The sequence below is a fragment of the Phragmites australis genome, chromosome 1, assembly GCF_958298935.1.
Source record: "Phragmites australis chromosome 1, lpPhrAust1.1, whole genome shotgun sequence".
NCBI classification, from domain to species: Eukaryota; Viridiplantae; Streptophyta; class Magnoliopsida; order Poales; family Poaceae; genus Phragmites; species Phragmites australis.
In genome coordinates this window covers 2923449-2995537 of record NC_084921.1, presented here as the reverse complement: position 1 = coordinate 2995537, position 72089 = coordinate 2923449, and the positions used below count along the sequence as shown (strand labels likewise).

Below are 72089 nucleotides of genomic sequence, written 5' to 3'. Positions count from 1 at the left end.
CACATACATGAGAACCATCTGTGATATCCATATCATAGATGGCTTGTTCGACAAAACCATTTGCATTATGGTCATATTACAAACAATTTTTTTCTTAAACCATATGCTTTGCATATCATATCACAGTCGGTTTAAGTATAAAGCTGATTGTGTTGTGTTTTATAGTTATTATTATAATACATATGTATTCATCATAGGCAATAGATAGACACATATTTTTTATCGCATACATTCATCGCATGCAACATATATACACACTCTCTATTTATCACAGTCAGGTCCAAAATGATACGAGCTAAAGAAATATTCATTCATTCAATGTGCAATTCTCAGTTTGGATCAACTTGTAACAAAGCATTAAAGTTATAAAACAAAAGATTACAATAATATTACTTTTACAATCAATCTTTGTGGTTCCTCCTTCTGCTATTAGAACACTAATCACCTGGAGTCAAAGGGTTACAATGCTATTACATTTTCAGTAGCAGTTTCAGAATTAAACAGGTATGTATCACTCATATTCATACCCTTATCTCGTAGTGCAATATGTATCGATAGTATTCTGATTTCATATTTCCGTTTTTGCTGTTGCGGATTGATCTCTTCTTACTGCTAACTGCCCATGGCAATTGCTATGTCCATTCCCGAATGGAGGTCTCCCCAATGGGGAGACACCCATTGAACCTGTATAATGAAAACACGATCAATGAGAATGAACAGCAAACTCATTTTTCTATCTACTGCATTCTTGAGTTCAACAATTGCATTCATGCATATACATATTAACACATGCATCAGAGCCTATATGTACAAAACACAAGACTCGTGTGCACATACACATATGTGCACATATCATACTCGTACGCGAGTACTATTGCGCATGCGCTAACTTATGCATTTTTTTATAAATAGCAGATTTTATTCAAACACAAGACAAAGTAGAGAGGTGTCATCTCGACATACATCATGCAATGCCTCTAGTAAAGGACATTGTTGATCATGGAAGATGTGAGTACATCTAAAAACAGAAGCGTGTTTATCGGTTAATCTTCAAGTCCTTCTAGCAAGAGAATGTGAAGTCCTGTTTAGCTCCTTCTAATTGCGCAGCCCAAAGTGACATGCATTTCTTTTTGTTGTCGGTGTGCAGCAGCGTGCCACGAACGGTACGCACGTATATGATTAATCTTAGGTACGTAGTACTTTTGGTTTTCGCTAGCTTGTGCAGGGTTCTCATCTGATTGACAAATTTCACTACACGCATTTGCCACACTGCCCAGGTACATATAGTTTCAATTAATATATTTGCTTTCAACAAACTACTATATCACTATATCGGTTCTCATATATTGTCAATTAGGTTAATTATTTATGCTATATTTGACACAATAATTCACGCGACATGTTGTGTTAATTATTACATATAAGTTTAAGATATATATATATATGTATATATGTATATATATGTATATATGTGTATGTGTGTGTATATATATATATATATATATACTTGAAGTAACTAATTGTGAGCGCCCACATATATACAATCGCCACACATAGTTTCAAATCGAAATTTATAACAAATATTGCTGGGAAACACCTGTTGAATAGTGCTTAATCCAGTGGCTAGCATTTTGTATATGCGTGGCAGTCGTCATCATGATAAGGCATTGGGTGAGTTCAGACTTCAGACTTACCAGTCGAACAGTGGTGCTATTTTTTTAAAGCTTTCTTAGGTAGTAGGTGCATATAGCATTTCATGTCTACTCTTATGAGCGAGGCTCTCACCGTATCTTTTCAGAGCATGCTTTCATGCTCCACCAGTGTGTCGTCCGTGAGGACTTCGATAAAAGAAGCCATGAGAGGGGAGAAGTTGAGAGCATGCTAAGCAAGCACGATCGAAAATTTTAACACCCTTACAATACTCGAGCTTAGAGTTGAATACTGAGCAGCTCGGTGTGCCGCACTACGCACGTGGAGGGCAGTGGTCACGCGGTTCTGCGCGAGCAAGCCCGTCGCCCTTCGCGGCCTTGACAACGAGTATAGGGAGGCCGCAACAGCATGGCGCCGCATGTACGAGCATGCTGTCTCCCGTCGGACCCTCCACCGTTGTCGGAGGGTTAACTCCTGTCGCAGGGATCCTGAGGGACCCCTTTTTAGAGATTCGGCGGGGGGATGATCCTGAATATGTTCGCCGGAGAAATAAATGGGTATGAATGCGATAGCCGGTGGGGTGGAATGATCTAGCGCGGAACGGAGTAAATGCGCTGGTGTTTAGACAGGTTCGGGCCGCACGGAGGCGTAACACCCTACTCCTGTATGGATACTATAAATGCCTTGAGAAAGTCCCTCAAGGATGTTGCTGGTTACAAGAATGTTTCTCTATCTTGGAGCCTGAGGCTCCTTGTTCTTCCGTCTGTGTGTATCTGCTGGCTTCGGGTGCTCTTGATCTTCTCTTCTCTGCTTGTGAGCAATTGTTTCATCCTCTCCCCCCTTTGTCTGTTCTGCCGACAGCCTTAAATACCCGCCGGCAGTAGTGTGCCCCGAACGGGAGGGGGCACGAGTTCCGAGACACCATAAATGGAAAGGGCGTGATCATCACCTCTGGGCGAAGTGATCGGGGGTGGAAAATGCGTCCCACGCCCGGTCATCCGTCACCATAAATGCACTGGCAACGGGCGCCGTGGAGAGGGCCCACCGGGCAGCCGCGGAGCGGCCCGGCGTGCCCGCCCTGTCTTGTTCTCCTACCGCAGTAGTGCGGCAGACGGAACGCCTCGGCCCTTACGACGTTATCCCGAGACGGGTGGGATGGCATGGGATGTGACCCGTGCATTTAATGACCACACGCCCTTCTGCCAGAATGTGGCAGGAACTGACACCGAGCGTGGCGGAAGCAGTTGGAGGTGACAGGCCACGCGCGCTCTTTAAATGCGACCTTAGGCCTTTGACTGGCTGACACCTCATCAGTGGGCCCCTCGGGGGCCACTGTCAGGGGGCTCTCTGAGTCGTTGGGGAACCGAGTGCTCGGGGGTCACTGTTCACCTCCTCGAGCACTTTCTCCCGAGAATGGCCTTTCTTGTCCTCGGGGAACCTCGTGCGGGGGGGTCACTGTTCACCTCCCCGAGCACTCTCTCCCGGGCACGCTGGTACGGATCCTCGGGGGACCGAGTGCTCGGGGGCTGCTACACGCAGCCCCCAGCACTCTCTCCCGGAACTTCCTTCAGTGGGTCCTCGGGATACTTGGGCGCCCAGGGGGCCACCGCTCGCGGCCTCGGGCACATTTCTCCCGGTACTTAGCTTTCCTGATCGTCGGGGGACTCGGGTGCTCGGGGGCCACCGTATACCTCCCCGAGCACTTTCTTCCCGATACTTAGGCTTCGCAGATCATCGGGGAACTTGGGTGCTCAGGCACCACTGACTGTGGCCCCGAGCGCCCTCTCCCGGGACTTAATCTTTTTTACCTCGCGGAGGAGACTCCGCGGGATAGCGCCACGTGGCGGATTGCTGGCCTGGCCTCGGGATTTGGGGACCCCCGGTTCCTGATTCACCGACAGCTGTGCACAGTAGGCCCAGGGAGGCCCTTCACTGGGTGTCCCCTGATGTCCTTCGTATGCTAAGTGGAGGGCAGCTTTGTCGCATGGCTCGTTGATCGGCAGCGCACAAGCCTGCAAATTGAGGAGGCTGACCATCGCCTCGTATATACGTGCGCGTATACCTTCAGACACTACACCATGCGAAGGTGAGTGTGTATAAACTTTGGGGGCAATAAACGAACAACGCCTCGTATATACGTGCTAGTTGCTTCTTTCCAAATGAGTGTAAATCGCTAGTGTGTTAGGGGGCATGCACTATCCACTCGACATGGGCTCTTGGTCCTGACACACACACACACACCGTCCGTGGCAGGGCACGACACCATGTTTGTTGACTAAAAACCCCTGTGCTCACATCATGACCCAGGGATATTTGTCCTTGGGGTGTCAGAAATAGTAACATATTTATTTGCTTACCGTGTATGTACAGAGTGCCTATAGTTATGGTCTATGTTAGAGAGTGCATGTGGACGGTGCCGGAGGGTAGCACTGGACATTTGTGGCGCCCACCTGTCTCGTCCACTGACAATTTTATCTTTTTGTCAGTGGCACGTGCGTGAAAGTATGGCAACCCAGCGTGCCGACGTTCTTTGGGCCCACCTTGCTACGCCTTAATAGATGAGTGTCGTGTTGTAGTAGCTTTTTGACTAATAAGGCATGCCGTGTGTTTGCATGGGTAGTCTTTCTACTCTTCACAAGCCATAGGAACACATGTCTAGGCTCCACATGCATGAGTATTTAATGTTACCAGGTGTCGTGTATCTTGTTTTGTCTCTGTTGGCCCACCGTGCATGCAAGCGATGAAAACCCAAGAGCGGGTGTCTACATCAGATGAGAAGGGACTCCTTTTGGCGAGGTAGCATACCTCCGCACAGCAGGCCTGGCCTCCAGCTCTCCACTGCACAACAAGCCTCGCTCCGACGCCTCTGCGCAACAGCCAAAGGCCTGAGCTTTAGCCATCCTCCATGTTGGAGGTCACGCTCCTCGCTCCGAAGGTCATGCTCCGGCCACCTCGCTCTTGCTCCTTGTTGAAAATCAATACCTTCATGCAGCACACACTCCAGCTCGAAGTTGATGGGAGGAGGCCGCAATGCAGAGCCTTCGGCTTACCTCCGTGCGCTCCAACCTCCAAGCCGGAGCCTACTATCCGAAGGCCATCGTCCGGCCACCGGAGCCTCCGACCTCCATAGCTCTGGACTTCGGAGCCTCTGGCCTCACCTACTCCGGCCATCGGAACCTCCGATCTCCATAGATCCAGTCCCCGGAGCCTCCGGCCTCACCTACTCTGGCCACCTGAGCTCTGGCATTCATATATCCAACCTCGCCTACTCTGGCCACCAGAGCTTCTGGCCGCACGCGCACCCCTCTAGCCATGCCTTTTGACTCTGCGGCGGTGGTCCAGGGTCGAGGCTGCTCCACCGCTCATGCCGTGAGGAGCTGGTATCCATGGCATTCTTCACAGACTACGGGGTTGACCTGTCCAGTGGGCTCGACCCAGGCGCCGTCGTTGCACTCCCCGTCATCGAGTACCACAGCGCCCGCTCAACATCGACGGTGCTCAAGTGTACTGTGTACCTCCCTGAGTTCGCATCAAGTGGCGGCTCAAGGAGCTGCTTAGCTGCGCCCACGTGGTCCACATAGACTACTTTGACATTGAGCTCCATCACAACGTTAGCTGCGGAACATCATCCACTGCCTCTGCGTTGGGTGCTTCAGAATAGCTCCTGTCACCTCCACGTCAAGCGCTCAATCCAAAACCAATGCTCTAGAACAACACCCTCTGGAACAGCTCCCACCGCCTCCACACCAGAAGCCATCTACCAGCTGCATCTTCAGACGGATCCTCCAGCTCGCCGCCCCTCCAGGCTGCCTCTTCGCACTACTAGTTGCCCACACCGGACGATCCTCTGGAACTGCTCTGAACCAAACCCGTCTTCGAAGAAGTACTCAACAATGCACAACAAATAGGCACGCAGACAGCACGCAGATGGAAGTGAGCAGCAGCACGGGAGCAGTAGCAAGCACGCAAGCAGATGACACAGTAGCAATCAAACACACTGGATCATCGCACCATGGGTCACCCTGCGCCGGAGGTTGCCCTCCGGACACCTCCGCCTAGCTGCACATCCCTTCCAAGATACGGTCGCAGAACACTCTAGCCGAGTACCCGCTCTAGCATAGCGTCTTGGGATTCCCTGGCGTCGTCGCTACCCTCCACCTTCTTGTCCCGCTCGTCATCTACGAGGGCCTTCTGCTAGACATACTTCGCATGGGGGCTTCGCATGAAGGCATATGGGAGCTTGTGCTCAAGGTGATATATTGTCTTGCCATTCCCGCGTGCATGTCCCATGCACATATATTCTCTACCAGCAACACATGTGTGTTCTGTAGCTGAAGCTAGAACAAACCAGAGGCCACGCTCATCGCTCAAACACATGTGTCCAAACCATCTCTTCTGTGCAGTTGATCCCTTCAGCAAGCCAAGGTCATTGCGTTGGAGGCCACGCTTCAGGCACCTCGTGCCCGGGCCCACCTCCGCACAGGAGGCTAAGTTCCGTGCTAGACGCCGACCCACCTGGAGGCTGCTTTCTCGTGGCGGAGTGCCGCGCTCCAGTCCACATCACCAGGTTCTGCGAACCACGTCGAAGGTAGCCCTATGGCCCTTTGGCCTCTCCGGAGGCTCAGATGAAGCCCCCTACATCGGAGGCCCGCCAGGCTCCAGCTCCACCACGGAGACCCTGGCGGAGCAACCCCTTCAATAGACTAATCGCACCGGGAGGTGAGGGCCTGCTAGGTTCAAACCTTGATCAGCCCGTCGCGGCTGTCCATAGCACATAGGGCTTCGACAGGTGCATTGCCACATGTGGGCGCAACACAAAGATGTCTTAAAAACCTCTGCACATGGAGATGTCTTAACAAAACCCTCCGGCATCTTGAAGGCGACAGCCTCCATGCCGGAGAGGTAAGAAACCCTACAACATCTTTTAAGGCCTAGCCTACATGCCGGAGAGGTGTGAACCCGATGAGCCTCCTGGCCAGTGGGGTATGGACCCACTAGCATCTTGAAGGTCTAGCCTTCGTGCTGGTGAGGAAACAAACCCTTCGGCATCTTTAAAGCCTAGCCTACGTGCCAGAGAGGTGTGAACCCACCGGGTCTCCGGGCTGCATGGTATGAACCCACCGGCATCTTGAAGGCCTAGCCTCTGTGCCGACGAGGACACAAACCCTTTGGCATCATTAAGGCATTGCCTATGTGCCGAAGAGGTGTGAACCCGCCAGGCCTCTAGGCCAGCGAGGTATGGGCCCATCGACATCTTGAAGGCCTAGCCTCCGTGTCAGCGAGGACATAAACCCTTTGGTATCTTTAAGGCCTAGCCTACATATTGGATAGGTGTGAACCCGCTGAGCCTCCGGGCTAGCGAGGTATGGACCCACCGACATCTTGAAGGCTTAGCCTCCATGCTGGAGAGGTCTAACACCTTATACTCTAAAAAATACGCAGGTCACGGCAAATCGCTAGCCAACGTAAAAGCCAGTTTTGCTCCCAACCAACGCAACTAAGCACCTCTAAAGAATCGCACCCTCCAACCGCAAGCGGGTGCAGGATGCAAGGTGGCTAGGGAAAGGGGAGACAGGTGAAGCGGTGATGCGACCTAAATTGTATGGCAAAAGGTAAAGTCAGCACAATACAATTTCATTCATTCATTCATTCATTCATTCATTCATTCATACATACATACATACATACATACATACATACATACATGCATGCATACATACATGCATGCATACATACATGCATGCATACATACATACATGCATACATACATACATGCATACATACATACATGCATGCATGCATACATGCATACATGCATACCTCATACATACATACATAAATACATGTACACATGCACACATACATACCTGCATACACACACACACACACACACACACACACACACACACACACACACACACACACACACACACACACACACATACTCACAAGTGGTATAACCGCTTTAGAAGCTTCCCTGCCTTGGCTAAAGCCATAACAATAGCGCTAATAGAACGCCCCCTCCGCATGCCCGCGGCTGAAAAGCGCGAGGGGGGTTGGGGAGTCAGGGAGCCAAAAGGCTTGGTTGATCCTGCACAAGTTGCAGAATTTTGCTATCCATGTCGGAACACATTGTTTTCAAAACAATTACAAGAACAATGCAGGAGCTAAGTTTCTATCAAACTTAAGCAAGACTTGAAATATGTTGGCTCCGGACGGCTCTCCCTCCGGCATCCACCGCTAAGGGGGTAGCGTACTGCCCCCTTGGCCTCGTGGACAACTCCACCTCCGGCATCCATCGCTAAGGGGGTGGCAGAATGCCCGCCTTAGCGTCGCCATCGACTCTACCTCTGGCTTCCGTCGTGGGGCCCTGGATGGCTCTACCCCCATTAGGCCCCGCCGCGGCTACCGCTAAGGGGGTGGCGGACTGCCCCCCTCAGCATCGCCATTGACATCACTTCTGGTTACTGCCACAAGGGGCTCCGGACGGCCCTGCCTCTGTCGAGCCCCACCACGGCTACCGCTGAGGGGGTGACGGACCGCCTCCCTCAGCATCGCCGCTGACTCTATCCCCGGCTATCGCCGTGAGGGGCTCCGGACAGCCCCGCCTCCTTGAGCCTTGTTGTGGCTACTGTTGGGGGGCTGGCGGACCGCCTCCCACGGGGAGCTCCGAGCGGCCCTGCCTCAATTGAGCCTCACCACTGCTAACCGATGAGGGGGTCACGTATCGCCTCTCTCAGCATCACCACCGACTCCATCCCCAGCTATAGCCGCGGGGGGTTCGGGATGGCCCTACTCCATTCAGCCTCATAGCGGCTAACCGCTGAGGGGGTTGCGTACTGCCTTCCTCATCATCACCATCGATTTCACCATCGATTTCATCTTCGGTCCTGCCTCCATTGAGCCTCGCTGCGGCTAACCGCCACGGCAATTCCGTCGGGTTACCCCTCCATCACCCTCGGTAGGCAACACCATTGGACTCCGCATTTGAAGTCACCAAGGGAATCCCGGTGGCCTATCTGCGTCAAACCTCGCCTCAACGATGCTTCAAGTGGTAGGGCCCAATGGACACGTATGACTGTCACCACTTGGCACGTGACCTCGGTGTACCTCGTGGCACTCGCTCATGAGCAAGGATGTCCACGCTGCAACAACGGAAGGCCACCCAGGATATCCAGATTCCAAGGGGGCTAGAGCTAATTCATGGTGCATCTGCACGCCCCTCAAAACCTCAGAACCAATGGATAAGGGGGTACTATTGGGGGAACGCCCAACCTAGAGATATTTAGACAATGCAACTTAGTATTAGTATAGTTATCATAGTATCATAACAACCACGTGGTATGTAAAGGGGTGTGTAGGGAAAATGGCCCTATTAGGCTACATTTGTGATTTTGATGATTAATGATAATATAGTCAATGGGACTAACATGTTTGTCAAGATTATATGTTAGTAGATCTCATGGATGCAATACATGAAGAAGCCACAGAAGCAGGGACAAAGTTTGGTTGAATTGGAGAAGTCCCAGGAGTTATGTTCTCACTGGATGGTCCGGTGTTGAATGTGTTGCATACATCGGATAATAAATAGTGCATACAGACAGAGGCATTTTTGCCTCACCGGATGGTCCGGAGTCAAATGGGCAGAAGCATCGGAGCAATTCCAGCAGAGACAGTTCAAGAGTTGAAGTTGAAGATCAACTGACCGGATGATCTTGTGTTCAACAAGCAACACACACTGGATCATTTGGTTCTGGGCAAAAGATTTTGAAGGTATAGGATAGTCCGGTGATGAAGCAAGAGTACACGGACAAATACACCGGACAATGAACAGTACAAAGAGGCAGGCGAAGCTCAAGCCATCGGATGGTCCAGTGATGAGTCATGTGTACACTGGAGCATATTTTCCAAAGAGGGTTGCATTTGGCTCGGATGGCTGAGGATTGCTCATCAGATAGTCCGGTGATGAATTGATAAGCACCGAAAAAGGCACCGGAGTAACTTACACGGAGAAGATATTGGCTCGGATGGCTAAGGTATACTCACCGGAATGTCCGGTGATGATGTTGCAGTATACACTGGAGTGTTCAGTGTTTATAGTGCCTTGAGTGGGATTCCAACAGCTAGTTTGTGAGAGTATACTCACCAGATGATCCGAGGTTAGTACTACTGTTCTTACCGGTTCATCCGGTGTTAACAGCTTTTCAGAGCCATTGGATTAGCAGCTAGTGCATGGGTTTGAGGCTATAAATACCCCTCCGCTCAATCATTTGAAGGTGTGACGTGTAGCTGGAGTCTAGAGAAGTTCATATATACCTGAGAACACATCCAAACCACCAAAGTGCTTAAATTGGTCATATAAGGCAATTAAGCACAAGATTAGAGAGTGATTAGTACTTATAAGTCTAGAGAGTGTGTTGCTATGTGATTGCTGCCTAAGAGTGGATTAAGGAGTGATCCAAGCTTTTACCTCTTGGTACGCTAGACCTTGGAGTCTTGGTGACTCGGCGGCAAACTTTTTGACCCTCCGACTTGGTGTGGAGCGGCAACGAGAAGCGTGTACGGGAATGCAGAGACCCTTGCCTCGGTGGCTCAAGCTCCGAAGTAATCACGACGGCAAGGAACCGGAAGAGAGTCTAGGTGAGACCTTGCCTTGGTGGCTTGGTGGCTCATCCAAATGGAGGTCTTGTCTTTGTGACTTAGTGGCTCAAGAGCCGTGACCAGTGCTGATCGGGAGCATATCCTTTGTGGAGCTCCAACGTAGACTAGGGGTGGTATTCATGCCATCAATACCACCGAAAAAATCATTGTGCCGAGTTTGCTCTATCTATCTTATTTACGTTTCTGCATTTATTTACTTGTAATTTACCTTATTAAATAGGTTACAATCACTTTGATCGGTAGAGTAGACACACTAGATAAATTTAGAGTATATTTAGATAAAAATTGATATAGGTTTATCTTGTGTTGTTTTTAGAGCTAAAATAGTTCTAAATGTCCTAATTCACTCTCTCTTAGGACGTCACCGTTCTCTACAGGGTGAAATACCAAAAAATACTCTTCTATATACATGATTATAACATAATATCTTAGAGGCAGACTGATAATTTTTCCTATCTTTTCTCTCTATAAATAAACTCTCAAAGAGTAGGAGAGTAGCACACTGAGGTTTTCCCCGTAACACTGGCTTCATTTCTCTCTCATTCTCTCCTCTTGACTCACTGTTCAGCTTCAAGCTAGAGCCTCCTCTTATGAGCGGGGCTCTCATCATATTTATTTGGGGCATGCTTTCATACTCCAACAATGCATCTGCAATAATTATCGCATGGGGAATGATTAAGATTACGACTTTTTGGCTATCTTTAACCAACCCAACGCAAATAGTAAGTGTTAACTGCGGCCCATCGAAGAGCTGCGGAGCTTAATTAAAATACCTGTTCTACTGTCCGGGCCTCCGGGTCCAAAAATTGCATGCCACGCTATAATTTTGAAGTGTCAATTGGTTTGGCACACCAATAAATTTCTTCACTTGTTTTTACGAGAGGTGGATACGTGCCAGGCTCGATTATGCTTAATCACATGCCAGCTGCTCAATTAGACTAAAAATAATCGACATGGGAAAGTTGAAGTCTGCATGCTGGCCAACCAAAATTTTGCTTCTTTCGCTCTCTCTCGCTCTCGCTCTCTCGCGATGAAAATTTTGCTAGTCTAACAAAACCATATCCACCGTATCTTCTATATACAGAAGATATAAATGGAATATAACAGCTTAAGAAGTGCCACGTCATTTTGTCCCTTACATCCGATGTGCATCCAATCCACATCGACATACAAAAACGCACTGGTTTCATGGAGCGTGGAATCTACTAGAAACCTAATTATAGGTTATTGCCTCTGTCTTAGATGGTCAAGCACGTACGGACAATAGTTATCTTGAAGCTTTTTCGAAAGTTCAACGCAAATTTTATTCAAGAGAGTGTGCCTTGTATCAACAAAATAAAAGACATCTGATATCACATATCAAATGGACTCCAACTCTGCTTGCACAATTGTACCTCCTCCCCCTCTATTTATCAGCAGTAACTCTTAAGAGAAAAAAGGTAAGTAGAAAAGTGATTAACAAACCTTGGACTTTTTGCTAAAAGAGAGTTTCTGGCACAATAGTTTTCTTTTTTTGCAAAATATAATTATCCTGATTCGGAACAAAATCCTATACTAGTTAGGAAGTTGCACCAGCTCAATGCAAGACCCATCTAAATTGCAAATGAAGTCCAACATCTTTTTCCATATAGAGTATAGTAAAATCAATTCAGCTCTGCACAATGGTAACACACTGGATCATCTTTGTGGCTCTCTTTTGCCATTGATCTCCCAGTTGGTTAATTAGTAGTAGGGGCATCAGACACCAGCTGAAGTCATTAGCTTTCTATGATATAATCACTGTTTGGAAGTTGGGGCGTCAAGGAAGGCATGCAGGAGCCATCATGTAATGTCCAATGAAGAAAAGGTGAGATCACAGAACAAACGGGCACTATTTGTGCAGTTCCTACACTGTAGGCTAGCTGTGTGACCTTTTGCAGGAAGGTGGATGGACCGACTGATCGATGTGATGGAAAGTTGAGGGTGGGATTCTCCATCCCCTGCAAGTGGTTTGCCTTTTGGTGTGGGTGGCAGGAGCCGGGGGCCATGGGCATGATTGATGGCATCCATCGGTTTGGTTTCTTCTATATTACTGGTGCACATGCACTGATCCACTCATACACATCTGATTTCTCATCTGAATTCTGACCGCTCTCTCAGTGTTGGCACTCCTTCGAATGGCATGTTAGTTTGGAACAAAGCTCTAAATAAGTCTCCTATGGAGATATTTACACATTCCCAATATTTCAGATGTTATATCTAGTGAAACAGTACAGCGAATACAACCGCAGTTACTTGGTGCTGCGTGTGAAATAAACGCACCCCAGCCTGATCAGGTTCACAAATTCATCGGAAACTACTTGAAATTTACGGTTTTTAATAAATTTGATCCATATCTATTCAGAATACGACCTGATTTCGATCCGATTCAAATTAAAAAATAAAAAATTAACAAAAATCATCTAGTTTCTACCGAATTTCTTCAAATTTGTATTGATATTTCGTGGCCACCGCATTTGGTGGCCCGTGAATTTCGTGGTCGAACAATTCGTGAACCCAGACTCCGATCCCCAGATCAGTCAGCACTCCGCAGGTGTTTAAAATATAAATATCTATACTGACAGACCGAACGAGAGAGACAGAGATCTTTATACTCGGTCTTCACGCAATTTCTTCAAGCAAGCATTCTCTGACGTAGAGAATCTACTCTTTCGGTTATGTATATTCAACACGTTTAAATTTTAATCATCAATATACTGTTCAATATTTTGATTAAACTTTTGAAAATAATATAGCTAGATTTATTTTAAAAAGTAGTTTCAAATATCACAACCTTGTCATATCTTGCATATATTTTATACAAATTTTAGTGATCAAAATAGTATATTGATGACCATATCAATATTTAAAATGATATTTTTTTCTGATCGGAGGGAGTACATTTAAGCATGCATGTTTACTGCAAAACTGCTCTCGTGTCTTGGACAGCAAAATTGGCTATCCAGTGTTTCACCGTATCCGAGATTTGGAAAATGTGATGTCCAATAATCAGATGCATAATGCTTACTGGTTGTACTGTTATTCACATATTGCAGCGCCCCACCACTTTTCAAATAAATTGTCACTATCTTTGAGTGCTAGTGATTTTTTAACAAATAAAGATGCAAATGCTTAAAGTATGTGACATTTTTTTAAAATTACCTTTTGATGTAAGACTTAAACAGTATTTTTATTTTACTTAACGATGGTAGCTATCTGAAAATGGAAGTACGTAGTAGCAAATATTTGCTCGTCTATCACTACGGATAGATTAAGTTTTCTGGTCAAGCAGGTGTACAACTACTGCACCAGGCTTCCAATTATTAATTTCTTACAACTAACACACACTTGGTTGCAGTGTGCATAGTTTTAAATCATGCAGTTGATGATCATGGTTAGTTTTATGTTTAGATCTGTAGCCTTCCCATCTTCAATATTTCCATGCTCTAATTTACAAAAAAAATATATGCGAAAGTCGTCCACATCAGACTCTAGCACAGTTGCATTTGCTGGACATGCTACTGTGTGAATGTACAAATGCAACATTATTTTGTCTCCCCTTAAATATGGTAAAAATAGTTCAAAATGGGAAAAAATTATCAGCGATATTCCATTTTACCGGTTGGGCCAGTAAATTTCTTTACCACCCAAAATTTTATCTTTTTAATTCTCATTTAGCGGCATAGTATTACACAAATACTGTTGTATCTTTGAATCAGTGATATTTTCTTTTTTATATATTAGTATGTGTAGTTTTTTATATTAAATGGTTTGAAGACAATCGGTGTTATTTTATAAATAAATTGGGCTATTTTTTTCTAAATTTTGATTAAAAAATTTATCTATTACTAATAGAATTACAATAAATTTAAAAATCCTACTTATCAACCACATAATAAATTTCTGCAGCTGATAAATAATATATAATAAATTTCTACTATCGATAAATAATTGATGTGATTGAGAGGTGATCAATGGCTCGCATTGACCGTTCCGGACGGCGGGACGCAATATTTCGTGGTACGTGAAGAGTGCCTTCACGTGCACTCTTACCCTATGTACGTGTCACGCATGCATGATTCTCTTTGGGCCCCTAACTAGTTAGTAGTGCTCCCGAACTCCGAAGCTACCATGTCAGGAGAAATAGTGCAACTACACTCTTAGTTTCCTATATGTTCATTTGGAAGAAAGAAATGCACCCTATAAAAATTCATATGGATTACTATGAGATGCATGAATCCATAGGATTTTTGGAGAAAATATATCATGAGTATCTATCTTTCTATTTGAATTCATATGTTTTTCCTATATTGTATCTAAACGCTCCGTTAGAAACTTTCGTGCGTTCTAAATTCATGTAGATCAAGTGACATGCAATTTTCTATTCCTACATTTTGAAAGTCCTACATTTCAAATAGACCCTTACTCTGCTAGCTAGTTTGAGTACATTTCTTTTTATACGGACTTTACTATTCAATTCTTATGATTGATTAAAATATCAATTTTACTTTATTTTATAATTCTGTTAAGAGTTACTTATAATCAACGTTTAAACAATATAATAAAAATAGGAGGGGAATAACCACACCGGATTTTCATATTAAACCAATAAACATTCGGACTACAAGTTAAAAATTCAAAACAAAACAGAAAGTAAGGTAAAGGCTGAAGCAACACTGCATAATCAACATCTTCATTACTACAGTTTTTTTTTCTCTACGCTTTTTTCTTCTAAGCCTTGGACATTATCGACATTATCATTTGCAAGGGCAGACCCACGGCCCATGCTAGAGAGGCTCTAGCACAGGCTTGGTCCAAACGACCCATGTATAGCACCCGCTCAGGGCCTATCGAGCACCCCCTCCCTAAGGTCTAGTACCGAGTACCCTCTTCCCTCACATGCCCATGCGGAGTGCTCAACTGGGTCAGCTCGACACCGATTCAACAACGGTAGCAAGTCCCCATGCCCTAGCGACGACGGGTCACCCCAACCTCCCCAACTATGCCAACACCCACTCACTGATTTGTCGTCATGGAGCATGGCAGCGTGGTCATTGGTCGGCAGGTCGGGCTGGATCTCACTCAGGCGTGACACCTCAAGCAGATCTCGAATGCTACTAAGCCCGTAAGCGTCATCGCCCACTCACCACTCGGACTGGATCTCGCACAGGCCCCAATGAGCAGTGATGACTATCCGTCATCGGTCGAGGGACTGAGGCAGCCAGGCACTGTCGCTAGGGCTGGACGAAAAGCTCGAAGCTCGTGAGCTAGCTCAACTCGTGTCTGGCTCGGCTCGTTTAGATAACGAGCCGAACCGAGCTAGAGTTTTAGCTTGTTTAATAACGTGCTGGCTTGCAAGCCAAACGAGCCAGGAGATAGTCCATATAGCATTGTGCAGCCCAGACCCAGTAGCCCATTTGCATAACCAAATATATACCCCCACTCCTAGGAATCCTAATGCAACATTCCATTTCTATTCTCCCACAACCGGTGACTCGGTGAGTGGTGAATCGGCAACGCCATCCTCCGTCCATAGCAGTCCTCAGTCCCTCGTCGGCCGTCCAAGACGTTCGTGCTATCAGCCACCTAGATCTCCATCCACCTCGACTAATTGGCGTCATCGCGGACCTCTGTTCACGTCATCGATAGTCCTCCGACAGCCAAACAAGCTGGCTCGCGAGCATAACAAGTCAAGCCGAGCTACTCGTTTCGTTAACGAGCCAAGCCAAGCTAGCTCGTTATCTAAACGAGCCATAATGAGCCGAGCTGGCTCGTTATCCAGCCCTAACTATTGCGCTGACCCCATCAAGGTTGGCTGCAGCCGAGGCTCTGGGCAGTGCTGGCGCTCGTCACTGTGGTGCGCGTGCCCTTCTTCCGCCGCTGGGACACCGAGCTCCATCCCGCCCCATGGTTCCATGCCGCCATGGCGTTCATGCTCGCGACCTTCCTCTATGAGGCCATCTCCGTCCGCGTCATCTCCACCGTGCTCGGGCCTCCAGTGGCACTGGTCAATTCTTACTGAGGCATTGTGAAATCGATCAAATATTTTTACATTCTAGCATTTTTGTACACAAACGTGTGAACTTTATTACATCCATGGTGAAGTTTAGGTGGTGGTTTAACTGCAATTCCTAGTGCTCATTTCAGTATATTGAATCATGGTTATTTGTATTGAAAATTTAGAAGAAGTACGCTCAGTATGTTTTGTATTTTTTAATTTTAATTTTATATTTTTATCAATTATCTAAGTACTTTATCTAAGTACAATACAATTTTCATATACTTTTATCTATCTTTATTGGTGACATTGTACTTTTAGTAGCACAACTTTAAACTGAAAACTGGTCAAAAATTTCGTGCTTAGAAGTTAGCACCCCTTGGTTTGAATCTAGGTCCACCACTGATTATTTGGACTTGGACATAGTATTCGATACATACTTTTGACCATTATTTTTTTAAGTCGTAATACTCACTTTTCCACAGTATAAGCTGTTCTGGCACGCGTTTCTCACTCTTCACAAAATATGTACAAGTCTTTCTAAACTCCAAAGGCACTTTTCCATCTTTTTCAATGGTTTGCCCTTACTTGTATGGACCTAGTAAATAAGCTTTTTTTGCCTACATATTGATGTCCTTTGACTGCCACATACTCTATTGATCGCTAAAGGGTTAATGATCGAAAAGGTATATCATCTTTTCATACACTCTTTAATTTGTGCATGTTGAGGTTAAACTCTTAAAAATTTGTGGAGCGTATTAAATTAATATAGAGAAGATCATGCATTATTGGTGCGGGTGCGCGTGGTGAAAAACTGAGATGCATGATCATTTTGCATTATTAGTTGGCATCCGCGCCATACTATGTGACAGTACATGCCTTGACTGCATGTGATCAAGCAGGTTGATTAGAACACCTGACAGAAAAGAACGATCATTTTAAGTGTTTCACTAGAAATAATATGACTACAGCACAGGCAACAAATCCATCCAGGCATTTGATAATTGATCATTTGCAGAGATTTGACATGCATTTTAACATTATATGTATATGAATGCATTATGATATTCTGTAATTTACGTGTCTGCATGCAAACAACTATTTTTACTTAGCTTCATCCCTAACATTATGTGTATGTGTGTGTGCGCGCGCGCGCATTGTAATACATTCTGTACTGCACATGTACATGCATTGATGAGGATTTTGAAAATGCGTGGCTAATATTGCAATATTCTAAGGAGAAGCTTAACGCTATATTTTTTTTTATTTCGGTATAAAGATGTACGTACTATTATATTTCCACTCTAGACATGTACTTTATGCTGGAAAAGTTGTTAATATGTAGGATTAATTCTTTGTATGCCACCGAATGTAATATTATTACTTTTTGAGATATAATTAATGTCATTCTTACTCCTCCATTTCTTTTTAAAAGATGTGCACTTATTTCAAGATTAAAACTTCATGATTTTTTACCAATAATTGCCTAATATTTTGTAGGTTTTGTGATATATCATTGGTACCGTTGGTTTCATATTTAAAAGTAATGGTAATAATTTTATTGTCACGAAGAATGTGATACAAGATAAATTAAAAGTCAAAGATAAGCTATTCACAAAATTCTTGGTGTAACGTAGTATAATCTAGAAGACCGAACCAAGTGAAACCACATCTTATATTTTGAAATCGATGGAGTATTATAGTATTTTCCCGAGTCAACAAAAAGAGAGTGAGATTTTAGATTGCATACGGTCAAATTATCTAAACTTTGATCAACACATCTTTACATATTGAGACTGAATATTTCAAAATGATATGAGTAGGCTCCAGCAGTAGTTTTATAATATTATAATTTTACTATACTTTGTAAATATTTTTAAACAGAAACAGTGGTAAAATTTACGTTTTAATTGGTGATCGTGTTGGCGTTGTGGCATGAAAACATCTCATTTCGCTGAGTTGGGATTCGATCGCTGTGTGCTTCTGCCGACTGCGCAGATATTCTACTTAAACTCTTCGTGGGGTACGCAGCGCACAAATTAAGATGCATTTAGTACTGCAGATTCTTCTTTATTAGCGTCGTACATGCACATTATGTCACCATGAAAGGCTTCTAATTATATGCTGTGTAGACAGGAGCCTTAAATATATGCTGCCATATGCTTGTAGCCACCTGTACCACACGTAGTACTACGCTCTAGCTAGAAAAATGCTGCATGAAGTTATGTGATCTATGCAGTACTCTGCTGCTGCCACAAGCTACATGATGTATAGTGCATGGTGTTGGCGCGCGCGCATAATTCCATGTCGCATGCAGCTCGCTCGCTCTCGGCTTTCTTCTCTGCAGGCCCGGCCGTGCGTCGGTGCAGTGATGTATGCCTGCGCAACCAGCCCATTGGGGGCCGGAGACAATGGAAATGTCAATGGCGATGGTATCGGTGCCATGAACACATCCGTCCATCCGATCCATGATTCACGTCAGGTGTCAGCCTAATCAATGGTCCCCGTCGGCGCTAGCAGCAGCATGCTCCCCCGGCCTGCACCTGCAGTAGTAAGCCAGCCATCGATATCCTCCCTTTCTTTTACCATTTTACTTTACTCTAGTACGTTTGGGTAAACTTTATGCTGCTATATTTTTTATATCATGCTATTTCTTCTGCTCAGTAATGTTTGTATTGTACGTTGTATACAAAATACCCATTAATTTCTCTTGTTGTACTACATATTTGCTCATTTTAATTAAGAAATTAGGGAATTTTTGCTCCTTTCCCCCTCCAAAGGCAAACCAGGCCAGTTCTTCTTTATGCCACTGAAATTGGCATGTTTGCGTTCAGTCAAACAAAGTCAAAATGATGGCATCATAAAACTTTAATAGCGCATAGTTGATATAGACAGTTGATATACATGGAATGAAGAATTGGACAATTTCAAGCTAAATTTCCCTTTTAAATGGGCATTTTTGGCCAAAAAGATTGCGTGCCATGGCGGTGAAGCATTTAATTAGGGCTTGTTTTGGTGGTTTGAACATTTGTCCTGCTGGTTCATCCCAATTTAGATGGGCCCACAGGGGTTTATTTGGTAGGCTGGGTTTGCAAAGGTTGGGCTAGGCATGTACGGTAGGCTATATATACGGTATTTGGAGGCTGAATAACTCTTGGGTTGTACTCCTGTGCTTAAGAATGATAGATGTATTTTTTTAGTTCGGTCTTCGTAATTGTATTTTGGCTAAGGTTTTCTTATAAAATATATCATTTATAAATCTATATAGTGTGATATCATTTTGAATTGTGAATATAGTTGTATAATTTTTATACACTAGACATTCTTATAATTTGATTAAATGTTAGTTAAAATATATAAAGTTTGACTTTAAAAAAAAAATATGTATAGTAACATTTTGGCCAGCCAAGCCTCCAAAAATGATCCCAATTTCCGTTCTCTTTGGACAGGCTTGTGCTCTCTTTTTGCACCCGCAAAGTTAGGTCCAACACCGGTTTAGCCTACCGAATACAGTTCTTACATGCATCCCATGTGTCAGGTTAGTGGGCTATTTAGCGGTCGAGCTCAATAGCAGATGTAGGATAGACTACTCGAGGCCTCATCTCCTTCTTTCACCAGCTCTCTGCCCCTTCTTCCTCTCCCTTCTTTTCTCCTTTCTATCTCCCATTCCTCTCTATGAAGCACCAAATTAAGTGTAGGGGGGATTGAGCGCCGTGAAGATCCGCCCCTCTGGTCGAGCCTACAAACACAACTTTGGTTGTGGTACGGTTGTTGAGGTGCCGAGTTCGAGTCATACCTTAGCTTCTACCTTAATAAAAAATATACTTATTCTATTTTCAGAAATGTGTGTCTCTTTGTTTCCAAGATAAGAGTAGTTAAGTTTCAAATGCCTAAAAAGAGGAGTAAGTTTTGAGCCCACATCCATCCGTACACCATCACAATGCAATTCAATTGGATGCTCACACAAAATAATCCCGATTGGATGCTGACGCTCCTTCTATCCCGACCAAAAAGATGTGCCATATATCGGTCGATTCGTGAACAATAAAAAAAAAATGCACAATAGGTTTCCTCTTGACCATGGTTAACAAATAATCTCTGCACTAACCAGCCACTCGCGATAGATATTGTTGAACAGAAAGAGGCTCGAATTTTGAACGATCGAATTTTGAACAGAAAGATACATAAGAGGTCGGCTCATCGAAGGGAATTAATGATGTAAATACACACAAATAAAACCACGCTGTGAATCGTACCTAGCTAGTGTATATAGTATATCTTTCTTATTTGAATTATATTCCTTGTCCCTGCGGGTACTGACTGCCGCTTATACATGCATGCATGTACAAGCACAGCGCGTGATGATACTGATACCAGTAGCTACCGAATGCCCGTACATACGGTTACACGGAGGCCGACGATCCACGCATGCATCCTACGTGCGTACGCGATTAACCAGTAAGAACAAACCAACAATTCGTTTGATCGTTGGTCGCCCTCGGCTTAGTTTATGTCTGTATCATTTATATCATTGGCTGCATCTTTCTCAGAGTGAAGTTTAATAAATTGATTAGTCTTTTGTGCAAAATAAAATGTTTTAGTACTCCTGTATCAGTCTTAGCAGCCGTCGTTTGGATTTGTTTGTGCAAGACGAAGGCATGCCTGATAAGTTCAGCAAATATTGCAGAAGTATTAATTCTATGGGTTTTCTTTGCGATGGAGAAATTGTATGGTTTTATTCAAAGCTGACAGCAGATGTGTACGTTATTCTTTTCATGTGGGGGCGCTAGCCAAGTGTGTTCATGATTTATTCAACGCATGACGCTCTCGAAAAAAGATATCTTCAACGCATTTAAGCAAGTTCGTGTGCATGGACCATGGACGCCCAAGTACACGGCTCACAACTACGTACCAGCTAAATTACCGCATGAAATATCCAACATTGAGGTGTGGCAGTGTGCACATGCTTTCTCGCCTAACTTCTTGAAATTCCATAGGACGAAAACGCTGGCTTTCTCTCACCAATGTTTCTCCTAGGTACTAGGTAGCTTCCCGGCCCCCCTCCCACAGATTCAACACAAATATGGTTCTTTTTAATCTAGTGCTGATTGGCCATCCAGCGTGATTAAGCTGGTACTTCCTCTGTGCCAAAATATAGGGTGTATTAGAATTTGAAGATATCAGACTTTGTAAATTTTAACCAACAATTAGTTAAAATTTCATATCAATAGATCTGTATTTCATAGATCTTTTAATACGATATTAATTTTGTAATAATTGGCAATATATTACGAAATAAATTAATAGTCAAAATATACTTTAAAAGACTTTTTTAAATTCTAATACGCCATATATCTTGGGACCGAGAGAGTATCAATTAACCTTTATTTCTTCACCTTCTCTTGCACGAGAAAGCAAATTAAGCAGCAAGTTGTATGCTAGTACTTTCCTTGAGAAGAGAGCAGCTGAAAGAGAGGTGAAAGAAACAGAGATACATACAAGGAAGGAAGGGTGCAGATGCAACTTGCCAGACTCCCAGACAGCACGTACAAGATCTTGCCTGGCGCCCCAGTCACATGCGCATGCACGAGACGAGAATCTCCAACCATGAAACCACAAACCAGCACAAGCAAAAGGGAAGAAAGAAAGAAAAAAAAATAGAGAAAGAAAAGAAAAGAAAAGAAAAAAAGAGCACTCGGTCACAAGCAAAAGGCGCGTAGCAGTGAGAATGAGAGGAGAGAAAGAGAGCGCGCGCGCGGCCCCCTCAAGTCGGATCCTTGTCGCCACCCGCTGGGCTCGCCGACAGCAGGGTACTGGGGCCCACAGCTGGCGTGGCACACTGGCCCGCATACAGGGAACTGAGCTTATTGTTACTGGTACCCTCAGCTGCCACATGTACAGATCAACGTCCTACAACGTAACTCACCGGACGAGCGTGCGTGTTTCTTTTTTCTTTTCTCGATGAAGCAGATGTGTTTCTCGGACTTCTATTTTCCCTGGTTGTGTAAATTGTGGAGACTAACTGATCGACCACTTTGGACGAATTAACATAAAAATACATCTAGTAGGAACTTGCTTAGTATGCACAATTATTATTATTATTATTGTTGTTGTTGCTGCTGCTGCTGCTGCTGTTGCAGCTGTCGCGGCGAAGGTGGAAGGATTTCATTTAAATAAGGCGCAAATACATTCCTATTTTACATTCACCTCATACAAAAACTAAAAATTGCAAAAAAAAAAAAAATGGACAACTAGGGCTTTTCTGCAATCTTCAACCTCAGCCTTATCTTCCGCCGCATCCAATGCCAGTGAGCTAAAGCCAGCGATGCAAGACACCAAAGACCTCCTCTTCCCTTCACCAGAGTTGACGCCAAGACCCAAACGTTGTAAAGCCGCAACTAACAGTGACCAGGAAGCTCTACCGGGCCACATCTAGGATATTGAACGAGCATTAGGCAGTCTCAATGCCGAACTCCGTAAGGATCTTCAAGTTAGTGCCACTAAATTTTGGTTTGCCAGAGTTAGAGGTCCAGTAGCCTTGATCAGCATTGCCAAACCAAGATCTAGCTACATGGATACATAGACAAAGCAAGGGGATCTGAAATCCCTTCAATCTCATCTTCAACAAGACAACTAAAACCGCATAAGCACCAAGAAAGGAACAAATCGCGCAAATAAAATGGCATAAATGCTCGGCAGGACTCCAAATGGAAGATATTATTAGTAGTATTGGTTAGAACCTAAGCACTGGAGACAAACTTGATGAAGCCATCGGCTGTGAACAACAACAACATCAGCTCAGCCACTAACATTGCCACCACCACCAAAAGAGAGCGTCGACGAGGGAGGGTTGACATCCAGCACCAATATGCTTCAAATACTCAGTACCAAACCATCCAGAACCCAAAAACTACACTCACCATACCAAAATTATACCAAACGAGCTCTAGAACTACCCTACTAGCTACCCCCGGATGCAGATTCGATAGTTTTCCTCCCCATCCAAGGCCTGAGAGCCTGTGGGAGGAAAGGGATCAGCCAAATCGACACCGAAAATGGGAATCCGCCTTGAGTTTGCCTTGCGCTATTGTAGCTGGGTTATGACTCGAGTGGATGTGTAAGCGCCTCTTAGTATGCATAATTATTTTAGTACACAAAATTACGTGGCTTCTAATACGTTACCGATCTAGAATATCGTTTCCTATTATGCATGTATCAGAGTATTGAGTAAGGAGGCATCCTGGCTAACGGGCCCCATGGGGGTATGGCGTCCTACGGGGGTTATTTTCTGAACCCTAGCCCATCATGTGACCAACCCTTAGCTTGCATGACCAGCGTGATGCTTGCGCAACTAGCCTTCTTGTGATTTAATGTGATCCCACGACCAGCCCTTGCTGGCCGCGGGCCGTCCAAGACCTAACCTGTCTAAGTCGTATTTATTGATATCTACTCAAGTGATTCCCTTCCTGAGGCTCCTCCTCCAGCAAACAAAGTCGTGGCCGGCACAGATGGGCAGTGTCCCGTCCCGTAGTATTAATTGTTACAGAGTGAGGTGTTACGGACTGACTTTGCATCACACAACAGATGGGACAGGGTCTACAGAACGACCAGACAAGTGGACGAGTTTACGAGCAGACTCATGGAAGGCTATGACAGAATGGTTTGGCAGATAAGCTTACGACGCATGATGAGGGGACAAGCAGGGCTATCGAGGTAAGGTAAGAGTTGAGGCGTTCAAGTGGATAGGATGGGCCCCTAGTACCATCATCGCAAGGTACGGCGCGCACGCTCCGTGTGATTATGGCCTGAGAAAAGTACATCTAGCTAGATATGGGTCAGCAGAAAAGGGCCCCACTTGTAGTTCTCCTTCTCTTGTATATAAAGAGGAGAACAGGTCTTGCAAAAAGGGACTCATTTGCATCCAGTTCACAAACACTGATAACAAAATATATATGACGTAGGGCTATTATCTTTCAGGAGGCCTGAACCTGTATAACCTCTGTGCTCTTGAGTTCATCACAAACACACACATACACACACACCCCGAAAACGTTGTTCATGTGGCTATCGATCGGTACACCCTGGAATCATTGTCAGAGATGAACCCTCGCAGTTGGCATGCCAAATAGGAGGGTGTGTTTCTGCGTTTTGGTAAGTGTTGGAGATTAGATTGGGCTACCCATGGCTAGATCTACGGCAATTGTTGTGTCCCGTTTCGAGGACCCCGATCACCGCGAGGTGTTTGTCATGGGGTACGACCCAAATAAGTCTGGTGTACTCCAGGTATAGGACACCGAATTGGAGTCCGAAGGCTCCAAGACTCAATGGGAAGTTTGCATGACAATTCATGAAACGGGGCAACGGAAGATCTCGTGTCCCAGGTGCCGGCGATGATCCCCAGGTCACACGCCCAAAGGGGAAAAAGGCCAGCGCCGGACATGGGGACGCTCTGTCATAGCCCTAACCACCACATCATCACCCAGAGGAGCTACCACAGAGGACACGGTCCTTGGTGGCATCGTCACCAAAGGTTGTCATGCCGCATGAATGTTGGGGGCTCCCTCTCGTGATATGTCGGCACTTTGCACTCGATAGCTCGATTATGAGGTCATGACTCCTGCATAGAATATGCAGGCCGTGCGAATACTTCTTAGCCACCCACTGGTAGCAGTACCAGAAGGTTCACCAGTAGCGCCATAGTTGCATGACCTCACCCTCCTAGTTGAGACCGGCCGATGCCAAATTGTGGTGGCAAACACCAGGTCCATCGCTAGGACTAGTGAAGTTTACGATCGACAAGAATCGCAACAGGCACCACGGTAGGAAAGATCGCATCCTCCCTTGATAACAGGGAGCACTCGAAGACCCTCGCCGCGTCAGGACAGCCAACCCTCTGACCTGTGTGACTCTCTGGGCAATCGCGACCTCCACAACGTAATCCAGAGCCAGGTGACCACCCGAGAGTAGGAGGACCGCACCCGGTGAGAACATGAAAAGGGAAAAAAAGCCCTATCACTCGCCTCCCCCACACAGGGAGGTGTTAGATTCCTCAATCCCCTTCCCAGGACCATGTGACCGACGTCTCTCTCCCTGAGCATGCGTTGTCGCACATCAGCGGGTGACTCCTAGTTATGGAACGGGGTGCAACGCCTTATGAGCTCAGCTACGAGAGGTGCACTCGTCGAACAAGTTCTGACTAGTCCTAGCCGAAAAGTACGAGGGCTCGACCAACTTCGAGGAGTTCCTTCAAATCTACACCACCATGGTGCAGGTCGTAGGAGGCTACGAAAAAGTCATGACCAACTACTTCCCGACCGCCTTGACCGGTTTAGCCCGGTCCTAGCTTATGAACCTCCCCCACGAGTCGGTTCACTCCTGGGAGGATATGTGTGACAAGTTTATTGCCAACTTTCTGGGGACCTATGCCTGACCTGGGGTCGAGGATGACCTGTACCAAGTCAGGCAGTGACAAGGTGAGTTGTTACGAGACTTCATCCGGTGCTTCACCAAGTGCCAAAACACCATTCCAAGGATCACGGATGAATCCGTGGTCATAACATTTAAGAGAGGGGTCAGAGACCAAAAGATGGTCGAGAAGCTGACCACCAAGGAAATCTGAAGCACTACCGAGATCTTTGAGCTCGCAGACAAGTGCGCACAGGCCACCGAGGCTCGAGAGCATCAAATTGATGCCAGGTCGCGGCTGACCTCTGACCAGCCTGCCTCCTCCAAAGGGGTAGGCCGGAAGGAGAAAAAGAACAAACACAAGGAAGGACCGTCCAACATCCTGGCGGTCAAGCTGACCGGCCAACTGCACTGGTGCTTCAAGAAAAAGAAGAGAAAGAAGGGTCGTGGCTACTGCCCGATCCACCGTACATATGCCAGGGACCTGACCGAGTGTAAGGTCGTGTGGGCATCATCTACAAGGAGCATGGAGAGTGTAAATCCAGGCACATCGAGGATGGTAAGGCTGAGGATGACCCTAACCAGTCAGTACTGGGGTACCAGCAGACTGATCACATGATCCACCACATCTTCAGGGGTGTCGCAACATATTTCTCGAACAAGGAATACAAGTTGGTGGTCCAGGAGGTGTAGGCGACCATGCCGGGCCCAAGCCCGCGTCTAAAGTGGTCGGAGGTGCTCCTTACCTTCAATCAGACCGACCACCCCACATGTGTCAAGCGATCTGGTTGCTACCCTATTATGGCCGGACCCACCATTCAGAACATCCGACTTGGTCGCGTGCTCATCGATGGAGGTAGCTCCATCAAACTCCTCTTCGCCGACGTGATGGACACCCTACAAATCCCAAGGAGCACTTTCGATGTAAAGAATATAGTGGTCCCCCACTGGGATGGCCCGTAACGACCAGTTTTGGCAGTATTAGCTTTCTTTCTTTGGCTTGGGCCCACCGCGCTACCAGTCGGCACCAGCACGACCATGACCCTGACCTTCGGAGGATTTCCCACAACCAGCCCTTGCTGGTCGCGGGGCAGGTACTCGTCTGGCCAGTCAAACCTCATTTAATGTCGCTACTCATGCCGTTTTTCCTTTCCCAGGCGGTTCACTCCGGCTGAGGCGGCATGTCCAGCGCAGGGTTCTCGTGTCCCGTCCTGCAACATTAATTGTTGCAGGACAGGCTCACAGACACAACAGGGGGAGTGGCAAGCGCGTATGGGAAATCGACGGTGGGATAGGATAGGTCGGACGACCTGCGCGCGACAAGCGGGGAGGTGGCCGATGGATGTGATGTACATCGCAGTGCTCTAGGGCAGGCATAACGCATTCGTATTCTGTAATGATAGCCTATATTGATCATCTAGGCAGGCATGGGTCTCTTTTTGGCCCCACAAGTAAGGCTCCTACCCCCTCTAGAATATAAAGGGGAGGGGATATCTATTGAAAGGAGGGACATACTCCTTGAGAAGAATACATAGGATGTAGGGCTATTACCTCAGGGGGGCTGAACCTGGATATCTCTAGTGTTCTTGAGCAACATACACACACGCACATTCTACAGGCACACCCAGAATGCAAATCACACACCCGTCATCTGATACACCCCGGAATAATTGTCAGGGATTAACACACAACAAGCGCATTGAAACTGTCTCCCCCTTCTTTGGGATAAACCCAGGCTCTTCAACTAAGCCCTTAGGGCGGGTCGAGCTGCTCGTCACCTTCAGCTTGCCAAGTAACTTTAGGACTGAAAGGGTCTTTTTTGATGTGGCAAACTTCAGGACCGCTTATAACACAATCCTGGGGTGACCAGCGATGAACCAGTTCATGGTCGTCGCCCACTACACATATTAGGTGATCAAGATTCCTGGTCCTACCGGGGCCATCAGCATCTTTGACAACACCAAGACGACCCTGCACTACGACAAGGGGAGCCTCAATATGGTCGATCTAACTCTTGGGTCGTAGTCGGAGAATGCTACGCCTAGGGGCCGCCCCGTAAAAGCTCACGTCGCCACCAGCCAGGATGAGTAGCTCAAGGTAGTACACCTTGGCGACTCCAACCAGACCAGGATGGTCCAGATAGGAGCTGAGCTGGACCCAAAATAGGAACTCACACCCATCACTTTTCCTCCGAGTGAATGCGCACATCTTTTTATGGAGTTCGTCTGATATGCTCAGAGTCCCCAGGGATGTGATCGAGCACAAATTATCAATGCGACCTAACGTGTGACCAGTCAAACAAAAAGTGCGTCGGTTCACAACCGACCGAAAGGAAGAACTTCATAAAGAGATCGACAAGCTCCTGGAAGCAGGCTTCATCCAAGAAATACAGTATCCAAAGTGGCTAGTCAACCCAATCATGGTCCAAAAACACAATGGTAAGTGGAGGATGTGCATCGACTTCATTGATCTCAACAAGGCGTGCCCAAAGATCTATGCCCTCTACCCCAGATCAACCATCTTGTTAACTCAATTGCTGGCAGCGATCTTCTAAGCTTCTTAGATGCCCGTCCGGGGTACCACTAGATTAGCATGTATAGGGATGTATAGGGAGGATGAGGAGAAGACTGCTTTTGTGACACCCTTCGGGGTCTTTTGCTATGTAAAAATGTCTTTTGGTTTAAAAAGTGTTTGTGCCACTTACCAGCGTTGTATTCAGCTCATTCTTCAGCCATAGCTCAGTAGATATGTTGAGACGTATGTTGATGATGTGGTCATAAAGAGTAGAATCAGGGACAACTTGGTAGTGGACCTCAAGGAAACGTTCGACAACCTTCAGTTGTACAACATGAAGCTGAACCATGAGAAGTGCATGTTCGAAGTCCCATCAGGAAAGTTGCTCGGGTTCCTTATTTCTAGTCGAGGAATAAAGGCAAACCTTAATAAGATCAGAGCCATCAACTAGATGAAATCCCCAACCCAGCTAAAAGAAGTCCAAAAACTAACAAGATGTGTGGCAACTTTGAGCAGGTTCATCTCAAGGCTGGGAGAGAAGGGGTTGTCGCTCTTTAAGCTCCTGAAGAAGAGCGACCACTTATGGTGGACTTCAGAAGCAGAAACGGCCCTCCAAGATCTAAAAAGGTACCACTCCTCCCCTCCTGTACTGACCACACTTCGACCAGATGAGGAGCTCTTGCTCTATGTTGCAGCTACCCCACAGGTCACGAGCGCGGTACTAGTCCTTAAGCAAGAAGGTCTTCAACGACCAGTGTACGACGTCAGTGAGGTCTTACACAACGTGAAGGCTCAGTACCCATAGACTCAGAAGCAGCTATATGCCATTATGATGGCCTCTCGTAAGCTCAGACACTAATTCCAGGATCACAAAATCAAGGTGATCTCATCGCTCCCGATTAGAAAAATTCTTCATAATAGGGATGCAGCAGGAAGAACAGCAAAGTGGGCAGTATAGCTTGGGGAGTTTGATCTCCAGTTCATTCTCCGAATGGCTATCAAGTCCCAGACGCTGGTCGATTTTGTGGCCGAGTGGTCATCCTTTGAGCCCGAGCAGGTACATCGACCAGAGGCAGATGAGCATTAGACCATGCACTTTGACGGATCATTCACGCTTAATGGAGCAGGGGCTGGAGTGGTCCTGATCTCACCAATCGGTGACCTCCTTAGGTACATAGTTTAATTATATTTTTCAGCTATTAACAATATTGCGGAATACGAGGGCCTCTTATCTGGAATGCGAGCAACCTATGCACTTAGGATTAAACATCTGTTTGCGATAGTGGACTCGCTATTGGACCAAGTGCATAATGAGTTTCAGTGCTCTGATCTGACTAGAGCGAAGTGAGAAGACTAGAGCGATGTTTTTTCAATTTCAAAGTCAAGCATGTCCCTCGCAAGGAAAAATTCCTAACTGATGAGCTGACCCATCTAGCTTATTCTCACAAACCTGTCATAGCCGGAATCTTTGAGAAAAGACTCTCACGACCATTCACCACGGTCTCGAGCCAAGGTGAAGGGGATGCTCCACTTTAAAACGGAGCACCAGAGGCAACACCTTTGGAGGCAACACCTCTTTCGGTGCCATCGACCATGGGTGGCCATCATGTGGTCGCACTGCTCGATTCAGGTACGATCTAGATGGATCAGATCTTCGACTACCTTCAAAATCGAGCAATCCCTAATGATGACGCATTAACAAAAAAAAGATTCTCACGACAGGCCCACAGATACTCCCTGTTAGAGGGACGTCTTTACCCCCACGGGAGCAACGACCTTAAATGAAAAGCATCACTCAGGAAAAGGAGAGCACAATGCTCTCTGATATCCAAGGAGGCATATGTGGTAGTCATACTTCGTACCGCACTCTGGTCAAAAAAGCGTTCCGGCAAAGATTTTATTAGCCCACTACCCTCCAGGATGTTTGCGAGTTGGTGAAACGGTGCGAGTCATGTCAATACCATGGTCAATAAACCAATCTACCAGCCCAAGCACTGCAAACTGTACCACTCTCTTGGCCTTTCATTGTCTGGTGACTCGATATTGTGGGACCATTCCCTAAAGCCTCAGGCGGTTTTGAATTCCTATTCGTGACAGTCGACAAATTTACCAAGTGGATAGAGGCCGGACCTGTTAGGAAGATCATCGCTGCAACAAGAATTAAGTTCATACGGGGGCTAGTAGTGCAGTTTGGTAGTACAAATCAAATAGTTACGGATAATGGGACTTAGTTTGCCAGTAGTGCTTTTCAGGACTACTGCGAAGAGATCGGGACCAAAGTTTTCTATGCATCGATGACACACCCACAGAGTAACAGACATGTCGAAAGGGCAAAGATGATATTGCAAGGGATTAAAACCCAGATCTTTGATCAGCTTAAAAGCTATTCAAGACTCTAGGTGGATGAACTACCCACAATACTCTAGTTGCTGCGAATGACTCCCAGCAGGGCTATGGCCGAAACCCCTTTCTTCCTTATTTTTGGTGCAGAGGAAATGCTCCCCTCCAAGATCGCCTTTCAGTCACCTCGAGTGGCCAACTACTCGGATGACAACCAGGTGGCGCGATGAGAGGATGATGTAAACCCGATCGAAGAGTTTCATGAGTGTGCTCTAATTCGAGCTGCCCAATATCAACAAAGCCTCAAACGCTATCACAACCACAAGGTGTAGGAGCGGAGACTGGTCATAGATGACCTCGTCCTTAGGCAAATTCAGAATAAGATCGGTCAGAATAAACTCTCCCCTAAGTGGGAAGTGCCCTACAAGGTGGTCGATATCACCTAACCTGGTGTGATCAAGCTAGCCATGGAGGATGACCATGAATTACACAACTCCTGGAATATTGTCCTGTTGTGCAAGTTCTATGTGTAGGGTTGCTAGGAGAAGGGTTTGTTTCTCTATTTTGCGGAACCTTCTGGATGGGCGTGGAATATAACTTGTAAGTTTTTAAAGTTCAAAAGACCAGACTCTCTGTTTTGCAGGATTTCAAGACCAATAATGGACCCCCCGCTAGAGTGGCTCTCCAACCACAGCACACGACAATGCTCAACAACCACTACGAGATCTGGCGACTAGGAAGTTACGACAACTAGATGGTTGAGGGCTCTTGAACAGTGTGGGATTGCTGCTAGTGCAATGTCAAAGGTACGAATGGCTCGGGATAGCAACCACAAGGCCACAAGTCCCCACTCGAGTCAGGCGCTAGTCGCCGCGGAGAGACTTGTTGAGCTAAAGGTTGTCCCGTGCTTTGAAAGCTTAACTAATGAGCAGGGCGGAACAATCAGAGCCTACTAACTATGACAGTACAGAGAAAACTCTCTGGACACGCCAAATAATAGTTCAGACTAGACGGTCCAAAACCCGCGGGGCTCCCGTATGGTCTTCCAGCCATTGGCAAGGCCATCAGGAAGGGCTGGAACATATTCGTTCATGGAAAAGATAGGTTACAGGCAGGTCGATTATATTCGACTGGCCTAACTACCCTATTACATTCTTGTTCCTTCCCTATCAACTTGAGTGGCTAGAGCCAGGTGAAAGGTTTCGCATAAGTCTTGCAAATCATAAGGATCCACCTCCTCCAATAGTTTAGAAGTATATGGACCAACTTGCCCTTAAACGACTCGAGAAACCTCTTATAATCTTCCTTGGGGTGGCAGCTGATCACCCTGGGAATCAGACGACGGCCTGCGTGAGGGCCAGGGAGGGTGGCCAACGTGAAGACCCTACTGGAGCTACTGACTGGCGCCAGCAAACCCAGCTGACCCTCCTTCAGCTTCTCCTTTGCCTTCACCTCTTCGTTGGTCTCCTCGTTCAGAAGGTCCCAGTCTATCTCGTCGTCGTCGGAGATGTCGATTATCTCGATAAGGGCAACCACTCAGGTCGGAGATAGAGTGGGAGCGGCAGGGGAGACCCTCTCTGTAGCGAGGGAAGCATGATGGTGGTCAGCTCCAACCCTGCAAGCGGGACCTTGAGATTGTTTGCCCCTGGGGCACCACAGCAAGCAGAGCCGGCATCAGAGGCAACTTGGCCCTTGCCAAATCCTCCAAAATCATCGTTCTTCCAAACAAAGAATAGGAGGAGGACGTCATGATCCACAAGAAGAGTTGCCTTCTTGCCTTGCAAAAAGCATTGATGTGTGTCCGGCTGGGTAAACTCTTGCTTTTATAGTCCTATCAGCCATTGATTCACGCCTAGAGTGGAAGGCGGAGCCACTGTAGGAAATGTCCCCGATCCTATCATTTACTACCCAAGGGGCTCATGGCCGATTGCCAGTCAAAACTGTGCACGTGTGGCTGCGTGGGGGCTCCAACACCTTAGTTTTTTATACACATCCCATCATGACACCTCACTCTCGGAAGTACTAAGGAACCTCAACCGGTGCGGCATACGAACCGCTCGAAATCCAAGAGGGTGTGCATGGGGAATTGAAAGTCCCTCAGGCCAAGCGGCAATCTCTCTTTCTCTCTCTCTCTCTCTCTCTCTCTCTATCAGGATGCTTAACCTCCTCACATGACGTGAAGTTCAGAGTCGAACTCTGAAAGCTAACGTCGTCGGCGACTACTCTCTAGGTAGACTATGTTCCCTCAGGGCCCAAGTGGTGCGACTAGACCTGACCACGACCACGGAGAAGCTTGGGGGCTACTGTAAGAGTATTGAGTATGGGGGTATGGCGTCCGACCGGGGATATTTCCTGAACCCTGGCCCATCGCACGACCAACCCTTGGCTAGCACGACCAGCGCGAGGCTTACGCGACTAGTCTCCTTGCAATTTAATGTGATCCCATGACCAGCCCTTGTTTGCCATGAGGCGTCCAAGATCTAACTTGTCTAAGTCAAATTTATTGATATCTACTCAACTGATTTCCTTCCTGAGGCTCCTCCTCTAGCAAACAAAGTCGTGGCCGACGTAGATGGGCAGTGCCCCGTCTCATAGCATTAATTGCTATAGAGTGGGGTGTTGCGGACCAACTTAGCACCACGCAACAGATGAGACAGAGTCTGCAAAATGACCAGACAAGTGGACGAGTTTGCGGACAAACTCACAGAATGCTGGGATGGAATGGCTTGGCAGATAAGCTTACGGCGCATAACGAGGGGACATACAAGGCTATTGAGGTAAGGTAAGAGTGGAAGTGTCCAAGAGGATGGGACAGGCCCCATAGTACCATCGGCGCAAGGTGTGACACGCACGCTCCGCGTGATAATGGCGTGAGAAAAGTACCTCTAGCTAGGTATGGGTCAGTAGAAAATGGCTCACTTGTAAGTTCTCATTCTCTTGTATATAAAGAGGAGAACGGGTCTAGCAGAAGGGGACTCATCTGTAACCAGTTCACAAACACTGATAACAAAATATACAAAATGTAGGACTATTATCCTTCGGGAGGCTTAAACTTGGATCCCCTATGTTCTTGAGTTCATCACAAATACATGCACACCATAAATATTGTTCACACACCTATCGACCAGTACACACCGAAATCATTATCAGGGATGAACCCTATACATCATGCTATATGTCTAGCCTATAAGTTGAAGGCCAGCCTATTCAACTTCAACTTTGTAAATATGTTAGTACAAGTGCGGAACCAGGCCTATGGCAGCCTAGGCTTCACCTAGGGCTTTGGCTCAAATTTCCATTAAATTTTATTATACAAAAAATGATAGATTTTTTAGGCTCCATCCACACTTGAATGGACCAGCCCAGGATAGGATGGAAAATTGAATGTCTTGTTTGATCTTGTGCCTCTCTTCCTAAAACATTTGTTTGGACCATTTTCCTATATTCCCTGATTGATTTCCCGCAGACCATGTCCACTATACCCTCTTCTAGTCTCCTATACACCTTGTGTGGTTGGACCATTTAATATCCTTCCTATTGAGTTTTGCTTATTTGTTAATTACATCAGTTCGATCCTCATTGATCACCATTTGCACCGACACCTCTCATTCCTTTACATAACATCCGATCCATTGTCAATCTCTCCTCTACTTGAGCCTCCGATCCCCATTATTCCATGACGATTATTTTCGTGTCAAATCCTATTTCTTGGTCCTACATAACCTCACCCATCCATGCCTCGCTTGCACAGAGGGCAACAACCAACTGAGCTATGTGTCATTCTCTTGGTTAACCATGCACTATTATCTACTATATAAGGTCGGTACTATTTCATATAAATTAAAGTAAAAAACTTACTGGTTTAAAATTCAAAATTATTTGAAATAGAATGTTTTCAAACCGCATATTGGCTCATCCAACCGATGTATACTATATGGTCACAAGTTTACTTTCAGGTTTGGTTTCAAGAACCACGCTAAAACACAACAGCGTCCCACTTGACTCGCCTCTACTCTCTTTATTATTGGACTTCAATACTTCCACATCATGTGTATCAGAGTACCGTACGTTTTCAATGTAACAATATCTATATTGACATCAGAAAGAGGATCATCAGCATGTCATGTATATATTTTTGTAGTGCATAGAATGGTGACTCACAAGCCAGAACATACACTCTAGAAAACTCCAAAAAAAAAAAAAGTACAAACATGAATGTAGTGCTTGGTACAAAACGGTGCACAAAAGTTTGTTGACTTTAATCCTTAAAGAGAGAAGGTTGCGCAACCTTATATTTTCAATATAATTCATTTGTCTTTTTTAATGTGTACAAAAGATTGAATCTCCAAACAGCTTTTTTATGAGCCCATATATTTTAACATGTTGCTCTATATCTGCAAGCATTCTGTAATCTTATTGAAATGAGCAAACGGATAAACCAAAATGGTTGCAAAATCACCATGTGCGCAATACACTCCTCATACACATTACATTAATTGTTTGCTGGCATATATTTATGTTTAGTTTATAGAAATATGTTTTTCATATATACTTATGTCTACTAAAATCAAATGCATGCCCGGATAGTTGGCACGTAGTATGAAGATACCATTCCAGATATCATGCAAGCTTGTTTTACCAAGCTGTTTTGATCATACATTTGGGCAACAAATACATTATATAAATATATCATTCCAAAAAATTACGCTTGGTGTAGATGTTGTGTGATCGTTTTCTCAGGCAACGGAGACATGATATAATGATATAATTTCAGATATTACACAAGGTGTGGTCGTCCACTACTAGGACAATGGACATGTATAAAGATATCTTTCCGGATACTAAACTTGGTGTACATGCTATGTGGTCATCAGCAACGATAACAATTACGTAGTACCAATAAAAATATCACTCCATATATCACACCTAGTGTACATGCTGTATGGGAAAAATATAGTAGACATGTTGTGTGATTAACTGATTAATTGCACAAGTGAGGGGAAAGTGTTTCAGAGAAACATATTGTGTGCTCGTCTACCAGGACAACGGGAACACATTATAAAAATTCTATCCTCACATTATAAAAACATCATTCTAGATATTACATTTAGTTAAACGCATGGTATAGAGTTGTCATCCCAAATATTAAGCTTGGTGTATATGTTGTGTATTTTTCCATAGCTACAATACATACATTGTACAATGAATGATACCATCACAAATATTGCCATTCTGGTACATGATGAGCTGTTGCTGAGCAAGACAATAAAGGCATTGCACATAACACATGGTGTGCACATGTTTTTTTTTGTTGTATAGAAAATGTGAGGAGAAGGGATATAATTCTACACAACTAAAGTTTATTGTTAGTCAAAGTTTCAATTGTAAACATTAGTAAAGCCAAAAAAAGTTTGCTTCGTGCCAAGGATATGTTATCAAGGATGAGGAGGCACCGGGGAAAGGGTGGGCGTCGAAGAAGTGGCTATTTTTCCAACATATCGTGTTGACAACACCCGTTGATTCATCTAGCGCCCCAACCCCCATAACTCTGGTCTCCACTATCTCTTTCTAAAAACCCAACAACTCATTGCAAGGTTGCGTCAGTGTTGCAGCCACGATAGCCGTGTTCGCCATTAGGTTGGTGTGGAGCCGATAACCGACGTGTCGAATGGTGCGTAATTTTTTGGCTCTTTTTCCTAATTTGTTTGTGCAAGATCGTGAGGTGTGTAATATCCAGAGGCGGACCAAGGAGATGAAGCAAAAGCAGAGACAAACCCTACAACTCATCACAGATTTGTGTTAGCGTCGCAGTAATGGCAGTTGCTTTCTCCATCAAGTTGGTGTGGAGCCGCTGACCACCACATCGAATAGTGTGTGATTTTTTTACTCCTTTTCAGAACATGTTTGTGAAAAAACACGAGGCATTGTGTAAAATCATGAGTGGGCCAAGGAGATGAAGCAAAAGCGAGACATCGATAGGTGACGGGTGTGAGATAAGAGGCATAATGATAGCAAACGGAGTGTCACAGACAATTTTCTAAGATCAGTCAATGACAAAGTACCTAGAGATGGTTGCTAAAATAAATGTGTTTGTAACATGATTGGTCGTCTTGGTATGTCAGAAGTCAAAGACGATTTTCGATAGAAATCGTCTATGAGAAGACACAAATGGATATTAAGAAAAACCGTTTGTGATGTTTCATAAGATACAGATGGACATTACGAAAAATTGTCTGTGATATGTCATAAGACACATGGATATTAAGAAAATCCGTCTATGATGTGAAGACACAGATGGACAATAATAAAAACCGCATGTGATATGTCATAAGATACAAACAGATATTAACAAAAATCGTCTGTGATGTGTCATAACACACATACGAATATTAAGAAAAATCATCTGTGATGTGAATAAGGGTCCAAATGGTAAAATATTATATTACTATCATCAATGATGTATAAGTAAGATGGTAAGGAGTTTACACATGAGGTTGAAGGTCGCAGGTTCGATGCTCATAAATCACACCGGCACATATTTCGTGCGAAAAATTGTGTGACTTATGTGATGACATGTCATGGGTCGTGTGATGACTGGCCTAGGTGTGAAAATCCTATTTTTCTTAAAATTGTATTATAGACAGACATTAAGAAAAAAACATCTATTATGTGTCATAAGATATAGATGGACATTAACAAAAAGTCGTCTGTATGTAGCTATGTTACAGATAGGGTGTTAACCGTCTGTGATAAGTTCGATATCACAAATACTTTTACACATACGAAAATCAAACCCGTCCATGATAGGGTTTAACAACCATCTGTGATATCCTGTTCTGAGGTGGTGAAGGTAATTTCATCAGAAAGGTAAGTGGTCTAGCTCAGCCCAACCTTATGTTGTTAGAACACACAAGTTACTGTAATGAGATACATAAAGTGTAACCCAACTAGGAGGAAGTGCCGTGAAAAATCATGAGGCAGACCAAGGAGATGAAGCGAAAGTAGAGGCAAACCCCACAACTCGTCGCAGATTTGTGTCGGTACCATAGCCATGGCGCTTTCACCATTAGGTTAACATGGAGTCATTGGCCGTCGCGTTGACATGGGGTGCATGTTTTTTTTTTGCTCCTTTTCTAATATGTTTGTGCAAAATCATGAGGCAGATCAAAGAGATGAGGTGGAAGTGGAGGCAAACCACACAAACTTGCTATAGATTTGCATTGGCGCTGTTGCCATGGCTTCCTCTTTCTCCATCAGGTTGGTGGGGAGCCGCCGGCCACAACATCGAATGGTGCATGAATTTTTTTGGGTATTTTCCTAATTTGTATGTGCAAAAACATGAGACAGATCAAGGAGATAAAGTGGAACAGGAGGCAGAGACATCGACAGGTTAAGGGCATGAGTTACTATTGGAATTTTGTCAGAAAGGTAAGCGATCTAGCCCAGCCCAACCCTATGTGGTTGGAACGCACAAGCTAGAGGACTGAGACACATGAAGTGTAACACAAAGAGGAGGAAGTGCCATGAAAAATCATGAAGCAGATCAAGGAGATGAAGCAGAAGCAAAAGCAAACCACATAACTCATCACAGATTTGGGTCGGTGCCATAGCCATGGCAGCCGCTTTCTCTATCAAACAAGTGTGAAGACGCCGATCGCTGCATTTACGTAGGGCGCATTGTGTTTTTTTTTTTGCTCTTTTTCTGATTTGTTTATGCAAAATCATAAGGTGGATCAAGAAGATGAAGCGGAAGTAGAGGTGATCCCCGTAACTAGTCACAACTGAGTTGTGGTGCTTGTGGGAGGAGATAGAGAGGAGACCAGAAGGGGAAGGGATGAAAGGGTATTTAAAGGACATGGTGAATGCTTTCTCCGTTAGGTTGGTGTGGAGCCACCGGTTGTCTCGTCGAATGATACGTGATTTTTGTGGCTCTTTTTCCTAATGTATGTGCAAAATCATGAAGTGGACCAAGGAGATAAAGAGGAAGCAGAGGCGGAGACATCGACATGTGAAGGGCATGAGGTAGAGGCAGGGAATTTTGTTAGAAAGGTAAGTGGTCTAGCCTAGCCCAACCTTGTGTGTTTGGAACGCACAAGCTAGAGGAATGAGACACATAAAGTGTAACACAACGAGGAGGTGGGTTTGCGAAAAATCATGAGGTAAACCATGGAGATCAAGCGGAGGTAACCTCACAACTTGTCATCGTCATCGACAAGTTGTGGGGTTTAGGGGAGTAGACAGAGAGGATACCAGATGGGGAAAGGAGGAAAGGGTATTTAAAAGAGGGGGCAATTTGCTGAGTACCATCAAAGTTGCAAAAGTTAGAAAATACCATCGGTGAGCGGATAACATGTGGGTCATGGGTCTTATATATCATCGACACAGTCGATAATATTTTTCAATATGAGCACTTTTATAATAATATCCACCATTTTGCCTTAAAAGATATGACAGCCACTTTCTCCATCAAGTAGGTGTGGAGCCGCTGACCGTTGCATCAACAGGAGGTGTTTGGTTTTTTTTTCTTTTTTTGCTCCTTTTTTATTTGTTTGTGCAAAATCATGAGGCGTAGTTGTGCAAAATCATGACAGACCAAAGAGACGAAGGAGAAGCAAAGGCACGGAATAACATTTTTGGGAACTTTCGATTTCTTTGCGATGAATCATGAGGCAGATTAAGGAGATGGCAAAATCACGAGGCGTAGATGTCGTCAAGTGAAGGACGAGCGGAGTGAAATTTCACCATAAAGGTAAGTGGTCCAGCTTCCAATTCTTTGGTGTTAGATCGCACAAAATATAAAGTGTAATGATAGGTGTACATACTATATGGCCACATCACACACGCTATTAGGGTAACTAGATGCAGATGTACACGCGTGGGGTAGGATTTCCGTGTGCGTCCACCATTTCAAGCCCACCCCTGTTCCTTCCACCGCTTATGGTCCCCGTCACATGATGCGACTCGACGATCCAACACCCAAGATCGCGCCACGTCATCGGCCACTCACACTAAAAATTTCTCATTGGCCGTCGCTATCTGCAGTAATTAAGGGGGCGGTGGGCCCATAACACGACAGCAAGGCTAATAAATAAGCAGCTTTAAAAATATATTTTTTGGCAAAAGGAGCGGGAAGAAGTAAATAAATCGCCCAATTTTTTAATTCCTCTTGGAAATTGCTGTGTCCTTTAAATATCGTTTCCTCCCTTCCGCTTCCCTATCCTCTGTGTCTCCTCCCTCGAACCCCACAGCTCGTCGGCGTCGGCGCCGCAGCCATGCCGGCCGCTTTCTCCATCAGGTTGGTGTGGAGCCGTGCCGCCGCGTCGTCTCCCGGTGCATAGTTTTTTTTTGGTCCTGATCTGTTTCTGTGTTTCTGTAAAGGGGATACGCGGAGAGCATGAGGGGCACGGCGGCGGCGGAGCTCGGGCCGTTCGGCTTCACCGTCAAGGATTTGCCGCCGATGGAGGTGCGGCTGTTCCGGTGGTGGGAGAACGAGCTTGCCGCCGTCAAGGCTGCGGAGGCGGACGAAGAGGAGGAGGCGCTGGGGAAGGGGAGGGCGCCGAAGAAGCGGTCCATCTCCGACCTCTTCGCAGCGGCGCCCCCCGTGGACGCGTCCGACGGCGGCAACGCGGCGGAGGAGGACGAGGAGGAGGCCCTGTGCGCCATCATGCGGCGGACCAAGCTGAGGCGGAAGCGGAAGCGGAAGCTGGAAGCGGCGGCGGCGGCGGAGGAAACGACGGGAGGAGAAGGGAGCGAGGCGTTGGGGAATTCCGCCCGAAAGGTATGTCCAGCCCAGCCCAACCCGACCCGACCCACCCCTGCCCGCATCATGATACCATCTCGTCTTGTTCCAATGTGTTTTTCTCCTGCTTTTTCACAACGATTTATTATTTCTGGCGATCGATCTGCACCTCCTGCGTCGTTGCGATTTAGATTTGATAGACCGGATAGTGTTGGAATCGTTGGATGCTTTCAATAATTTCTACCTATCTCCGCCGCATCAATGCATGATATCTCGCTATTATTACTAGTATTGATAGTGGCTGATTTGGTTGGTATTTGAGGATGAGTGCTTTAGGAGGGGCCAAATTAGTCGTTGCTTTATATGGGGACGCGGCGCAGGATATTTTATGTAAGGATTATTTTGTGCATCACCGATTGGCTAATCGAAATCGCGATCATTAAGGCCAGCGAGTTCATGCGCAAGGACATACGAGTCCTGCTGCTTATAGAAGATGATTTGCTGGTCAAAGCTGTACAAGTATCGTGCTAAGTGTTAAAGCTGTTAGATTGGATGATTGTGGCCTCTTTCCTGATGGGCATGATTACCTTGCTAAGCTCATGACTGTTTCGTGCGTGACTGTTAGTGTTATTTCATGCTGAATTTGTCAGCTCTGATCGATCGACACGGAGGTTCAGCACATTGATGAAAAGGATCTCTGCAAGTTGAGAGACTTTGTTGATGCACGCTTAGGCAAAGATTAATTAGTTTGCGAGATGTTTATACGGCTAGCCAAACTGCTGGTTCCTGTTCGCGGCACGTACAAAGTAGCTACCGCTGGTACTATGCTACACCATCTTACATATGGTGTGTATGTGTCGTGTTTCCTTTCTCCCACAACATGCACGGTAGCTAGCCCCTGCACCTGCTGTGTGAAATGTTGTGAGGTGCGTACTATTTGGTGTCCGGCCGGCACATTTCTGCTGGGCCTGGACCCATACACAACACACGGGACTTCATCATAGGAAATGGACGTGGTGCAGGCATTTACTAGATCGAGATCTTCTGCATTATTGTTCTCTCTTGGCAATACGAGACTTCATCATTGCTTGGGTGATGTTTGATCATCACTTGTTCCGGTCCAAGAAAAAAGTGGTTGCATATACGCACGTATACAACATATACATAACTGGTCTGTAAATGTCTAGTGTCTACTGCCAGACATGGGCACAGTGTTTAGGTGATGATGAAGTTTTGGAATATATATGGCTGTCACCGTATGCTCGATGATCTGCTGTTCGTTTGCACGCTAGTAGATAAATTAATGTACTACCTAGTTACTTAATTATTAGCTCACCAACCGATACAATGTGGTCTAGTTTTTCTGTGCATACAATAGTTTAATACTACATGTTAAGGGTTGAAACGTTATCTGTCCATTTTTCACCGTTTCTCTAGCTAGCTTGAAATTAAGAACTAACCGAACCGTCATAAAATGGGTGTACAATATTTAGGGAGCAAGTAAGAGGATTAAGAGGAGGAGGTGGGGGGGGGGGAAAGACATCAATAATAGTAGTTAAGAAAAGCTTTTCATTCTATGTCTTTGCCTTGCATTGTTTTAGTAAAAGAACGTAAATTGAAAGCTGCTCAACTTCGCTAGGTAAATGCCTATAAGTGTGTTTGCAATTAATTAAATTTTTACGGGATATTTGTTTGGTCAATCCAATATTGCTTAATTTTCTTTACTGTTCTCTGCTTAATTTAGTAAAAAAAAAATGCATTGTAAATGTACGTGTATTCTCTAGATGTTTTTATTTTTCCTTTGTTTTTCTTACTGAATTGGTGATTATGCTACCCTATTTAGATGGTTTAGTTTGATTTATGAAAACTTCCATATACACCTTCAATGATCACATAAATACTGTTTTCACCTTAACTATAAGAAGCAGATCAAATAGCACTCGTCTTGATAACAAATGGTTTTGGCCAAAGTGCCCACCTCATTTTTTCCTTGACATCCCGAATCAATCTGACCCCACTTGTCATCACTTCCTCGTATTCATTTGACTCTCACCCAACTCTATCTGACCTCTCCGTGCAGCATCTCTCTCTCCTCTCTCTTAGCATGCACGTGCCATGTCTCACGTGGTCGCATGCATCTTTCGCCGTTATGCATTGTATCATGCCCCCTCTAGGTACATTGGACAGCACACCGTTGCTTTGTTACTAGAACCCCCTTTTTAGATGGAAATTTTCTCATCGGAGTGCTCACCGATGTGGCGGTAGCTTAGGTGGTTGTGGATCAAGGACTCTCATGATTGGTGGTGTTTAGGTGTATTGAATATGGTTGACAACATGGCCATGCAAACTATTTAGTGCCAAATTGCGGAAAGATTGTTATGATGGTGAAGACACAAATGTGTTGATCACCACTTGAGAGCACCGTTCCAGTTGTCCTTGTATGCCTATGTTATTGATGGAGATCAGATGGAACTTTTCTTTTCACGAGATGGCCCAGCAGAGGGGCCCACTGGTGCCACTGGTCGGAAGTCGGCGGCCTGGGAGCCGGCGCGAGGAGTTGAGGCTCGCCAACTTCCAAAGGTGCGATGCTCGGGTTCACAGATCAGATGGAATTAAGATGGAAGGTTGTTGAATGTTGAACAATTGATGCGAGAATGGTATTTGCTACCTCTTGTAGCTAATGTCTCCTTCCACCTGAAGATTTTGGAGAACATGACTTACTCATCGCCATCACCAGCATCCTCTAGTGATGGCCTCAACAATCAATAGGCAACTTGGAATCTAGGGATAAGAATAATATTTTTTGTTGTTAGATAAGTTATATATAGTGTGTGTGTGTATACACACACATACATACATACATATATATATATATATACGTACATCCGTACATACATACGGTAGTACTATTCTACGTCCAACCGGCCCAGCCCACCACGCTTGCCACATCAGATCGCCGGCCCCACGCCCTTGCCTTGAGTGCATGCGCTGCATGGGCCCCGCCCCATGCACCCTGGTCCTCGCACCTGACCCGCGCGATCTCGCTCGTGCACCACACATGCGCTGCACGTGCTTGCCTTGCACTAGCTCTTCATGCGCGCCACCCACGCGTACCCCGCCACACACCGATCCTTGGCAGTCATGTCAAAAAATCATGATGGCCTCTTTTGTTTAATCCCATGGTAAATGGCTGGCTTGGAAATGGCATCCACGTACTGATCCGTGCAGTCAAGTCCAAAAATTATGATGACCTCTCTTTGTTTAATCCCATAGCAAATGACCACTACATATAAATATCATGAATGCGTTGGGTAGTGACACTACTCCCTAACTCTTCACTCTCTTTGTTTATAGCCATGTTGGTATGGAAAATGAAGATACACAATCATTCAAAAGCAGCAGGCCAACATCATATGTTTTCTGTTGCACCTACCCTTCATGCCATAACTATTGATCAAAGTATTGAATACAAACTACTAACACTACTGACAAAAACTACTGAATAGTTTTACTATGACTGGGAACTGCTGACATTACTGACATAAGTTACTGCACTATTGATATAACTATTGAACTACTGACGTAACTACTGACACTATTTTAAACAAAACTACTGAGCAAATTTACTATGACTTGGAACTGTTGAACCAAAACTACTGACACTACTGAACTAAACTAATGATACTACTGGCAACTATTGACAACTGCTAACACTACTAACACAAACTACTGAACAAAAATTACTATGACTTGAAACTACTAACTAAACTATTAACACTACTGAACAAACTACTGAATAATTTTACTATAACTTGAAACTACTGAACAATTACTCACAACTAATGAACAAAAACCACTGAACACAATTTACTATGACTTGAAACAACTAAACACTACTGAGCAACTGTAGGAGTACTACTAAACAGCTACTGACAATTACTAATGCTACTGAACAATTTTTCGCCATTGCCTGTCGTCCTCTCTTTGTAGCCGTAGCAAAGTTGGTTGATTCCAACTGTCTTATCTTCACACAAAATGTTGATGCTATTATTTCTCATCACAAATCATCCATTCACAGATGACTTATGATGCATGCATGCATGCATCCATACACAAAGTAGCATGCTCAGTAGTGTGTGCATGCATGCATGCACGGATGGTGGCAAAACAAAATTCAACGCATACATGATGTGTGGGCCTTGAGTCATGAATGCAAGCGCACGCGGCTGGGTGCGGCAACGTGGTGCGGGGAAATACGGTGGGTGGGAAGCGCAGCTGGGCGGGCACATGCGCGTAGAGGAGCACGCGGTTAGGCGGCAGGCGCGTCTGGGCGAGCAGGCTGGGCTGGCACGTGCGCATGAGGGTGCGTGGGCTAGGCGGGTGGGCGCGAGGATAGGTTGGGCTGGGCTGAGCTAGGTGTAATTATTCTACACCATAGGTGTACAATAACACACACACACACACACATATATATATATATGTTGCGCACTAGCTAGCCGACTGAGCCATGTTGGTTTATAGTTGTGATTCAGAAACAGGTGAGTTATAACATGCTCAAAAACATAGTTACAACATGGTAGACACTCTAGTTACGATATGCATTTTTGAGTTTGGACTAGTTACAACATTGTAGACACTCTAGTAACAATATGTTGAACACTACACTAACAACATTATAGATAATCTAGTTACAATATGCTGAACAATAGTTGTAACATGTAGTTGCAACACGTAGTTATAATCACCATATGCTTATAGCTGTAACTCCTCTATGCACGAAGTTGCAACTGGTTGCAACCGCTGCTCGGTCTCCACTGGGTCTACGGGGTCGGTGAGTGGGAGCGCCCTTGGGGTGCGGGTGGCGCGCACTCGGTCTGTGGGGCTGGTGCGCGCGTCAGAGTTTGGTTGGCTGCTCGGTCGGGCAAGCACGCTCGGCTTGTGCGTATTCTGCAGGTATGCTACACGTACCTGCAGAATATATATATACAGTAGTGCTATTCTACACCTAGAATATAGAATAATTATTCTGCACCCCACCCGGCCCAGCCCACCTATGCCACAGCAGTTCACCGCCCAGCCCGTCCACACGCAACCAAAGCATGCCACGTGTCCCCACAGCTGCGCCTCACGCCCGCACGCTCGCGCCTGCATGAGCCATGTGGTGCGCTAGCCGCGCCTCCCACGCTCGCGCTTGCGCTTGCGTGCGCCACGTGGACCTCTTGCCCGCCCAGCGCGCCTACTCCTACACCATGTGCCCGTCTAGTAGGTGTCGGTAGTTTACCAGTACTACTGAACTACTGAACACTACATAGCACTACTGACAATACTGGACTACTGAACACTACTGAGCACTACAAGACTATTCTACACTCTGGATGTTGATAGTTATTCCAAGACGTCTAGTAGTGTTCAGTAGTTCTAAGTCAAAGTACTAATACTACTGACAACTACTAACACTACTGACACAAATTATTAAACAATTTTAATATGATTTGAAACTACTGAATATTGAACTACTGACATTACTGAACAATTTTTCATTAGTTGTTCAGGTACTGACGTAACTACTGAACAACAAAACTACTAACAACTATTGAAAAATTACTAGATGACAATTACTAGACACTACTGAAGAATTATTAGATGACAACTACTGAATAACTACTGAGTGGGTGGCACGGGACGAGCAACATGTGGCGAGCGCGGCACGGGTGCGTGAGGCGAGCGGCACGGTGACACATGGCACACGGGGGTGGCGTGGTTGCAAAATGGCTTGAAAGTGTTATACTACACCTAGGGTGTAGAATAATATTCTACACCACGGAGCCCAACGCGTGCCCAGTCCTATATATATATAGTCTATTCTGCGTCTAGACGCAACAGTGAACTACATTGCGCCACCTTCAGTTGCTACAACCACCTTCGCACCACCCCAGTTACGACTAAGAAACTAGTCAGTTACGACCCAAATATAGGTGAGTTACGATCACATATAAAGTGTATAATTACGAGAAGCATTGTAGTTTATTGCTGCATCATCTCCAGTTACGACTAAGAAAATAGTCAGTTACGACAACACAGATAGTTGAGTTACGATCACATGACAAAAAAGTTAGTTACGATAGCAACTATACTGTTTTTTGGATTGTAACTGGGGTGTGCTCAGAGGTGACCCAGTTGCGATCACAGTTACGACTAAGAAAATAGTCAGTTACGACAGCACAGATAGTTGAGTTACGATCACATAACAAAAAAGTCAATTACGATAGCAACTATACTGTTTTTTGGATCGTAAATGGGGATGTGCGCAGAGGTGACCCAGTTGTGATCACATGATAAAAAAATGCATATTGATAAGGTACCCAATTACGATCATATATGTTTGTAGTAATTGACCTATCTTGTGAGTCACAACTATACTGTTTTTTGGATCGTAACTGCGGGGTGACGCAATAGTGAACTACAGTGCGTCTAAGCACATAATAGATATACAGTATATATATACAGCGAGTCTATTCTGCGCCTAGGCGCAACAGTGAACTACGTTGCGCCACCCTCAGTTGTTGCAGCCACCTTCGCACCACCTCAGTTACGACTAAGAAACTAGTCAGTTACAACAGCACATATAGGTGAGTTACGATCACATGATAAAAGTATATAATTACGAGAAGTATTGTAGTTTACTGCTGCGTCACCCCCAGTTACGACTAAAAAAATAATCAGCTATTGCAGCACAGTTAGTTGAGTTACGATCACATGACAAAAAAGTCAGTTACGATAGTAACTATACTGCTTTTTGGATTGTAACTGGGGTGTGCGCAGAGGTGAACCAGTTGCGATCAAAGTTACAACTAAGAAAATAGTCAGTTACAATAGCACAGATAGTTGAGTTACGATCACATGACAAAAAAAGTCAGTTACGATAGCAATTATATTGTTTTTGGATCGTAACTGAGGGTGTGCACAGAGGTGAGCCAGTTGCGATCGCATGATAAAAAAGTGCATAATTACGACTAGATAAGATACCCAGTTACGACCATATATGTTTGTAGTAACTGGCCTATCTTGTGAGTCGCAACTATACTATTTTTTTTATCATAACTGTGGGGTAGCGCAACAGTGAATTACAGTGCGCCTAGGCACATAATAGATATATATAGTTTGTGTGTGTGTATGTGTGTATTGGGACTCTATATTATAGGTCAAATCAACACGTCCCTATTAAAGAGACTAGCAGCATAGTATGGACCAATAATAATCTTGTGTATCTCTTCCACAGGTTCTCTCATTTTAGTTTGTAGTCTATCTTCCTCTATAACAAAACAACTACTTTCAAGCCATTTTGCATGCCACCCTTTGTATGGTAGTTATCCTGCACAACGAATTGGCATTGGAATAGTTCACCATGTCTAATGTCTTCTTCTACCAATAAAATAAGGCCTTAAGAGCAAGCAACTAGAAGATCCTTGTTGTACTAGATACGCAAGAGGTCTTGATGAAAATAATGGTGAAGATGGAGAAGAAAAACAATTTGCTACACTGGTCATGCTTTCACCGCTGACATCATCCGTCATCGAGGAACAAGATTTTATGGCCATCTATCCTATCTATATCGTCAATCAATGGCATGTTATGTTCGGTGCAGAGCAAGGCAAGTGCCATGTGTAGGATCATGGAGTTGCATCTCTCCACAATCAGTTACACTCCATGGCTCTGCTGCCCTGATTTGATCTCCTACGCCGGACGCCTTTCCTGACATTGGGCTATGCTAATAAAGGTTCCCCTTTATTGTAGCCAATCATTGACGTTGTCATGCTGACCCCTCCTAAGACTCAATACAATGCCCTTCAATCATTGTGGATCACTGAAAACTTCAATCGTGGCAGTGGCTTAGGTCAAAGACGATCCTCTTGTCCGGTAGTGGTACACTGATATTGTAACTACATGTTTGGACGGTATTCTATGTTTGTTATCATGTTTTGAATTAGATTGAATGGACAATCATACACAACTTTAGGCTGGTATAGGAATTAGTGGTCCTTGGATCTGGTCAGTCAAGAGATTCACCATTTACATTTCATCATTGCCCCTCCTCCCTTCTCCCGGTCCTATGATTCAAATTCTAGACTTCCAAATGTAATAATCTTGGAGCTATGTTGGACCTTTTGGTTTGATCATCGAAGTCGCTCCAGGAGATCGACCAAGACAAGCAGCCTTTCGTCCCTGCTGGCGGAGGAATGTTCCCAGGACCTTCTTTCAGGGGCATCCCATTTTGAGCCTTTGCCAGAAGATAAACAGGATGGGCATCATCCTGACGCGTCATTCCATAATCTACTCTCCGATGCTAAACAAGCAAGCACCTAGGTGATTGAGGAGAAGATGTTGCTTTTGCATAAAGACTTGCCATGTAGGTCGGGAGTGCACTTGGAAACTAGAATCAAGCCAAAGGGGAAGGATTAGTTTGACATCTTTGAACGTTTTTGGAATATTTTCATGCTGCTCGGCTATCCTCTCCAGTCAGGCATAATTCCTCTAACAATTCTAGCTTTCAAAAAACATATGCACAAGTTCTCATGGCTGGTAGGGCTGGCCCCAAGGATGATGATGCGGCATTTGGTTCTGCCGTGGATAGTGGAAGTTCCACCTTCGTCAGGAGTAGCGGTCCTATCCCAGGGGCACAGGACAAGACAATCAGAGATGGCAAGAGGGCTTTCGGCAAGCAGGAGACCTTCTTGCACGCTGATGCATCAAGGCCACCAAGATTTACTTCTTTCAGTGATGTCGCCTCCCGTGGGGGGTTCGGCAGCAACTCTGGTTCAGGTGGCCTCCATAGCGGACCTTTCTCTTTTGAGGTTACTGCACCAAAGAGGCCTACAGTGGGCGCAGGCGCGAGTCACTAGCCGTTCGGGCGGACGCGGCTATGGCAATAATTGGCCTATAGTCCGGCCGTCTTCGCTATCGAACCAGGGGCCTCTACTCTCAAGGAATGCCGTTGACATCAAGACCAAAGGTAACAAGCCTTCATACTACTTTCGTTGCAAAACAAAGGGACACACTCAAGAGAAATGCAAAGAGGTTCTTTACTGTAACATCTGCGACAAAAGTGATCACAAGGCTTCAAGTGCCCTATACTCAAGATCCCCAAACCGAATGCTTTGCTATTTGGCTTTGGTGCGAATAAATTGGGGTTCTTGCAGATTCCTGTGGTTAGTGGAAAAAGTGTTGCATCCAATTCAACTCCTATGGCCATGATCAAGTCTCTCGGTTGAGGTTGTACAATATGAACTACAATGTCTCACTCGTCTGGATTGGAAATGGGAGATAAAATTGCTTGATGATGGTAACTTCCTTGTGGCATTCCCATCTGAGGAAGAGCTTCACAAGATAGTTGGCATCGAGTTTTGTCTTAATGCTCATGGCGTCACTTTGGCAATCTTAGAATAGGAACTATCGGGGGATCCAAAATCGTCTTTTCAATTAGACAAAATTTGGGTGCACATCGATGGGGTCCTGGCTGTACTTCGTCATTATTTAGGAATCTGGGCTATTGGAACTATATTAGGCGCACTGCAGGAAGTGGACATGCAATGCCTAAGGAGGCAGGGAATTGTCTGTCTCCAAGTAGCAATGTTGGATGCAAGTTTGTTCCCTCTCAGGTCAAATGTAATCTACAGTATTGATGGTTATGATATATCTTTCTCTTGCGAGTCGTCCGATTTTCAGGTCAAAGTAGATCCGACTCCTCCGCAAGATGGGGAACCGGATCTCGATGAGGACGATCTCTGGGAGGAGGAAGATCCTGGACAGCAGGACCATTTGAGCAAAAAAGCAAAAAACTCTACGTCTAATCAAAATATGAAGCAAAAGGGCATGTCGACTAAGTCGATGCAGGTTGACGCGGAGGTTTCAAATAGGAATCTCATCACGTCAATTTCATCTCTTGATGGCAGTCGGGGTGGAACACAAAATTGCGGTCACGCCTTTCAATCTGAAAAAAATTTCGACCCGGAAATGTAACGAGCAAGGTGGTGCAGCCCTGTGGAATGGTCTAGCTCAGCAGGGCAGCAGAGCTTGCGGCATTCAGTCAAGCGCCCCTGCACAAGTGTTTACTTCTGTTGGACCAAAATCTTTGCAAGTATACTCTAGAAAAAGAACAACAGCTGACAATTCTATGGTTAAGGAATTGGACCGGCCGGAGGACTGCCAAGTGTTGTCGCCCAGGATGGTCAGGTCTGTGGCTGGTCAGGCTGGCAGCATGCACATGCACGAAGCAGACTTGGCACGCAAGGTGTTCATACCGGCCAAGGATCAGGGATGCTTTCGCTCAAGTGCATGTGATGAGTTGCTGGCTGGTGGCCGGAAGATGGCAGGCACATCTGTGGCTTCTGGAGTTTCTCTGACACCTCCATCAATTGGGAGCCCTGCGGGAAGTTCTGCTACACCATCCATGACTCCAATGGTATCTATCTGTGAGGGAGATGTCGGTGCAGTGCTAGCTCAGGTTGAACCGGCCCATTCATTGAAGAATGTGAGAAGCTTAGCGTCGATGCTTGCTAGGATTCGTAGAAGCGAACGTTCGGCTACTACATAGGGCGACGGTGGTGTGGCAGCGTCAGATGAGATTCGTTGACTCGTGCGATGCGTCGTACAGCCTTCAAGAACTTAGACGGACCAACCCCGTCTCATGGGAAATTAAAGCAGATTGCGAGAAATGCAACCTCGCATTGGTCACATACCTCAGCCGCGTCAACAACATGTATGGTCATTGCCACCCCTCCCAGTCTTTGCTACTCTAAGGAGTGAGGATGAGTCTTTGCTACTCCTTAACAATCTTTGCTACTCTAAGGAATGTATTTTATCGAATATTTCAGATCTTGGAGTAGTTTAGGGTACTAACGAAGTGGATATAGAACAGTCTATTAAGGAGATTATAAGCGTGGAAGATGATAATTTAAGATCATCATCCATAAATAAGAGAGATAATATGTCTACAACTAAACCCTCAAATGAAAATGAAAGCAGTGAGGATGAGTCAGATTCTGAACTTGATCCACTCTTATCCCACTTGCTAAAAGATTTAACGAAGGTGGAAAATGATGAGGTTGAGCATGGTGACATGTTTTGCGACCTAGCCGTTACACCTCGCAATAAAAAAACCCACTCCGCAAAATTAAAGAAAAAAAGGACGGAAACCACGTCCGTTAAGATAAAACATAAATCCAATATTGTCAAATGAAAGGAGTTTTCTAGAATAGCAGAGATCTCAGTGACTTGGCTAAGTTTCGTTTCATAAACGATTGTGCTCATGATAACAATTTGGATTTTATTGCTCTTCTAGAAACCGGGAAGAAAGAGGCCGATGTGAGTTTACTCCAACACCTTTCAGGTGGATTGGAGTTAGACTGGCACTGTCTGCCCCCTAGGGGTAGGTCTGGTAGCATTTTTATTGTGGTGAACCTAGCTACTTATGAGATTATCCAGATTTCGGATGGAGATTTCTGTGTTAAGTTACATTTACGAAACAAGATTGATTCTTTTATGTGGTCTCTCATAGTTGTGTATGGACCAACCCATAATGACCTAAAAGCAAAGTTTCTAGAAGAGATGGCAAATATACCGGAATAATCCTCACCCTCTGCTGATTGGAGAGGATTTTAACATTCTGAGGTTTAGGCGGGGAAAAAATAATGACAAATTCTCAAACCGCTGGCCATCTCTTTTCAATGACGTCATTGACAGCTTGGACCTAAGGGAGATTGAGCTAACGGGAAGGCAAATACACCCGGGCAAATAATCATCGCAAACCGACTTTTGAGAAACTAGATTGGGTGTTAATGTCCATGGAATGGGAAATTAAGTACCCACTAGTTACCTTCAAGTGTTGGAAAGAACAGAAGTTTCGGACCATACTCCCATATTCCTTAATACGGGAAGCCCAGCCCAGCAAAGTGGTCACAAACCCTTCAAGCTAGAACTGGGTTGGTTTGGTTGTGAAGGTTTTGCGGACCGTATAAAGGAGGTTTGGAGCCGAACCAATAAGGGACAAGCTCAAGCCCAAAAATGGTCAAACAAACTGAGTGCGCTTAGACTCCATCTCAGAGGATGGGCTCCACACACAAGTGGCAAATACAAACAACAAAAGAATGAGCTCCTGAAAACAATAGATGCCCTTGATAAAACATCGAAGTCAAGGGAATTATTTGATTCCAAGCTCCACCTAAAGAATCAAGCCAATGAAAAGTTAGTTCAACTCCTACGGGAGGAAGAAACCAAGTACTTTCAAAGAGATGATAACACAAAGTACTTTCAAATGATAGCAAATGAAAAACACAGGAAACATAGAATTTTCTGCCTTGAGGGGATGAAGGGAGAATTGGGGGTGAAACTCAATTAAAGGACTACACAACAAAGTATTATAAAAATGTATTTGGTCCTCCTGCGACGAATAACTTTTCCATGAGTGAATCATGGATTGAGGACATACCATAGGTAACTGAGGCCGAAAATGAAATTCTCACAACCCCCTTTACAGAAGAAGAGGTATGTATCGTTGTGATTCAAATGGAACACAACAAAGCCCCTGGCCCCAATGGTTTCCTAGTGGAATTTTATAGGCTTTCTGGGATGTGATCAAGGAGGAATTAATGATGGTGTTCCATGAGCTGCATTCTGGAGATCTTCGGCTCTTTAGCCTAAACTTTGGGGAAATAATCCTTATACCAAAAACCAAAGATGTCTGTCGGATTCAACAATATAGGCCAATATGCCTATTGAATGTGAGTTTCAAAATCTTCACGAAGGTTGCAACCAATTGCAATAATTGCATTGCGGACCGCATAATCCGCCCCACCCAAACAGCATTTATGCGGGGTCATAACATTCTGGAAGGGGTCGTTATACTGCATTAAACCATACATGAACTCCATAGAAAGAAACTAAATGGAGTAGTTTTAAAAATTGATTTTGAGAAGGCTTATGACAAAGTTAAATGGCCATTTCTATTATAGTGCCTTCGGATGAAAAGTTTCTCACCGAAATGGTGCTCTTGTGTGGAACGTTTCATATCTGGAGGAAATGTAACCATCAAAGTGAATGATTCAACTGGTCGGTTTTTCCAAACCAAAAAAGGTCTGCGTCAAGGGGATCTCTTATCACCGATCCTTGTTAACATTGTCGCTAACATGTTGGCAACCTTGATCGATAGATCGATTAGAGCAGATCAAGTAAATGGATTAGTTCCCCATCTTGTTCAGGAGGGTCTTTCGATTCTCCAATATACGGATGATACAATCATCTTTATGGATCATGACTTAGAAAAAGATCAAAAACTTGAAACACATTCTCTGCATCTTCGAGCAACTATCTGGCTTAAACATCAATTTCCATAAGAGCGATTTGTTCTATTTTGGGGAAGCAAAAGATAGTGCAAGCCATTACAAAGAAATTTTCGGATGTGCCAAAGGTGAGTTCCCTTTGCGCTATCTGGGAATACCTATTCACTACCGTAAACTCTGAAACTCGGATTGGAAGGGTGTTGAAGAGAGATTTGAAAATAGACTGAGTAGTTGGATGGGCAAGTACTTATCTTCGGGAGGTAGACTTGTCCTCCTGAACTCTGTGCTTAGCAATCTTCCAACTTATATGATGTCTTTCTTTCTGATCCCTCGTGGAGTTCTCAAAAGACTAGATTATTTTCGTTCTAGATTCTTCTGGCAGAATGACAGTCACAAAAAGAAGTATCGGTTAGCAAAATGGAGTGTCCTCTGCCAACCTAAAGATCAAGGGGGTTTAGGGATCCAAAATCTCGATGCTTAAAATAACGCTCTTCTTTGTAATTGGCGTTACAAATTAGTTACTGAGAAAGGGATGTGGCAGAACCTTCTTCACAATAAATATTTAGGGTCAAAACCCCTTTCACAAGTTAGCTGGAACGCTGGTGATTCACATTTATGGGCAGGCTTGATGAGGGTGAAGCATCATTTTTTCGCTTTGGTACCTTCATAATCAATTATGGCTCAGAGACCAGGTTTTGGGAAGATATTTGGCTTGGTAACTCGGCCCTTAGCATCCAATATCCTGGTCTTTACAACATAGCTCATAACAAACATGACATGGTAGCTAGCGTTTTGCAATCTTTTCCACCAAACATTGCATTCGTCGAAACCTGAGCGGTCCTAAGTTGATAGCGTGGAGCGACATGCTCTCCCGCCTTATCAACATCAACCTTACATTAGAACCCGATGAATTTCGGTGGAAGCTAACTAAATGTGGTAGGTTCTCAGTTCGGTCTCTATATCGTGCTCTTATTAATAACAATGAACCTCGAAGGAGCAAAAAAATCTGAAAGATTAAAATACCTTTAAAGATAAAAGTCTTCCTTTGGTACCTTCAAAAAGGGGTCCTCCTAACAAAAGATAATCTGTTCAAGAGACAGTGGTAAGGTAGTCAGAAGTGCTGCTTTTGTCATAAGAATGAGACGATTAAGCATCTCTTTTTTATTGCCGCTTTGCACGCTCTGCATGATTTATTATTCAAGTGGCTTCCAATCTTTACCCTCCTAGGAGCGTTCCAAATATATTTGGCAGTTGGCTTACAGGGATTAGTAAACATTGGAAAGAAAAAATTATGGTAGCAACGGCAGCATTTTGTTGATCGTTGTGGCTATGCAGGAATGATGTGATTTTTAACAAAAGGAAAATTAATTCTCCTTTACAGGTTATCTTTACATGTATGCGATGGCTTTGTACTTGGACTATGTTGCAGCGGGAGGAGCACCGACATATGGTGGAGGCGGCATGTTCTTTTTTGGTCTGGGCGGTCAAGGGTATCTTTACCGGGTTTGGATGGGAGTCTAGATTTCGGATAGAAGACCCTTAATAGTCCGCTTGCCATCTCCATCTTTTTTGTTTATATGCTTTTGTTTCGTTGTTTGGCTATGTGCATCTGAACTATGCAAAAGCCGAAAGTGAACTCTTATGTGTTTTGTATCATCTTGATGTATCACTAAGAGTCAATAAAGCTTCTTTTATCAAAAAAATAATAATCTTGGAGCTATATTGATCCTTGCACCGGCAACATTTTGACCTATGCTTCACTTGTGGTTGATGTATCTGTATCACGTATCAGCAAGCATTGCCATCATATTGGGTTCAGATAATTCTCAAACATGTTTTAGAGAGTTCCCATAGAAAGTGTTAGACCCTTGTTAGACACCCATCAGACCCCATTATCTTTATGTATCAGGCAGTGTTGGTCGAACATGATTTTACGGCTATATTTTTCATAACATTGCTGATGAGTGATGACATAAGAGACATATGTTGTACATACAATTTCAACAGGTAACTAACAGGCAATTAAGTTATCTTGCAAGTATGTAAAGGCACGATCGTCTAGTCACCCAGGCACCAACATTGTTTTGTTTTTGTACGGTGCACATGTGCTTAATTCCAAAATCCTAAATACATTAATAAGCAAGAAGTAAGTTATGTTTTCTTACAAGCTTTAGTTTGTAGAATATTTTTCAGTTAGTTTGAAGTAACTATGATCTTGAATAGGTTCATCCTTGAATTATTACCCTCTATTAGCCTCGAATAATTTCCAGTATTTCAAATTTCTATGAATATATATGCATCCATCTGCATCCCTTTCTATAATGAACCTACTTTCCTGAAGGGTTCTCAATCAATCTATATGCATGTGGTTGTTCTGTCTGGTTTCTAATTGTTTATATATTGCATTCACAATTAATTATATGTATCTCTTGCCATCAATTAATATTGCTCAATTCTGCAGAAAGCACTTGACAAGCCAAATTTGCGAGATGAACTGGATACTCCTGAGGCATCAAAGGAACCTGAAGATGAACATCATCTCAGTACAGAGAAGGAAAAGACCCCAGATCTTAAAGGAAGGAAGCATGGAAAAATCAATAGCTTACAGAAGAAGGCTGATATGCTAAAGTATATTGAGAGTAGAAAGGCTATTAAGGTGGGGAAACAGCGAGACATTAAAAAAATGCTCCCTTTGCATAGCATTATGAAGAAGTACACAATGCACACATCTGTCAAAATGGTTAAGGAAAAACGTGGCAATTTAAAAGGCACTGGAGTCATAGAACTCTGCCGCAAATCAGTAAGGCGTGTCAAATTCTCGGAAGCGAATGATGTACTTGGCAGTAAGAAGCAAAGTTCTAAGATACCCCAACTGGAAAGTCTCTGCAAGATATTCTCTGATGCTATGACTTCATCATCATCCACAGACATGTCCAGTGAAGGGGAGAAACACATTGTTGCAGAAAGTAGTAGTTCTCACATGCCTGAGAAAGCCTTCACTAAGGCTAAGGAAGCAAATGAGAATAAAAATTACGAGAATGACTGTGAGCTCAGCAACACCGGGTTGTCCACCTGTTTGTTTGATCTGAATCAGGCTCTCCCAGAATCTACTGATTTCAACAGCCCGTACATTCCAAGTTCAAAGGTGTCATATCTTGAGCATACACAGGATGGAACTTTCAGTATGGATCAACAAGTTCTTGATAATGGAAGAGAAAACCAGAAAGATTTGTTTTTTGATCCACGCGGACCGGAACACCAGCAGCATGCTACTGACTTGGACACCAGAACTAAAGGCAAGTCCCTTTATGCACTGCCAAACCGTATGGTTCAGGATTCAGTTCAGCTGCAACAAAATTGGTGCTCCATGACTCTGCATCACGGTGTCTCTCAGCTTTCAACTGGAGGTGAACCTCCTTCCTGTCAATGTCGAGAATATAATCTGTCACATAGTGAGAAGCCAAATTTTCATTCAGAAATGAACTTGCAACAAGAATCTAGGCCTGCTGCAGGACAAACTGTGCGCTTGATGGGTAAAGATCTTACAGTATCCAAAACCAGAGTTGACTATTTGGCTGAGACAGCACAGAATGACACAGGTACTTTTAAAGACTATCTTAACACAAAAATGGTCTTGAAATTGCCGCGACAAGGCCAGCCTTTCCTATCATTACAAGCTCAGAGTATCCCCATTGTTTCAGCAAATTCTGCAATCACAGCTCAGGCGCATTTTGGATACAGAACCCCGCATGATTTCAGTCACCCTTTGCCCACTGCCAGTGTGTTCTCTGGTGATCCATCACCATATGAAGACAGGTCCAGGAACTTTACGAACTTGCAGTCTCATCAAAATGTTCTATTGGGGTGTCCAGCTCTTCCCAATCATGGCAGTGCAGCATTCCTTCAGAATTCGGCAGCTCCATGGCGTTATTACTCTGATCATTCCACTAGGACAGAATCACCCTCAGCTTCATTTTTGCCTACGATCACGCGACATGTGACACCGTATTCAGATTACCATGCCAATTTGCCTCAGCCATATGTTGTGTATTCTGCAAGCTCATCAGTGCACCCTTATAACTCTGCGAGTTTTACATGGAGTCACCCAGACCAGGTAGTTAAAGGAGTTCCTGATAGCAGAGCTTCTACAGCCCTTCCATCCAGAAATGCAGACACTGGAACGGCAAGAGCTGTTCCTGACAACTTTAATACTCCATCTAGCAGCCGTTATGTGGTGAGATCAGGCCCGGTAAAGCTCTGTGCTGGGGCGAAGCATATCCTGATGCCGAGTGAGAACACGGAAGACGACAATTCTGCACCAGTGTATTCTTGTGTGTCCTTCAGTAGCAATAATGGAAATGTTTCAGCGCCTCAGAATAAAGGAGCAGATTTCCGTAAGCTCTAGTCCAAAAGCTGGAGTAGTTTGCGCATCTGTTTTCTGAGCAGCTGCTGAGCAACTCGGTGGAGGTATAGTTTTTTTTGCTATGTTGTTTTTTTAAAACATTTCAGTTTCTTCACTGCAGTAATTTTCAGCAAATGGTTGGATTCATTTAGCTGTATGAATATGTTTTTTTTGGTCTCGCTGTATACTATGAAGTAGCTTACTTTTTCGCTCAAAATCCAACTGTTTTAGATTTGATCCCTTTAACTTCCTTTTAAAATTGGAAAAAGGAACTGGGGACTGATGTCCTTCAGTTTAAAACTCATTTCTTTTGCTTTTCACGATGTTAAAATAGTACTACTTTCTTTTTAAAATATTTAGAACGCTTTAAGCTACCACAAGTTTTGCCTCTCCATTTAGCCGGAGAAACCTTAAAGCTGAAAACCAAAATAAAGGCAGATCCTGATAGGTATCCATGCCAAAAAATACGTTCTTTTTTATTGGCCAAAATGCAAAGGATACAAAATTGGGAGACTCATCTGCCTGCCAGTGACTATCTGTAGCAATTTGCAAGGCCCAATCTCCTCGGTCCAACAGCCATCCCTGACTGACCACAACTGGTAGGTAGGCAGAGTTACCAAACAAAGATCTGCCATTCTGCCTTGCTCACGGTCACGGGCACGACCAAACGTTGGGATCTGCCGATCGCTTTGGCATCGGCATCGGCATCGGCATTCTGCATGCACTCACCTCAGCTCTGCTGTTCGCTGCACGTTTCAGGCTCGCTCTGCTGCTGCTGTCCCAGCCTCACCTTTGCTTCTGCTCCCACATCTGTGAGAGTACTGCATATCTCTCTGTGTATCTTTGATGTCGTCACTTTGGATGCTGGTATGTGTTAGACAGATTGGTCACGCTGCTCAATCACAGATAATTCACACCCCTGACCCATCAACCCTGACACTGGATTTGAGGGATTGTTTTAGTTATCTGGTTCACAAATATTCAGATCCAATTTTTTTCTTGAACCAAACAATTTCCAGTTTTGTCGACTTATAATATTGGCGAGAGAAACAAAAATGATTCAGTTTATCAAATGCCTCGCTCCTTTACTTTCATAGTGTTTATTAACCAGTGTCTTTTATGCAAATTAACGCCTTTTCCTGCTCCTTGTATTTTAAGGTGTTGAAGATGGTGGCAAATGCAATCGATGATGGTGATGTAGAACTTATAATATACAATCTGGAGGATGTCAAAGAAAATGAGCTCATTTGGAGGGTGTATGGTTTTGTGGCCTGGAACACTTTCAAATCCCTTTAGTTTCTTCTTAGAGAGAGAGAGAGAGAGAGAGAGAGAGAGAACCCGTTAGTTCTGTAGTTGGATTTGTTTTCGTTAAGAAAAATGGCAAGTGCGCTCAGGTGTGAAGCATGTGAACTTCTAGAGCATACCTGAAGTGTTTATGTAGCTACCGGTGACAAAATAGAATCTAAATGCGACTAAAAAGTTTGTGAGTGGTACAATTGGTGCGCCATCTGGATTTCATGTCATAAAGGGAAGACTTGCATAGTTCTTTAATGTTGTACCACTCACAAACTCCATGTTAGATGATTAATTGTCGTCTTTTTCATTGAAACCAAATTGCAAGTGCAAATATCATGTGCATAAACCTATATTGTTCAACATATGTACCAGCTCAACCTGTCCATTATCTCTATATCCTAGTGAAATGTTTGCGTGCATCGAGACAGCGACTGAGTCCTCGATTCTTCTCGAGCCGTCACTGTACACAGTCTTCCTCTTCCCCTATCCCTTCCGCTACCCCGTACGGCCTTCCATCGTGTGTTGGCTTCCAAGGGCGAGTTGCCGATATCCCTTCTTCCAAGCGAGCGACGTCAACCCTCGGCCACCGCCTTCCCCACCGACACCAGTGACCCTGCCTTCCCACCGGTAGCACCGCCCTCTGTAGCATCTCCTGTGTCTACAGTTGAAGGGTGGAGGAGGTTCAGCTAGGTTCCTTATTGCTACAATACCTGAAGCACCTGCCTGGCCGCTACACATTTGGATGATACTTGTAGCAGATGTGATTGCACTGAGATAGGATCGAGACTAGCTCTCTGGCTTCACAAGCTCGAGAGCAAGGCCGCCCCCCCCCCCTCCTTGTCGTCCACCGATCGCCGGAGCTCGTCCCTGACACGCACCTATACGCCGACGCCATCTACACCATCACTGATCATCGTCCCGTGCCCTGCAGCTCGAGGTATGCCGTTAAATGGGTTCATCATCCACTCCTCTCTCTCTCCTCTGCCAGTCATTGTCGTCCCTTGTGCCCAGCGACGAGGTTCTATCCTCGCTGGGAGTCCGCCGTCGCCGTTCCCCTCTCGCTGTCGTGTCTTGCCCAGAAGCCGACTAACAAATCCTCCCCCATCTTTGAGTCATCAGATCCGAGATGAAAGGCCACGATTAGATCTAAAATACCCCTTCGCCAAGCCAATCGTGCGCTGACACGTAGCAACCTTAATCCCAGTCATCACTCAGCGCCACCTTAGCATGCCACGTTAGCCAGCCACATCAACAAAACCCGCCTACGTGTCATGCCATGTCATCAAAGGCTTTATCCAGTTAGCTTTTGATTTATTTTAATTTAGGAAAATGGCAATTTTGCACTTTAGCCCTAGATTTTTCTGTATTTAATAAAAAGCCCCTATCTTTTTATAGTTTAGCCCCTAAACTTTTCTTTATTTACAAATAGGTCCCTCTATTTTTATGAAAATGCCCTTACCTTCTCTGTTTTATTCAAATTAAATCTTTTTCTTTTACAATTTTAACCCTAAACTTATTTTTATCGTAACTTTCTCGTTCTAGCTCCGATTTAGACGATTTTCGTGCTCTTGCGTTCGTAACAGTGTGTACTATCTTTTAGTATATTTTTCATAGATGTTAGCTATTGTTTGGTGTACTATTTTTAGTCAGTTTTGTTGTGTAATTTTTTTATGTGATTCGAGAGCAAACGAGGAGCAGTTTGAGAATCTATAGGATCAAGTCTTTTAAGTGTCTTAGCAGCAAGTTAGAAGAGGCAAGTGTACTTGAACATTCTGGTTCTAGTTTTTCAAATGTGTTCTTTATTTTAAATATATAAGATGTTAATTCTGAATCATATTTACGTATAGTACCATGTTATATATATTTCTATTTACCAAAAATGGTGAACAGTGCCATATTCGGCACCTGAGGTGCCAAATACAGCCAGTCCTCCATCCATTAACAGTAGCATGTTACGTTGATTAAATTTCGTTTCCACTCTCCTTTAAAATGGTGGTCTTCTGTTACTCTAAAAAATTTAAAACGTTTTGTACGTGTTCCATAATCCATGTGCAACTCATTTTAATTAGTTTCAGCTAAAAATCCTTTGTATATTTTAAACTAAAATTCTCCAAAAAAAGCTACTTTTATAACTTCTAACAGTTTTTAGTGCCTCAAATAAATTCCCAAAAATCTGAAAAAAATCATTACTATTCTTCTTATGTGATAGACTAATTTCTAAAATTATTTTCAGACCTAGCTTATATGATGAAAAAGTGAATTCCTTTCTAATGCTCCATTTATATGCATTTTTATCATTTCATGTGATATTCTTCTTTTAATTCAATTTGAATTCAAACAAAATTCAACTATCTCATTATTTTTATCCCGTTGACATGCTAACCTTTTAACTACATTTCTGAAGAACGATGGACAGGCTGGTGTGTCTCTTGAATGGTGCAAGCAGTAGTTTAATATATTATACTAAAAATAGTAGTAAAATTGTATTTACAGTGAGATATTTACTACTGCTTGCACAGTGAGATAGTTAAATTGTATTTACAGTGAGATAGTTAAAAATAGTAGTAGTTACTACTGCTTGCACCGTTCAAGAGATGCGTCAGCTCGTCCATCGTTCTTCAGAAATATAGTTAAAAGGTTAGCATTTCAATGGGATAAAAATAATGAGATAGTTGAATTTTGTTTGAATTTAAATTGAATTAAAAGAAAAATATCACATGAAATGGTAAAAATACATATAAATGGAGCATTACAAAGAAACTCATTTTTTTCATCATATAACCTAGGGCTGAAAATAATTTTAGAAATTAGTCCATCATATAAGAAGAATATTAGTAAATTTTTCCAAATTTTTGAGAATTTATTTGAGGCACTAACAATTGTTAGAGTTTATCAAATTAGTTTTTTTGAGGATTTTAGTTTAAAATATACAAAGAATTTTTGGGTGAATCCATTTAAAATGGTTTGCACATGGATTATGGAACATGTACAAAAAGTTTTAAAATTTTTGGAGTAATAGAATATCACCATTTTGAAGGGGAGTGGAAACAAAAATCAATCAATGTAACATGGCTATTGTTTATGGACGGAGGACTGGCTACATTCAGCACCTAAAGTACCGAATATGACATTGCTCATAGTGTCTAATACAATTAATATTTGACACATCAGGTGTCGAATATATCTCTGTTTATCATTTTTGGTAAATAAGATGTCGAATACGAATGCTAAATTTATAAATATAATAATATATTGTCTATTTTAATAAATATGATCGTGTATATTGTTTAATTTTGAATTTTTGCCTCAGAATTCTTATACTATCTGTAACCAGAACTACACAATAATCGTATCATCATGCATGAAGTCATGCTTCTATTGTCAGAGTTCTCCTAGTCAAACTAAATCTTTACTAAGAACTTTCGTCTATCATCTGTACGCGTAGCATCGTGGTAGAGCTCCATAAGAGGGGCCAGTCTGATGGTGCTCGAGCCCCCCGTTCCACATAAGCTCCTTCAAATACAGGAAGGAGCCTGGTTTTAAAATATAAATAAATAAATAAAATATATTCGTCTATCGATATTAAACAAACTTAACTTGAAGCGTGTAAATCGTGAATTGCAGCATATATTTTTAGTTCCAGTCGATTCCATGTCAGATCAGAAGCTCAATTTACACTCAGAACACGTGTTCAAATTTGGTGTTACCATGAGCACGGACAAGATTGTGAATTTTCTTTAAAATGGCCGTACCATGATCTCTGCAGATCACATTTTTATTGCAAATTAATCTTAACCTTAAATATTCTATTAGGGGCTTTTCGAAGTAGGTTCTGTTTGTCACAGTTAAAATTTATAAAAGAAATTTAAAAGTTATTTTTTAAAGTTGTTTATAGCTTCTAAGAAAAGTTTTTTATGGCTTTGAAGAAAATTAATTAGCTTATGGTTTTAATTTTTAGATTTTCAGGACATAACTTTTAAAAAAATTACTCTCGATTAGTTTATCAATTTTTAGTTTATTTTATCAAAAACTGACTTATCAGTATCTAAATCTAATCTATTTAGTATAGCTTATAACTTCCGAGACACTAAAGCTGCTGATAAACGGGCCAATCAGGACCGAAGCATCAGCTAGCTTTTCCCCACGCACATGCCAATATACGATGCATACCTAATCTTTTTGCGAGGGAATCGACACCTAAATTTCACCACAAATGCCAACCAACACGAAGCTTGCACGACTAGAACAATCCGTTTAGGACGAAAGCCACCTTGTCCTCCGATGCATCGACAAGGCGTAGACACGGGTAGCTCTCAGTCACACTCGCCAACAAACAGCACCCAGCTCACGCATGCAGCTGCTGTGGTCATTTCCTGCTCTTACTACTCCTTCCGGTACGCCGATGTCATCGCCGGATCCTCCCAGATTTCCTTCCCCGACTCCGATCCCGGTGCCGCGCAACCAGATCAAGAATCTAACCGCCGTCCGGGATCCCCAGAGAGAGGCACAAGCAATTCTGACATTTTACTATGAACTATCAAGTCACAGGACATCATGCATCTTGCAAGAGCAAAAGTCATTATTACAGAAACTATTTTTTTTAAACAGTTAGTAACCGGTTTTTATATGTGTTTAGCGTAACTGTCTATGATCTAAGATCTGTAGAAATGAACGATTTTCACAGATGCAAAATAGACCGTTTGTAAAAATCTATAGAAATGAACGCTTTCCACAGACGCAAAATAGACCGTCTGTGGAAATCTATTTTCATAGGAAGTCCACTTAAAGAACCGCCTACGAAAATCGTTTTTCACAGACGGCTCCTTAATAGAATCGCTTATAAAAATATTTTTCACAGGCGATTCTCTTAAGTAGCAGTCTGTAGAAATATTTTTCACACATGGTTCTCTTAAGCGAACCACCTGTGGAAATTGTTTTTACAGGCAGCCCACTTTAGCGTCCACCTATAGATAGATAGATATCCACATGCGGGTTACTTTAAGGAACCACCTGTAGAAATAGATTTCATTCAAAAAAATAATGAGCATATATTTTTATTCCCTCTAGATTTCAACACATTTTCAAGACACATTTCAAACATTACAAATTTCAACAGCATTTGAATCTAACACAAGTCAAATATTTAATAAAAGTACAATAATATTCAAAAGTACAATATTTTTACATCAAAAGTCAATTTACATCACAAGCTAACATTGCTAAAAGTCTTTCTCTTCCACTCACAAAGGCTCGGATGGCTAGACAATTCGCCTCCAAGATCAAAGAATCTATCACTCTTGTGGATGACTTCGTGTATAATAAACCGGCACATGTCACATTGAACGTTGTGGATATCTTCGTCTGTGAGACAGGTGTTAGTACGTTCGATTATCCATGTCTGAAATGAAAACACAACTAAAAGATTTAAAACACTACTGATAACATAAACATGACCAAATTAGAATATACAAGTGCAATGATAACTTACATCCTTAGGGTTCATTTTGTACCTCCCGTTTACCCGAAGAAACTCGCAAACATAATATCCATAAAGAACGGTATCGAAACCTTTCTTGTGGCACTTAAAAAAACGTAACGTATTCGTTAGTTCAATAAGACACTTCATCATAAATAGTGAGATACAAGCATTAGAGGTGTGTTATTACCAAAAAAATATGTACGAACGGCCATCGCATCCGGCTTAACCGTATCATATATCCCACCTTTCGTTACCTACCACTTGTAGGCCCAATTCGAATGCCAATAAGTAATTATCAATTCATAAATAATTTTTAAGAATTTTATGTATGGGGATTGTCTTTATCTCTGTATAACGTCGATAAGATCTTGGTAGGATTTTTGTGGGAGATCAACTAAGTCAAGGACCACGAGTCTGCTCGACTTCGGCATCAGCATTATACAAATAAAGTGGTCGCTACATGGATCTTTATGTTAGGTTCTTGATCAACCAATTAAGCAGAATACTTATGTTAGGTTCTTGATATATCGCACTTACTTAAAATTGTAAGGAGCCATGATATAGTCCTTATTTTGCATTTCTAGCATAGCTCTTCCTATATAGGTTGACATTTCAAGCTTGCGTGTTTTGATTATTTCTCGTATGACCCTCACTTTCTCCTTGTTAGTCTTTCACTTAATTTAAGGGTCATCAGTCCTCAACTTCACAACCAAGTTGGGCTGGGAAATTCGTTGCGGATTAATGAATCCGACTGGTAACTTCAACTTTTTCATATCGTTAAATTACATCCTACAGAATAAGTCACCGATCGGATTAACTTCTATACCATACATTGGTAGATAGATGAATGTAAGGGTAGATTGTAGGCACTTACAGGCACCACACGCTTATGAGATTGATGTCGAGTTTGTCGCGACGGAACAAAGTGTGCATGTCCTTAAAATCCACAATGAGATAGGAGTCTCTGCTTAGATAAACGTTAGCAGGGACAGAAGTAGTGATTATGGAGAACCCCGCGTGACATGCTCTCATGTACCATTCGTGGAATCTCCTCATCTCCTATGGACCTTCTTGGAGTTGAAACAATGGCAGAAATAGCTTGCCATTCTCATATTTCTCAGGAATATCCGGTGTAGACAAGAAATCCAACTAAGGGGTACTTCGTGTTTTGTCGATCTCTTTCACGAGATCACCCTTCACTGGAGATTCCAGAGTGGATGATGCCTTTGCTTTTGAGGACAGAAGCCACCTCTTCACCAGTGGTGTTAGAGTCATTTTGTATGGGTTAACCATGATATGGACTCTCCGATGCTCAGATGAATGTGCTGGAGATGCAAACGCTGGAAGCGGAGATGCCGAAGTCGCAGACGGTGAAGCACGATGCGAAGATGCCTGAGGCGGGGATACTAGGAGTGAAGGCGAAGGTGCCTAAGGCAGAGAGGATTGGCTCTGGGTCAAAGGTCCCTGAGGCGAAGGGGGTTGGCTTTGGGGCGGAGGTGCTTGAGGTGGAGATGCTGGGCGCGGGGGCGACCGTGACGCTAGCGATTGTGACTTATGACGACTGAAGATGATATCCCGTCTGGGCCATAAAATAAAGTTGCCAACAGCCTCCTCGAGAATCTTGATACCCTCAGGTGTGCTGATGTCTAGCTTGTACTTCATGGAAAGCGGCAGTACCGAGTCCACTTGTACCTTGGCGTAACTGGTCGGAATGTCTTGATTGTGAAATGCACGGCCTGGAATGGCCTGACCTGTGGCAGCCTCAACAGTGAAGTCTCTCTTGCTGACTGGAACATGTAGCATGCAAGGGGTAGCCTCTGTGATATCATTCATGGGATATCTCTGGTTATCGACCTGCGTGGATCTGACGCTGCTCTGAAAGCCTGGGCTGGTTGGTTGATCTGTCAGCATTAATGCTGCCCTTTCCTTCTCCTTTTCATTCCACATTTTCATAAACTGGACCTTAACCTGTTCTTGTATCTCTTACGCCAAGGTCTTCTTATATCTATTACGGGTCTTGTACTGGCCCACAGTGTCTGGGAATCCAGGCTTCCAGTCCACTTTTGATCCAATGCCTTAAGTGTGACCCAAGTGTTCCTTCTTTCCCAGGGCCTTGGTAAGTAGGTCATTCTCCATGTCGGGGTCTAGAGACCCTTTGTTAGCAATCCCTTAAATGGTCTAGGTCACTTTCATAGCCTGGGGGCTTTTGAAGGATAAGTCCCCAGACTCGGTTCATTCTGACCGAGCGTAGATCCAGTTCCTGCTTCACTTGTCACAGTTTTTCAAAGGGTTGGGTTTCTCAGCCCGGGCAGCCTCTTCTTATTGCCTCCTCCATTCAAAAATGTTGGGGACATACCCCGACGAGCACAGGTGATGGTGGTACATGTTCTTCTTCGCAAGGTGCTTAAACGATTCACTCAGTTTGATGGTCTCAGGTGTGGTCTTCTGTCGGACAAACTTCACCCATTGGTCTGGCATAATCTTTTCGTATTTATTAAAGGGTGCCGAGTTCTTCATGAAGTCCTTATTCAGCTCACTCTTCCAGCCCCGGAAGCTCTTTCCCATGGTTTTCAATGCATTCTGTTTGGTAGCTTCCTCCGTTCCCGGGGGGAATCAGATGGTTCTATGCAATGTTATCCACAGGTACTCCTTCATCTCATCAGGCAACAACCGCCAATCAGTTATAGTGATTGGGACGTACTCCTTGACTAGAAATCTGCAATTGTTGCATAATTTGGCGCATGCTTCACGAGGTGCAACAGGCTCCCCTTCAACACCGACTTGAGTTGTTGTATAAGGACCAGACGGCAACTTATTTTTGCTTCACTCGCCTCATCTTCGTTTCAGCGTACCCCCAGAGGGACCCGAAGTTTCAGGCATACAAGGAGCGGAAGGTTGTGGCACAGATGATCGATGCGAAGATCTTTGCACCCTCACCCTCTAGAGATAAAAAAAAAAGGAGAGTTGACATAAACTACATAATTATTCCTCCATTTAAGAAGTATAAAATACACTGACTCAACTAAATACCTCTTCGATGGAATCGTAGTCGTTGTCACTTTCCCAACGCCAGCTCTCCCGATCGCACGGAACAGTGCTCGGGCTATGATACGAGCCCGAGCTTTTGCTGTTGTCGGAGGAGGACGGTTGGTGCGGGCTTAGGCTCCTATCTGACCTCCTGCTTGCATTCGCCCTATCTTGTGCGGGGTAGCCTCTATGCGAGGATCCTCTATGTCGGAGAGCCCTCTATTGCGAGGATCCTCTGTGTCGGAGAGCCCTCTATTGCGAGGATCCTCTGTGTTGGAGAGCCCTCTATTGCGAGGATCCTCTGTGTTGGAGAGCCCTCTATTGCGAGGATCCTCTATGCCGGGGAGCCCTCTATTGCGAGGATCCTATGTGCTTCTGGTTTCTTAAGGGGGCTTGGACTCCTATCTGACTTCATGCTTGCTTCTGGTTTCTTAGGGGATACTGTCCTCTTCTGCCCAATTGTACTTAATTGACCATTGGATTAATGTTGCCTAGAAACCGCCTATGGAAATATTCAATTCCGTCTGTTTTAAATATGTTTTTGACAGGCCTATTACATAACATCAATGTCACATTGGAAAATAAGTTGCATAAAACATTGAAAACTAAGTTACATAACATGGCACTATTTGCCTTGAATTGTTTTCCCTACACCATCAAGGCACATGTAGAGCAGCGTAGATCTATCGAGGGCTGCTTCTACAAGTTTGATCTTTTCTGAAACTCCAAAAAGTGGCACATTATCGATCTGATTGTATTCTTCCTCATCCTCCACATTCTCAACTCCGACAATTATTTATTTTCCAACAACAACTATGTGCTTCTTTTCATTCGCGGGGTTGTTTATATAGAAAACATGTGCGACGTTATTAGCGAGTACCCACGGGTCATCTTTGTGGCCTAAATTGCTGAGGTCGACAGTTGTGAACCCATAGTTGTCCACCGCCACACTATTTGGGTGTTTCAACCATTTGCACTGAAAGATGGGGATCTACAGATTCACTCCATAGTCGTGTTCCCAGATTTCATCTATGAAGCCATAGTAGGTGATCTTTTCACCTGTTGTGTCATAGGCTTCTATCTGAACGCCGTTGTTTTGGGTTGTGCTCTTCTTGTCCTTTGCTTTGGTATAAAATGTGTACCCATTAATGTCATATGCTTGCCATGACGTAACTAAACTTGATGGGCCACAAGACAATATTTTCATTTTTTTTTATCTACGGATTCACCATGTGGTAGGTTTTGGTTCTTAAACCATGTGGTTAAGCGACGCTTGTGCTATTTCAAGATCCAATCATATGAGCGGCCTTGATTTTCTGTGTGAAGCTCAATCAGGTGTTGCTCGACGTATGACGCCACTATCTGGAGCTGCTGCAAGACGGTGAAATGTGCTTCTTCCACTGCTTTGTAACCATGATCGATGAATCTTTTCTTTTCTTTGGTCCCTCTCCCAGACAACCTCCCCTTATGTCAAGATATAGGTACACCAATTGATTTAGCATCTTTTATGTAACCGACAAAACACTCAACAACTTCCTCATTACTGTAGCCCTCGATCATGAAACCCTCTGGGTGAGCACGATTCCGTACATAGCCCTTGAGAATGCCCATGTATCACTCAAACACATACATCTAATGTAAGAATACAGGGCTCAGTGTAATTATCTCATTCACGATGTGAACCAAAAGGTGTACCATGATATCGAAAAAAGATGGAGGGAAGCACATCTCAAGTTCACAGAGTCTCTACCAAGTAACTACGTAGAGCACCCAATTTTTCAGCATCAATCACCTTCTGAGCAATTGCGTTGAAGAAGTGACACAACCGTGCGATGACCACCTTTATGTATCCTAGATTGATACCCCTGATTGCAATAGGGAGCATATGCGTCATCATCACATGACAATCGTGAGACTTCATGCCGATTAGCTTCAAATCTTTCCTCGAGGCTAGTTTCTTGATGTTGGATGAGTAACCAGTCGGGACTCTCACCCCACGTAAGCACTTGTCCAGTGCATTTTTCTCCCCAGGTGTCAGAGAGTAGCTACCCGAGGAAAGATAATATTTCCCATTTGGTCTATCTTCAGGGTGTAGCTCTGGCCTGATTTTAAAATGCACTAAGTTCTTACGTGACTTGATTCCATCCTTTGTCTTGCCTGGTATGTCCAGTAAGATGCCAAGGATACTATCACAAACATTCTTCTCAACGTGCATGACATCAATGTTGTGGAGAACATTCAAGTCCTTCCAGTATGGTAAATACTCAAAGAAAATTGACATCTTCTTCCACAGCATGCTGGTCGGCATCTCACTTTTCTTCCTCTTTTTATCCTTCGGCGGCTTCCCAAAAAGAACCTTGATGCTCTTGACCATTTCAAAAACTAATGCCCCGCTACGAGGTTTTGGGGTAGTACCTTTCTCAATCGTGTTGTCAAAATGTTTCTTCATCTTGCGGTATTTGTGAGTTTTTAGTAAGAACCGTCGGTGTTGCGTGTACACTCCCTTTTGTGATATGGGAGGTACACAGACATGGTTTCATCCAAGCACACTACACATTCTTGCTTCCCTTTAACCTATCCCGATAAGGAAAAAAGGGCAGGATAATCACTGATGGTAACGAAAATTATGGCTTTCAGTGTGAAGTATTGCTGTCGGAACTCATCCCACACCCAGACCCCATCGTTCCACAGTTTCGCCATATCTTTTATCAATGGTTCCAGAAACACATCTATATCGTTGTCAGGTTGTTTCGGTCCTTGGATAAGAATGGACAGCATAAGGTACTTACACTTCATGCATAGCCATGAAGGAAGGTTGTAGATTGCCAGGATCACTGGCCAAGTGCTATGTGAGGTGCTCATGTCACCGAAAGGATTCATTCCATCGGTACTCAACGTGAACCTTACATTCCTTGGTTCTTTAGCGAAATCTGGATACATGGCATCGAACTTTCTCCATTGGCTAGCAACAGCGGGATGTCGAAGCCTAGTTCCATCCTTCTTGCGCTTATCGAAATGTCAATGCATCAGTTCGGAGTCCCTAGGGTTCGAGTATAAATGCTGCAAGCGGGAGATCACTTGTAGGTACCACATCACCATGGCAGGACTTCTTCTCTGCGTTGGAAGAACTGTCTTCTTCGTCACGACCAGCATTACTCTTCTTCTTCTTCGTTTTGACGAAAGCATCTTCGTCCTCACAATCATCATTCCTCTTATTCCGACTCGCAATGCACACTGGGCATCTATCCAAGGGCTTCATACTCTTTATGATAGAGGATACAGTGGTTTGGACACGCATATATTTTTTGCATATCCAATGACAACTGGCAGATAAGCTTATTCGCCTAATAAGTGGTGGTGGGCAAGGAGTTAGTTTCAGAAGCATGTTTGCCAAGAGACTCAATAGATCCGAGAAACTCTTGTCGGACCATCCATTGCTGCCCTTCAACCTTAGAAGTTCAAGCACCGAATGCAACACTGTAAACTCCTTATCACAGCCCTTCGATTTCTCATACAAAAATCCTTTGATGCCTTCTATAACGCCTCAAAATTATCTAAATCTCTCATGTCCCTTAAAACATATGGTTCCGCATGGCGCATTATTTCCTCCAGATCAAAATCAGTATCATCATCCATCATAACATCAGTGTCGCCTTCGACTACCTCATCATCACCATCCTTTTGATCAGCAGCGATGTCGTCGTTTGCTTCGCTTGCACGTTGTTCACCGTGATTGGACCAACATGTGTAATCCTCGATAAAACCTTTCAAGATCAAGTGTGATTTGATTATGCTTGATTTGTCCCATAATTTCTGGTTCTTGTAGTTAGAACATGGACAATATATTTTCTTTGTCTTCTTAGTCAAAGTGTCCGTCTCGGTGGCTTCAATAAAAGCAGAAAGTCCTTTGATATATATTTCTCCATGTCTTGGCGCATCGTACATCCATGCTCTGTCCATCTTTAACTTTAATGATAAAATTAGATACATAAATTAATTAATTAATAAGAAAATTATAAATAATTTTTAAAAAAAAATTAGAAAAATTAGGCATGTTATGATTATAATATGTCTACGCAATTGAATCTACATTGGCGTAAATTTATTGCTCAAAATAATGTGAATTCATTACTCTATCCCTCTACATCTAGATCTAGATCTAGATTAAAAAAATCTCCATTTATGATAAAACCTCTTAGAGGCTAAAAAACATCAAATTGAAGTTA

General features: G+C 44.0%; 1 protein-coding gene across 1 annotated transcript; it reads left to right on the top strand.

Moving 5' to 3' along the window:
• Window positions 1-39747: 39747 nt before the first annotated feature.
• On the top strand, window positions 39748-59703 carry LOC133916884 (uncharacterized). Its single transcript, XM_062360800.1, has 4 exons — window positions 39748-39881; window positions 39965-40364; window positions 56121-58126; window positions 59220-59703. Exons 1-3 carry the CDS (start codon window positions 39859-39861, stop codon window positions 58062-58064), a joined length of 2367 nt encoding a protein of 788 aa, XP_062216784.1. The 5' UTR covers window positions 39748-39858; the 3' UTR covers window positions 58065-58126; window positions 59220-59703.
• The last annotated feature ends 12386 nt before the right edge of the window (window positions 59704-72089 follow it).

Bases quoted from the DNA above. Each gene is read 5' to 3' on its own strand.
- LOC133916884 (XM_062360800.1), top strand. From the start codon at position 39,859: ATGCCGGCCGCTTTCTCCATCAG. The intron at 39,882-39,964 runs GTTGGTGTGGAG...GTTTCTGTAAAG, and splicing joins CCGGCCGCTTTCTCCATCAG to GGGATACGCGGAGAGCATGA. The intron at 40,365-56,120 runs GTATGTCCAGCC...TCAATTCTGCAG, and splicing joins TGGGGAATTCCGCCCGAAAG to AAAGCACTTGACAAGCCAAA.